The sequence below is a fragment of the Micropterus dolomieu genome, linkage group LG05 (assembly GCF_021292245.1).
Source record: "Micropterus dolomieu isolate WLL.071019.BEF.003 ecotype Adirondacks linkage group LG05, ASM2129224v1, whole genome shotgun sequence".
Classification (NCBI taxonomy): Eukaryota; Metazoa; Chordata; class Actinopteri; order Centrarchiformes; family Centrarchidae; genus Micropterus; species Micropterus dolomieu.
In genome coordinates, this window is record NC_060154.1 from 10,439,356 (window position 1) to 10,506,729 (window position 67,374).

The 67,374-nt window shown below is 38.4% G+C and overlaps 5 protein-coding genes across 8 annotated transcripts in view; 4 read left to right on the plus strand and 1 right to left on the minus strand.

Moving 5' to 3' along the window:
* The first annotated feature begins 4,232 nt into the window (after positions 1-4,232).
* homer3b (homer scaffold protein 3b) lies at positions 4,233-36,738 on the plus strand. The gene is given in 10 exon segments (XM_046049989.1): positions 4,233-4,272; positions 7,715-7,893; positions 9,829-9,960; positions 10,522-10,629; positions 16,584-16,592; positions 19,309-19,445; positions 23,239-23,395; positions 30,003-30,113; positions 31,129-31,209; positions 33,339-36,738. Coding segments are annotated over 10 exon segments (1,140 nt in total). The 3' UTR covers positions 33,525-36,738.
* Positions 36,739-37,527: 789 nt separating this feature from the next.
* LOC123971535 (ubiquitin-60S ribosomal protein L40) lies at positions 37,528-39,824 on the minus strand. Of its 2 annotated transcripts, none has more exons than XM_046050414.1 (5): positions 39,687-39,824; positions 39,133-39,244; positions 38,614-38,700; positions 38,142-38,244; positions 37,528-37,690 (listed from the first exon to the last, which is right to left on the minus strand). In XM_046050414.1, the coding sequence occupies exons 2-5, from the start codon at positions 39,233-39,235 to the stop codon at positions 37,597-37,599; spliced, it is 387 nt and encodes a 128-aa protein (XP_045906370.1). In that variant the 5' UTR covers positions 39,236-39,244; positions 39,687-39,824; the 3' UTR covers positions 37,528-37,596. The 2 variants fall into 2 exon arrangements, with proteins under 2 accessions (XP_045906370.1, XP_045906371.1); XM_046050415.1 differs by lacking the exon at positions 39,687-39,824 and adding an exon at positions 39,510-39,624.
* A 1,170-nt stretch (positions 39,825-40,994) lies between these two features.
* On the plus strand, positions 40,995-45,700 carry si:dkey-13m1.5. 2 transcript variants are annotated; one of them, XM_046050413.1, is made up of 8 exons: positions 40,995-41,632; positions 41,918-42,027; positions 42,983-43,074; positions 43,432-43,532; positions 44,674-44,795; positions 44,991-45,180; positions 45,253-45,321; positions 45,503-45,700. In XM_046050413.1, the coding sequence occupies exons 1-8, from the start codon at positions 41,113-41,115 to the stop codon at positions 45,553-45,555; spliced, it is 1,257 nt and encodes a 418-aa protein (XP_045906369.1). In that variant the 5' UTR covers positions 40,995-41,112; the 3' UTR covers positions 45,556-45,700. The 2 variants fall into 2 exon arrangements, with proteins under 2 accessions (XP_045906369.1, XP_045906368.1); XM_046050412.1 differs by having other exon boundaries at positions 40,997-41,632; positions 45,253-45,338.
* A 2,379-nt stretch (positions 45,701-48,079) lies between these two features.
* On the plus strand, positions 48,080-60,227 carry arrdc2 (arrestin domain containing 2). Of its 2 annotated transcripts, XM_046049824.1 has the most exons (8): positions 48,080-48,212; positions 49,054-49,308; positions 56,910-57,127; positions 57,230-57,332; positions 57,423-57,679; positions 57,780-57,942; positions 58,364-58,524; positions 58,818-60,227. In XM_046049824.1, the coding sequence occupies exons 2-8, from the start codon at positions 49,056-49,058 to the stop codon at positions 58,869-58,871; spliced, it is 1,209 nt and encodes a 402-aa protein (XP_045905780.1). In that variant the 5' UTR covers positions 48,080-48,212; positions 49,054-49,055; the 3' UTR covers positions 58,872-60,227. The 2 variants fall into 2 exon arrangements, with proteins under 2 accessions (XP_045905780.1, XP_045905779.1); XM_046049823.1 differs by lacking the exons at positions 48,080-48,212; positions 49,054-49,308 and adding an exon at positions 54,870-55,269.
* A 6,778-nt stretch (positions 60,228-67,005) lies between these two features.
* The window catches only part of LOC123971270 (probable ATP-dependent RNA helicase DDX49), a 4,632-nt gene continuing 4,263 nt past the window's right edge, over positions 67,006-67,374 (plus strand). The window contains exon 1 of the mRNA XM_046049990.1: positions 67,006-67,015. Within this exon, the coding sequence (XP_045905946.1) occupies positions 67,006-67,015 (10 nt within the window). The remainder of the gene's footprint in view (positions 67,016-67,374) is intronic.

The window sequence follows — 67,374 nt, forward strand, 5'->3', positions numbered from 1 at the left end:
TGCCCCAAATTTATGCAGGAGGAGAAAATTAATTGGCAACTATTTTGATAATTGATTAATCCTTCACCATCAAACATGACTAACATTCCCCAGTTCCAGATTCTGGATTTGCTGCTTTTCTCTGTTTCATTTCAAGGTAAATGCGCTTTTGTCGGTTTTGGAAAAAAAGCAATTTTATGATTTTAGCTTGGGCTTTAGTAGTGATGGCGATTTTTCTCAATTTATTGAGAAAATAATCTATCATGAAAATAATTAAAAAGTAATTATTTGCAGCCATAATGCTGACCTTTAGCTTTATATTATAAAATTTTCAACATATATTTCCCACTTTGTTGACTCATTTATGTGACCTCACACTCCTAATTTTGATATTTAACATGACTGCAGAACTTGAAGGCAGAATATGTTTAAACAAATGTTTGTACATCAGTAAAGAGAATAGTATTGAACAATGGCATCCTTTCAATGTGTAGTTGTAGATTCAAACTAGTTGTCTTGATGACTCGTGTCTTTCCTACATCACTGACAGTTTATATCTATATGAGATGTGATTCCTATTCCACAGGAGGTAATAAACCATTATCAAAGATGTTTGAGCAGTAATTTGAAACTGAGCATGAAATCCTGCACTGTATGCAGCCACGTAGGCCAGAGGAAGTGTAGTGTTTAGATCGTTTTGTTCTCTGACGCCTCCCTGTAGAAAACTCAGCCCTCGTGCTTCCAGCTCCAGATGGAGCTATCATAGAAGTTCTTCTGTTTATGGCCTTTGCTGCGGGAAGCAGCCAAATACCGTTGTAATGTGTTCCTGTCCCTGAGAGTACTATTTCATCTGTATGAATCTGAAGCTGAGACAGAGCTTGCATGCTCAGCAGAAGCCTCTCCACGAGATAGACTGAAGGGGGAGGGGTGTTGTTTGTTCGGACCAGTCCGACATTTCATCAGATCTCTCATCCTGCATGTAGACCCATAACCTCAAAATGCATCTAAATGCTTCACTGCAATTAATTTATCATGAAGGTGGAGTGTAGCTTAGGGCTGCATGACTCCTCTATCTGGTGTCATTGCTGTGCTTTGATGGGGAACGTAGAGGATTGTTATTGGATTAAAGAAAACCTAAAGCCATCAGCGCACATTTAGCTTAAAATTCTCTGATAATGGCAAAATATGAAATGACTGTTTCTTAAGGCAAACTTCAGAAGTTCTTCGGAGGGAAAGTGTAGTTTTAAATCCGTCAGTTGGTACCACATCTAAACCATCAGATGATCCAGCAGTGACAGTCCCCTGCGACAGACCTCTGCAGACTTGTGCGGTGCATGAATACAAAGTCGTGCAGAAGTGAAGATAAAATGTCCCAGAAAGGCATGAAAACTGGTTGTGCCCATAGAGGTTTGAACCACACTTCAGGACTCAGCCCAGTTCCCCTGCTGGCCTTTCTGCTGGTCCCTGCAGAACTTTCTCTCCTGAGTCTCACAGGTTTTGTCTGTCTGGCTTTTTCTGTCTCTTCCACTCTGACCCTGAATACAAATAAAAAGATAATGCACAAGCTTCTCCTTAAATGAAAAGGTAGTTTTCAGAACATGCTGTTTCCCAAACAAAACCAGCTCTCAAAAGCTTCCCAGGGTTTTCACATCTTTAGTTTAGGTGCTTTTTCCAATACAAATTTAGACAATAGTTTATTTAATATTTTCTCTTTTTAGCTGGTATTCCTACTAGAAAGGAGAGAAGTAGAAATTAAAGAGAAAATAATTTTTGATAATGGACTACATTTTTCAAGCGAGATGGCAGACTTTACTGAGTCCCAGCTTCTCAGTTGAAAGGATTTGCTGCTGTTCTTCTGTCTAATGTGATTAACTGGATTTCTTTAAGTTTTTGAGTGTTGGTTGGACAAAACATCACTATTTTCTGACAGTCTGTAGACCAAATGATTGATTGATAAATGGAAAAAATAATTGAGCATATTGATAAATTATAATAAACAATAATTAATTAAATATAAACATATGATAAGATAATAATTAAAGATTGTTACTCGCTAATCAATATATAAAATGATATACACTGAAAGAGCAAGGAGGAATTCAGTTTGAAAAAGTTGGGTGACACACATGTGCGATGGGTGTCTCAAACATCTGACCTTTTTGTTTTTCTAATAATCAAACGCCTCCCACATTTCCCTTGATACATAAAGTCTATACTGTGTATGTTCTCACAGAATGTAGCACTATATAAATAAGTTATGGCTTGTTATTGTCTTTATAATTCTTTAATAGTACTGTTAACCTGAATGATTTGTGAGTGAAGAAATTTCTATTGTACAAGTATCTTGGCCAAAATTATCTGAAATGAAATGAAAATATATGTGCACACATCATTTAAAAATAACTTAAATGACTAAAAAATGTTGTTTCTGCCTGTAGCTGCCACTCTTAGCAACACATTTTCAGCAGATTTTAGTTATTTCTGGTTAAATCTTCTTTCCCCATAATATATTAAACCTTTAGTATCAGCCTCCCCATAGGACCCACTAAGAGGCTGTAACCCATACAAAGACACTGTAGTTTCAATTCTCAGTCCTGAAATCAGTTTACACCTCAGGCAACATGTTGTCATGTTTTTGACCCCTTTAATTACTGAGCTGTAATGTGAACACAGTTCTGCCTCTACTCATGCATGGGGTGTGTACAGTATGACGGAGGGGGATGGATATATACTTGAACTGGAATAGATTAACAACAATTAATTCAGATGACCCCTTACTGGATTAGGCCTGTCTGGGTCAAACTGATCATTATAAGCAGATAATTATTACATGAATGTAAAGGAATGAAACAAACGGCTTCGCTATTTACTGAAATATACTGACGGTTTGAAAATACAATACAGCTATTTCAAATGCTTTTCAGATTACTGTACTATACTGTGTAAGTAAATTTCTGTACTGTGTCTAATTTAAATACACTGTACAGTAGAACAGTAGAGAGGACTGAGATCTGAAAATAAGCTGCAGGCTAGGCATGAACTCGTAGCAGAATTTGAAAACAAACGTATTGATAAAATATTCTGAATTTTTCCCCCATATGTTCTCACATATGACAAGACCCAAAATGAACAATGTATGTGGACTAATTGATTACTATTGATTACTACAAATTATTTTAACAACCATTTGTACAGGAATGATTTTGTCCCAAGCTTTTTATCCATATAAGTAATTGATCACTGTACTATACTTGAGTACAATTTAGAGGTACTTTATAATTACACTACATTTCAGAGTGAAATATTGCATTTTTATATAGCATTTTTACATGGTGGTTTTGCTACTTCACTTAGCTATGTTACTGAAGTTACTGCCCAGATTCAGATCGGATCTTGCTCTATCATTAGACATAAATCTGGAAACTTCCTGTGGGGTTGGACAAGAAACATGAGTTTAACATTTCCCTTGTCTCCACTTCTTTAATGACAGCTCTTCAGGTTGTCAGATTTGAATGGCTGCCTTCTTCTACCCAGTCATGCAGGGTTTAATCGTGCAACACCGGGTTTAATTAAGAGCTACACAGTTAATTGGATAGGGTGTGTGTAAAGTACAAGACGCTATGCCACATCTGATTCCACTCCTCTCTATTGCATCGCATTAGTTTAGGCAAGGCTTCTGAGACTGTCAAGCTGCTGTGCTGGGTTAGCTCTCCCTCAGCTCAGGAGAAATTTAATCCAGTTTTAATCTGCTCAAATCATCAAACCTCAGCGCGATGCATCTTGTCTGAGCTGATTAGCTTGATGTGCTTTTCACAGAGCAACGTGAAGACGGGCCAAATGAATGACGGGACATTAATTTCTGTGTGATCCGCTGTGACGGCTGGGAGCTGATGAGCGGTCAGTCATCAGTTCTCATTAAGATGAGAACATGAACTATTTTACTTTGATGTTAATTCCTATTTATTTGGGCTTACAGCCTTTAATGCCCGGGTTATCAGTCATGCAGCCAGACAACTATTTTTATTGAGTGTAATTAAGTACTTTCATGGTGCTGATTCGTGTCTGATGTTTTGAGCAGGATGTTACCTCCTGACAGTGAAATAAATATTGAGGTTTACCACAAACCTTAAATAAAATACTCCTACCTGAAAAGCTTTGTTACAATATCTTTCTTACTAAAATGGCTTTGCTCCTTCATAGAAATACACACATGCTAGCCACGTAATATTTTTACTTGATAAATTAGTGCCAAAATGGCCTTGCTCAAGGGCAATTGCACAGTGGCTGTTAAAGGTGATAGAGATAGTAACTCATACACATAAATGCTCAAGCTGGGAAATTACATGCAGTAAGTGACTGCTTGGAAGTAACATTCATGTTGCCCTACAGATGCCCTGTCTGTAACTGTTTGAAGTAACAGGTAGAAATAACACTTTGAGATTTCCCTGAAATGTAAAGTGCATTATAAATAAAATGTATTATTATTATTATTATTATTATTATTATTATTATTAGTTCTGCAGTGGCAACGTTTTCCACAGAGAACAAATTAACAAGTTGCCATGCAAAGCATTTAGTAAAGTTTGCAAAGCAGTTGGTGTTTCAGGTTTAAAAGCCCTAAAAACCAACTGCAAAATATTGCATGCAGTGTTCTAAGATTTACAGAAAGAGACACATAACTGACACAAAACTGTATTCTTTTACTACTATAATAGAAACAAATGCATTGCAACAGCAGGATGTTAATTACAGCACCATTATCATTTAAAAGCAGTTTGGCAGCTTGCTGTTGACGGTTGTGGTAGTTGCTGATTTTTCAGTCTGTTTATTGACAGACAATTTAGCTTATAGAGAGAAAAGCACAGGTGTAAAGGAAGTTAATAATGGCTTTTATCCATTTAAGTGTCCTAGTTAGCCGTGACAGAGAGCCAGTTAATCTATAGCTGGACACTGGAACTGGCACATTCAAATGGAATGTAGCCATTATCAGTGTTATTGATTGATTTCCTGCTAAACATGTTAAAATATCTGCTGTGAAAGAGCTCACAGGGCTTAAAGTAACTTTCTAAGCATTAAGAAACTTGTAACTAACACTTGGTAGCACTGAACCAATAGGATAAGGCTAAATGCAGTAGCCATAGATAGCCCAAGCTAGTTATTACTAGCTTGCAAGTCTCACAAGATCAACCTAATGATTATAAATGAACGAAAATATATTTTCTTTAACTTTGACCAGAATTCGTTGTCTTGTATACTTTGAGATTTAACAAATCAGTTTATTTTGTGACCTCATGCTTTCTGTGTCTGTTACCTTGACCAACTTTCATAGAAATCCCTTTTATGTGGCAGCAACCAATCAACTGTACTTCTATAACTCCTGTGAGGAATTGAGAGGGCATTTTATAATATTTTAATCAAATCAAATTCAACAAATCAAATTAAGAGACAAGCGTATCACAAATTAGTAGTAGTTTGCTCTTCATTTCTGCCATTTTTGTCCGGTGACTCCTTATTGTTCAGTTAACTTAGACCCATATTTGTGTATTGAGTTAGAGATATTTCTAGCTGCTTCCATACAGGACCTGAATCTGCTTCTTTGTCTGTGCTGCTTTTGTCTATTGTGAATTGTAGCTTCAATCTGTACTGTAACAATAATAACTATTGTTTGTATGCAAATGTAAAGCAATTTCTAACCAAATCCAGTGGGAACAAAGCTTCATATAGCCAGCACTGACCTATATAAATGGTTATTTCTCTGTCTTAGACAAAGAACAGACCCTTCTCCCAGCGCACATTATCCTCATTAATGTCAGTATGTAATTGACTTGAGAGGGGAACTGCTCATTGCATACATTAACATTATGCAAACTCTATTAACTGAGTAATGTTCCATGAATTCACTAAAGTGCCTGCGTAGTCCTTCATCGTTCTGTGAGCCTCTATCCATGTTTAGTCCCCACAATGAGTGTATAGTTCTTCAAAGAGAGCAGGATGGCTAATTGGACTGCTAGCGGTTAGCAGATCTTCAGCTTCATTTGCACCAATAGCCTCATTATACAGAGAGCATCATGACCTCGAGGTCCTTGAAAAACACAATCACATTTGGAAATTGGGAGTATATGTGTCCCTATTTATAGCTTTATCCACCATCAGTGGAAGAGTTGAGTCCCAAAGTGTCGATGCTTTGCACTCAGTGATTCAGTTCATTTTAATGATGGTACAGATGTTTTAGCCTTTTGGCTTTGATCAACATGTCTGATGCCATTTTTCTAGAATACATGTGTAAGTAATGCATTGCATTGCCTTTTCATAGAGCAGCTCATGAAAGCTTATTAACTAAAATTGCTTTTTCTGAAAAATTATGCCATCCAAAATATATTTATGGTACATGCTGTAAATACTGTAGAATGAACAAAGAAAATATTATGGAAGTTTATTGATGAGATTTGAGAGCGCACAAAACAAATCGCTATGTTTCTTTTTGTCGGAAGTTGTGCTGCAACTTGAACAATCAACCTGCATCCGGTTGATTCAGGATTATCCACAAATTGGCTGTGAAAAATTTTTAGTTCTAAAATCATGCTATGAAAATTGTAAATTATCATAGTAGCTGTGGATTATTTGGGAGAAAGTGGTACATTATTTCTGGAAGGACATGTTGCTGTTGAGTTGTTGAGTCATCATTTTTAATTTCTTTGAGCTCCAGAAACAGATTTCCATCCACTTGTGTTGTTTAATGTGAGATCATACAGTAAGTTTCAGTGAAGAATGTCTCAAAATCTCTGCAAATACAGACACAGATAGAGGTAAAAGAAAAGGTTATTTTGTGATTTTAAACTACCCCTTCAGTGTACAATAATGATTAATAGAGATTATAGAGTTTGCAGTAGACCTGGAATTAAAGTCTGAAACTGTTGTCTTGGTCATTTTTATATTCTCTGTGGAGAAACTGGATCAGTGAGGACTGTCACATGCAGACAGATGTGTTTATGTCCCTTAAAAATCAGGAATGTGACACATGACCTCAGGCTCATTTCACTGTTTGTGACAGAGCTGCGTGACAAAAGAAGCGTTCAGCCAGAAAAGAGATTTATTGACTTCCTTTAAAAAGTGACATGTGCTGTTACAAAATGATACATACCATTTAAACAAAGTAGGTACACTCTAAAAGCATTGTTCTTAAAGCTTACGCTCGTGTTCCCATGTTATGGGAACTTCTTTTTATTCTATAAGTATCTTTTGTATATTAACCTAGTCTGGTAAAATAAATCACCACTGTGTTAATTTTAAGGTTCTGTCTTACCTAAAACAACATGCTAGTCTCTTTTTAGGCCTATTTTTTAAGTTTTTAAGTTCTTAGAAATTATATTCTAGATATTTATGAGTGTATCTTGTTTATACAGTGTTTGTGTTATAGTGTGCAGTTTGATGTTATTCCATAGTTGTTTATAGTATTGTACAGTAAGTGCACGGAGGGTAGGGGTACACCGAACAGTTGAAAAATGTATTATAATTTGTTTATTAACTCCGACTATGAAAATGTAATTAATTCAAATATATTTCAGAGAAATACTAGCCAACTAACACTATACCAACTCCTTTTCTTCTACAGAGTAAGTCCTTCTTTTGAAAACATGGTGCCTTCACGGCAGAAGATCCTACCTGCCTGGATATATGCCGTAGTATTTTGTAAATGAATGTGTCACTAAATCATCTGTAACAAGAAGTTAATAAGTTCTGTTTTTTGTGTTTTAAAGGGAGCAGCCCATCTTCAGTGCCAGAGCTCATGTCTTCCAGATTGATCCAGCCACCAAACGCAACTGGCTGCCAGCCAGCAAACACGCCGTCACAGTCTCCTTCTTCTATGATGCCAGCCGCACCGTGTACCGCATCATCAGTGTGGGCGGGACTAAGGTTGGGACCCCACCACATATATGACTACCCAGATACACATGCATACATGCTACATCATACGTTTACATCACAAACATGGACATTTGTAGTAGTGGATGTGCAGGCCAGAGACTCGTGAGCTGTTATAGGAGACAGAAGAAGACCGAAGGCAAGGAAAGGTCAGAAAAAGCCAGTTGGTGTCAAAGGTAGTGGGGATGAAACTTTTCACTTGTCAGAAACTAACAGCCTGGAGTTGTTGCAGCAGACTTTCTAACTGGGGCGACTGTGGTTCAGGAGGTAGAATGGGTAATTGGAAGATCGGCGGTTCAATTCCCGGCACCTCCAGACTGTATGTCCTTGGGCAAGATACTGAACCCCGAATTTCCCCTGTTCCATTTGTGTGTGAATGTTAGTTTCCTTTCTGAGCCCATCCCTTAAGCTCAGTGTGTGAATGTGATGTAGTGTAAAAGCGTTTTGAGTGGTCAGAAGACTAGAAAGGCGCCATACAGACCATTTACCATTTCTTCATTGGAAGCCACAGAACATACACATATTGTTATATAGCATTTCCAGCAGGTCAAGGCACAAAAGTTATTCTGCTTAAATTTATTTTAAGAGGAAAAATGTTAAGTAGGAGACTAATAAATCGTTCTTTAAACCACATTTTCAAGTCTTTTCCAGCATTGATTGATCCTAAGTTGGTCTATTTAACAAACTTGATATATTTTTTGATTGTGTTTCTATCAAAGAAAACCAGCACAAGATGCAGTGAGACTGCAGGAAAAATCTAATCAAGCTTTAATTGAACTTCTGTAGCAATATGCACCTTGTTGCACTCAGCAGTACGTTAATAATATTTTCCTCATATGGTATTAGTATTATATAAGTGTAGGGACTCTTCATTTGTGTAGTATCATATCCTCCTGACTTGCATTTTATTTAGCCCACTCTGTGCAGCCCATCCCAAGATGCTTAAAATGAAGGGAAATAAATCTGTTTTCCATTTGGTTGTGGCTGTCATGGGTGGGGATGCATTGGTCAGAGTTGCACATTGTCAGCAGAATATTTATAACACACACATATCTTGTTAGCGACTAAATAAAACTCAGAGAAAATGCTGCGCTTTGTAGTTATCAGCCAATTCTGCCAATTTACCGCACTGAGACTTGAGGCTTTTGGAGAAGAGACCAAAGAAATCTGCATTTGGCAACAAATTCACCTAATCAGACTGTTCACTTGAGAGTGTTACTGAATAGATCGCACACCACAACAAGCTTTTTCCCTTAGCTCCTTCTCTAGCCTGGTTGTTAGATATTTTGTCTTTATTTGCAACCATAGTTCTCCAGTAGTCCTCCATAATGTTTTTTTTAACTGTAAGTTACAAACCTGCAAATGTTTTAGATTTTAAAGACTACATGATCTAAATGTGACATGTGGTTAATGTTCCCATGCTGTTTATTTTTTCTAATGAGCAATCCTAAAGAAAACCATAGAACTCCAAGCCAACAGCACCCTGTTCACTGTAATGAGCTGCTACATAGTGAATAGTTGCCCTCTTGATAATCAATTGAAAATCAGCATATTTGCTGGTCAAGTAGATACAAATGAAAATTAACAGTGGGCTGGAATGAAGTTGACATTTAAAGGTGACAGAAATTATTAATGTTCTTTTTGTTGGTTCTGGATATTGTTAATTCTTTGTCAAAGAAAATGACCTTTTGAAAACAGGCTTTTTTAGCACGTAGCTTAATAAATGCATACAAGTCCAAGTGCAGCAATTGAAATATGAATAATAAATGTGTTCCAGTGAAAGAATGAGCTTTTCTTTATAGTAAGAAGTTATTTATATATCTTCTGTATTTATTTGCAGGATCATGCCGTGTCCCATTTTCCTACTTGGATAGTTTATCTACTTTTGTGTTTCATGGTATTTAATAATTTTTTTTCCCCCACAAGGCCATCATCAACAGCACCATCACCCCCAACATGACCTTCACCAAAACCTCCCAGAAGTTTGGCCAGTGGGCCGACAGCCGGGCCAACACCGTCTATGGCCTGGGCTTTTCCACAGAGCAGCAGCTGCAGCAGGTAAACACCACTAGCACACACACCACGGCAACATTCAAACAAAATACTTCAAAGAGTCTTTCATTTAGTAGATATGACACAAAGAGGGTTATGGGGAAAAAGATAGACCATGGGAGCAAGAGGGGACTGTGGCCCCATTTTCAATACCTCTTTTATACAGATTCTGTCAGTGTCAAATTCAGCAGAATTACGTCTACAGTGTACATATGGAAATACAATTTCTTTTTACCTCACCATGATGCAGATTTTCATACATTTCCTCTTATAATATTTATTTATCTCAAATATTTAAATTTAAATTTGCAATTTAACTTGAGCTGTCATCAAGAATGAGTGCAAAGTAAGTTTAAATTACTGCATTAAAAGTACAAATAAAGCACAAAAAGAGGTCAGAAGTCACAGCACCTGAAGTGGAACAAATATTCTTTTACCCCAGAATACATGTTTACTGAGTACCAAAGGATGATCTGAAACAGTAATTTAGGGATGATGTGATATGATGTGTCTGAGTTTTCAGGTTATCTTGTCTGACTTCTGTCTCTTCTTTTCCTGCACCTGCAGTTTGCAGATCAGTTTAAGGAGGTAAAGGAGGCAGCCCGTCTGGCCAGAGAGAAATCTCAGGAGAGGTTTGAGCTGGCCAACCCTGCGCTCAACATTGCAGCTCCAGAGGTAAAGCGCTGCTCTACTTTCTTAAAGCACTCGTTTGGCTACCCATACCAGTTTTCTTAGTTATTTTGGCTGATCTCCCAGGTAGAAAATGGAAACTCCATATACTCAATATAATCAAAATAATAAACGACAGATCTGAAAAAAATATCAAAGCAGTCAATCAATTATTATGCTCTGTAAATGCCGAGGTCTAATCAGCCAAAATAATTAAGTGATAAGGGAATATTTACATTACACTTTTCCATTTGCTGATCTCAAAACCTACTTTCCATAGACCTCATAGCTAACAGTTATTGTAAGGAACTATTTTCTTCTGAAAGGAAAAACTATCCTGAAAACAGTCCTTCTTATACTAAGGAGTCAGGACATTGTTTCTGGAAAGACACATTGCTGTTGAATTTCTTAAATTAAGTTTTGAGATGCTTTGAGCACCACAAATAAGCTCCATTTACCTCCAGTATATTGGGGTGGTGGGAGTCTCAAGTGGCAGAGATTTCCAAACCTCAGCAAAAACAACCCCAACTATCTACATGGAGGATAGTGTCATTCCAACTTATATAAGGAGCAAAATAACCCCTACCTCTTGACTGCAACTATTTGTGCAGTCAAGGGAACTGCTACTGCTGGTAATAATTTTAAAAACCACTGGTTTTATACCATAAATAAATTTTCAAAAGCTTACAGTGCAAGTGTTCGCTAATGAGACTTTAGAAGAAAAGTCTAAGTAAAGTCTGCCTTTAAATAAGAACGGGCAACAAGTTCAGGTTGGAGAAACTGAACCTGTGACCTTGAAGTGATACGCTGGTCTCTGTAACCCCCAGGCCAATACGACAGAGCGGAGCAGTAATATCCCAATGAACTCAGTGCCTTTGTTTCTATTTTAAACATACACAGAAGCATGAGGGATTAGACGGATGTCCATCTGGCGGCTCCATTATTCTCGCATTGGTTAACCCCATTAAAAGATTTCATGCATGACAAATGGAGATGGGAAGCAGAAAGAGATGCGAGCTCTGAAGGTGTTTGGAGGGGCAGTAATGGCTGGGACTGAAAGGAAGAAGAAGGAGGGCTCAGGAGAATGGGGAGGAAAGAAGGGAGATGTGGGGACAGAGAGAGGGGAGCTGAATCATCAATAATTGAAGTGAATCTGGCTGCTGCTGAAAGGACAATGGCCAGCTTTTATCCTGCCGCGGTCTGTGATTTCTTGGTGGACTTGATAACACTGAGGTCCAGCTGGAGAAGTGAAAGCTCGCCTGCAGTGGAAACTTTTCGTCCTTCACCTTTTTTCCACAAGTAGATTATAGGACACGTATTTTTAATGGGACAGCTCTTCTGACATTTACAACACAAGTAGTACACACTCTGTTTGGGTGGCTGTGATCAAACATGGAGGGCAGTGTCCCAAAAGTCAACACATGGCAGTGTCACATGATGACTCAACTTTTGCTTCAGTTTGGCTCTACTAATCTTGTTTATTTAGTAGGCCTGCCACGTATCATCAGTGAGTGTGTTGGTTGTTGTGGTGACATGAATTCATAACAGGCTAAACTCTGTGTGTGTGAGTTGCACAGTGTAGAAGTCCAAACAAGGAGCCACTCAGCAGGTCTGAGAGACTGCAGAGTCACGCTGCCAACTGTGTCCCTAGCTCTGAGACACTCAGATAAGAGCTGATGGTTTGTCTTGTCTGTTTATTTGGCGAGGCAGAGAGAAATGATACGACAAAACAGAGCATCAATACCGAGAAGGTCAACGGCACAAGAAGTCCAGTGGAAAAATATTCCATCAAACAAGCTGACATTTAATGTTAAAGTTCTATTAAATATTGTTTCCATCGAGGCCATGGGAGCATTGATGCTGGACTGAGCTGCACAGAAGGAGGTCAAAGGGCAACTTTGATCAGTAATTTCCCCCTGATTTACCTTCGATCATTAAACTTAATTTAATTAGTGTCTGTCTGTTTGTCTGTCCGTCTGTGATTCAGTTTTAATGTGTTCAAACTTAAGTTACTTTCTTTTGATCACTCTAATATCTGTAGCTTTCTTTTTGCTAATAAATACTTGCTCCTGCATGCCTCTGCTTTGGCTGGCAAGATTTCCTGCACAGTAAACAAACATACTGGTATTCTTATGTTTAAAAAATATATATATATAAAAGGAAGACAATAAATTAATTAATTAATTCATTAATGTGTCTGTGAGGAATTGAAGTAGGAGCACCTGAAGTCATGACTGCAGTATATGTGTGTCTCCACACACAGGTCAGTGTCAGTGACAGAACAGCAGGCAGAGGTGTTACATTCTTACATCCCATCATGCATTCATACATGCTAAATCGATAAATCAAGTGCATGACACACACACACACACACGCACACGCACACCACACGCACACGCACACACAGAAACAAGAAACATCACCTAAATACAGCTGCAGTGACGTCAGACCCAGGCGAGGAACATCCTCTAGTGATTTGTACATGAGACAGCAGTCATTGATTTTGTGTCGTGCAGTAAACTGAGAGCAGTGTGGAGGTGTTGTTGTGGTTATTATCACATCTTCTAACTCACCGCTGCACAGTGTAAAACACCATACTGCTGACTGTCTGAACCTGTGTAATACAGAAATAGTACCCTAATTAAAGCTGTTATGGAGTGTGAGTACGTGAGGTTATTGTATGAATGAACTATTGACCACTATTGATGGCTGCCCCAGTGTGGCTGTAATGCCAGTTAAGAGCTACGTTAAGGCTTTTACATACCAAATTATGTGTACTGTTGCTTTCCACAAATACATGGTCATGTTATAAATGACAACAACACAATAAACCTCAAGATTGGAGATTGAAGAACTGAAGATCCCTCTTATATGCCCGTGATTTTATCCTCCTTGGATAACTATGACCTGGATGACTGAGAATCTTCAGACAGTTTTATGTGTACAAATATATAATATATATATATATATATATATATCTCAAAATAACTGCAATGCTTGAGAAGATGAAGAAGGTGGTGGTAATAATAATAATAATAAATAATAATAGCAAACGTACAGCACACACAGCCAAAATATGCAAACCTTATATCATGATCAACTGATAAACCTTAAGATAATGTTGTTTATAAAACACTAGATGGAAGCTGCAGTGTTTTGTCTTGTTTCATTTTCCTCTTCCCGCAGTGTATCAGTGGGTTTTGCATGACATTCAGCTGGTCAGTAACAGCCCTGGTCAGTAACCATCTACAGCATTGCAGAGCTGTATCTACACAGCCTCAGGCTCTACAAAGCACATATTCTGCCTCAGATATGTGGATGGCAGCAGGGGATCTGCATGCAGTAAAGCTTCAGCTTTCAGGCTTATTTGCAAAGCTCAGAGATAAGATGGCGGAGGAGATGGTGAAGTTCAGTGAGATACAATAAAAGAATAATAAACAGAGAATATTGTAGATATGTAGAAAGATGATAAACATTTTATGCAAAAATTATATTTAAAGAATAAATTTGTTTTTTAGGTGATGCTTCATTGAAAGGTTTTAGTTTACACCTCAGTGGGAACTGAATCCCTTACTATGGCCCTGTTTATGTCAGGTGTGTGTAGTAGATTAAAGCTTAAATATGTATTCTCAACAGTAAAGAGAATCAATAGTCATAAAATGCAAAGGGTGTTGCTGAAATATTAAAATTAATAGAAGATACACCTATTAGGGAATTTTAATTTGTTTTAAAGGTCCCAAATACTTGATAACACATGATCCTGTCTGTTACAGGAACATAAGAACAGATGAATAGGTGATCCAACATCCATATCTCAAAATATTAGAATAAAGAATGTATAATACAGAAATCTAGACCTTCTGAAAAGTTGAAAACTTCTGAAAAAGGTTAATTTATGCACTCAGTACTTGGTCGGGTCATCTTTTACACGAATTACTGAATCGCGGTGGCTGATAGCGGCCTTCAGCTCGTTTGTATTGTTGGATCTGGTGTCTCTCATTTTCCTCTTGACAATAGCCCATAGATTCTCTATGGGCTTCAGTTTCAGGCGAGTCACACCATGATCAGCAAACCAGTAAGTAGTCGTTTTGGCACTGTGTGCAGGTGCCAAGTCCTGCTGGAAAAGGAAATCAGCATCTTCATAAAGCTTGTCAGCAGATGGAAGCGTGAAGTGCTCTAAAATTCTTTATTCTAAAATTCTAATATTTTAAGATATTGATTTTTGATTTTCATGAGCTGTAAGCCCTAAGCATCAAGATTAAAGCAACAAATATTTCACTTTGTATGTAATGAATCTAGAATATATGAAAGTTCCACTTTTTGACTTAAATTAAAGGAAAAAATTTACTTTTTCACGATATTTTTTATATATTTTAATGATGGCACTTTGTCTTCAGTAGTCTCCTGCATGACCCCACATGTTGAGCCTCCCACCAACCGAAGGCAGTTTGGAAATGCGCTTATTTGCTTTCTTGCAAAGAGTTAGATGAGATGACCAGTACCACTGTCATATCTGGCCATTTTATTCATTTTACACAGGTTTATTTGCAGGACTATTTTTCTTGGCCAAGAGAAGTTTCCAAGCAACCAGAGGAGACTCCAGGAAGTCAAAACGGTCATTTTTATGCTATGGTTTTAGTACAGATTAAACAAATAATATATATTATGTATTATTTTGTGAGCTTTAGAGGTGTTGGTAGGCAGATTTTATAACCGTTGGGCAGAGCCAGGCTAGCTATTTTCCCCAGTTGTTATGCTAAGCAAATTGGCTGCATATTTACTTTAGTCTTCTCATCCAACATTCAGCAAGAAAACAAATAAGCATATTTCCCAAAATGTCAAACTATTTCAATGTCAAACACCAGGGTCTGTGTTTGAGAGTGGCTGGAAAAACTAGTGAGCAAGAAAGCTTATAGAAGAAATAACATCTCTGTCCATAAATTATCTGAACAGCAGTGTAAGCACAGCAGGACACAGGAGCTGTTTCCCTCCTCTGACAGGTAACGGCTGTCATTTGTTTGCGCCTGCTAATTGGAGCTTTTTTCCTCTATGATCTCCTCCAATACATGCTATCTATGCAGAGACAGACAGAAAGGCAAACAGAAATACCAGTCATCAATATTTTAAACCACAGACTTGGCATTAAAACCAGCTAAAGGGAAGTGTGTGTTGTTTAGTTGGGAGTACAGGTGAATTCAAGGGAAGCCTAAGCACGTACCCCTGATGCATGGACACATGAATAAGTAAAGCAGGTTTGTGGTCTCAATGAAACACTGGGTGTAGAAACCGGAGCTTTATAAAGCTAAAGGAGCCAATGGACTGATGCTCAGATAAATAAATAAACAGTGTAGATGTTCTTAAGACGAACAGTGGTGCAGAGACGCCATGATGAAAGCTCACAGGAAAGCCATTTAATATTTTAAGTATCTGGGATTTCATCTACACGCACATCTACACGTCTACATGTGCATGTTAATTTTTTTTCTCTCCTGTTTCTTGTATTTTACATTGTTGATGATTATAAAAAAAAAGAATAGAAAAACATATATTTATTCAATTCTGTCTCTATTGGTGTTGCTAAGCGCTCGCTGCTGTATTTCCCAGGGATCATCTGTCACTCAAACAGTGTGGGTGGGACTGCGACCATTTCTTTCTCTTTTGAAATGTTTATTTTTTCATTCAGTCTTCAGTTGCAGTCACTGATCCTGCTAATTACCTTTGTCGTCTTCTGTTAACTCCAAAAAAACCAGAAACACAAAATGAATCTACTCTTGTGCAGAAACAAAACATTTTGTAAAGCAGTGAATAGTAAAGCTTTCATGAACTGGGCATTGGATGGATCACTGTTTAGTCAAAAAAATAGTGCTTAAGGCATGGTTTTAATGATGTGATAACTATTTTATTCTGTTTCTCCTCATTTACCTTTACCTGATGCATCATGGGACATTTTCATCTCTCAGCTCTCCCAGGTGAGTGAAAACACACTCTCCACCCCACAAACAAAAAGCAATACAAAGACAACCATCTTCTTTTGTCTAAGGGACTCCATAGTTCATAGGCATGCGTCTTAGTGTTGCATGGACAATCGTGCTCAATAATTCATCTGGAGTTTGATCAAAGTTGACTTCAGAACAAATTTAGCTTCAGAACAAAGCTGGCATTTGCTACTAAGAGTAAAAGCTTTGCAACAACAACAACACATAATGGCATTTTATCTAAAATGTGCAGAATATGACAAAATTCAGCTATTTGTCAATTGAAGAAATCCAGACTCTACACTTCAGTGATATCATCAATGATCACAGTCCCCTGAGGATGGACAATACAGAGACATGTGAAAAAAGTGAAAATTCCTTGCAGTTCCTTTGAATTCTAGCTAATTAGTCATTTGCAGGCTTGTGTTCTTGTGTCCCTGCCTTGTTTCCACTCAGCCTGTTAGCGAACAACATAAGAAAAAACTGCTGTAAATTTGTAATCTCATTTATGACTTAAACATGATCCAGAGTATGAATTATTCAGGGATACGCACAGCCGATCTGTTGGCATTTCGGCCGGACTGGAGTTGTCTTGGCTTTGATTTTTCCTGCTCTCATGTTCCTTGCTCTGGACACAGTGCTCATCCACATGAGTCGGCTTTGTGTTATATTTCCGTATCTATCCATAATGGCAGACGAGTGCTGAGCTGTAAATAATAACCCATCGTTCATAGGGGAATACAGTCAGGCTTGCTCAAATTAATAATAGAAGATTTTCTACAATAAGTGCAGGGTTGTAATGCTTCAGTGAGGCACTTGGTCGTTGACAAGTTCAGGTTTCGGTTTCCACTCAGACAAAAGAACACAGAAGGCAACAATGGGTACAGAAATGTGCCCAAGCTAATTCATCTGCATGCTTTTAAAAAGAAGACTGAGCAGTCTTGTAGCCCACAGCCTCAAACTGCAGGAGAATGGTTCACTAAACTGTGTGAATGGAATCTTGAACCCATTTCTGGGCAGCATGGAAGGAAAATATCAAAGCAGATTGGTTAGACTTGCCTGTGCCAGGCTGGAGTCAAGCCATCCGCATGCTGTCAAGTCATATTCAAAGTCTGTTTCTGACTTGAGAGGAAGATAAATGGTTTTTCTTGTACTGGATCACCATCCAGTTTATTTAACCTTTATTTTTTAATGTAGGCAGGGGGGAAAAAAGGTATGAATGACTTTGAAGGTTCGACTTACAAATCTCCCAGCAATCTGTTCACAAAGAACTTAATAATGAAATGTAATAACCAGGCTACAAACGGGGAACGAGTTGAACCTTGTTGTTGCATTATGGCTGCAGATCCATTCAGTGTTCTAACTAAAGGTCGTTTGTGTGATAGGTTAGATTAAACATATTCTAAATATATGTTACTCTAAGACACCAACTGTCTTGTTTTTAGCACTATTTTCTACTCTGCTAACTGTAGGAGTTAGTATGAACAAGCAGGTACTAGTCAAACTACTTATTGTATTGGTAAATATTTTGAGGTTTTATCAAGCTCTCCTTGCAAACAGACTGGCATCTACACAAAAGAATTAGAGGGATCAGCAATTTTTAACTTCCCAAAAGAACAGAAAATGTCTCAGTACAATACTGTATAATTATTGAATGCAATATCAAGTTAGTCTATTGTTAGAACTTGTTCAGGAGTGTGTGTGTGTGTGTGTGTGTGTGTGTATGTATATATGTGTATATATATATATATATAGTTGTTTTTTTTTTTTTTATTTAAATAAAATGAAAATCTGATAATTGATATGTTTTAATGAAAAGATTAAGACTAAAAATCTATCCAAGTCGTGTACCAAAATTAACATTAAATTCCACCAGTAATTTGGTACAGAGGGGGAACTGCGCCGCTAGTGCACTTATTGCCAGATGTGCAGTATACGTAATATTTTAACAGACATACATGATACAGCATGACACCAGCGTGTACATATTTTTTACACACAAATACCAGATGAACTCTTGGAATGAGGAACTGTACATGAGTCATTTCTTGTTGCATCAGAGTCCAATAAGATCTCTGAGTCTGTATGAAGTGAAGACAGCAGGGCTCCACAGGTGGCTGCTTGCTCTGCACGTAGCCTGTTTACAGGAGCCCAGATGGGACATTTCAAGCACTGACAGGTTGAGCTCTGTCCTTTCCTGCTGCCTTGTCTTGTTTGTTTTTTTGATGACAGGTCTTGATGTAGAGACTATAATGGACCTGTCATCAGCTCAGCCCTGAACCTCTGAGCTAAAATTAGAATAATTGTGCTTGTTCTTGTATCAACAGTATAACATCCACAATCAATAATATATGTAAATGGCATATTGGAACATTTAATGTAACTTTAAACATCACTTGAATAAATTAATTGTAGTGCAGGAAAAATGTACTAGCTGTACACTGTTAATTGCTCCTGTCCTCTAAACAGGCACTCTCTATTAAAGGACTCTTGCCTCCTGATAGAAAACTACAGTGTAGGTGATTAGGATTTACATTTTAATCCCAAACATATTTTTTTTCACACATATATGGAAGGTGCTGTGTATCCAACCTTTTTTCCCCCATTGGTTGCCATATTAACAGAGCTACTACTGATTTTATTTTAATGTTATAACAGAGCTTATGCCTTGTTTGTGTCTCATCTGTTTGTCCCTGTGTTGTCGATCCAGGAATTGTCAGAGGAGCGCCATTCTCCACCGCTGCTCACAGTCAACGGTCCAGGCGAGGAAAAGCTGTTTCGCAGCAAGAGCGCCGAAGTGGAGCTGACGGTAGAAAAGGAGAGGGTCAAAAAGATGTTGTCTGAAGGGTAATGATGAAGTTTTTTCAGCTTTAGCAGGAAGTTTAAACCTCATGCCTCATATTGTCTGGAGAAATGAAAGCTTAGTAGCTTTAATCACTTTAAGAGTGACAATGAAACTGATAATCAAACATAATAACCTTCTTTTATTTTACATTAATAACTAATAACTTGTGGTTGGAACATGTGGTCAGACTCTGAAAGTATCTCATTAACAGCAGACTTTTTAAATGTCATTTTATTCGCCATGTTGCACATGGTGTTTGCACTGCTGGCCTGCAGTCATACTCCAATCCATATACTTATAAGACCGATGTTTTGTTTAACTTCTGAGGCCAACTGCATCTGTACATCACTGTATATAATGTACAGTGACAGTAATGTTCAGTGTGATCTGCTAGCTTCAGGAGACAGAAAGACATTTCCTTCACAAGAACCATTGTTTTTACACCTCACTTTTGTTTTTTTTTATAATGTGGTAGAAAAAACACATTGTATTGAATTTGACAGCTATAATAATATAAAAAATATTTACATTTATAAGACAGTAAAACTTATATTTTATTTAGGATATTTATTTGACAACATAGGGCAGAGAGACAACAACAAGGGAAACAGATAGTGAGGAACAGCGTGGAGTGAAAATGTAAGCTCAAAGCTTCTGGTGTTTATGAAACACATTAAAGTAAAACAAGGGAGAGAGCAGCAGATGTGTGTGTGTGTGTGTGTGTGTTTGTGTGTGTGGGAGTACTGGAATGTAAATTGTACCTATTAGAGTTTAGAAAGTTTTCTACAGAGGTTGTAATCCTGTCTTACCCCCTGCTTGGCTACATGAGCGGATGTAAATGCCCAGAGCACTTTGTGGAGCTCTGTACAGTGAATTAAACTTACTAAAACTGCTAAATGCCTGTCCTCTGTTTGAGGAGGAGAGGAAACGATTACAAGCCATTAAACTGCAAAGCATTTAATGAGTACTTGCCTCTGGTAAGGCTTCACAATGACCTACATTTGTTATTTGAACAATAGAAATGTTAATAATATAAATATAATAATCAGAATTGTTTGCTTTAAGGAAATACCAAACATTTTCAAAAATGCGCATTTCAGATAGTATGTAAATACCATACCATGGAAAGATTCTGTGTCAGTAGGGTATGTTTGCAGCAGAGCAGTAGCTTCACATCCCTACTGCCTGAGACTCTGTAGATTAAATTCTGGTTCCTAAATAGTTACGTTTTCACACAGGGCATGAGTCCAAATTTAAAGTGGCTAAAATCAATACTTTATTCATAACAGTGTATAAATGACAATATGACAATGTGAAAACGGTCTTTAGGAAGGAACTTTATTGTTTAGGTTCACTCTCGCTACTGTCAGTTTTTCCTAAACCTAACCAAACAGTTTAGGTGCATAAACCTAACAAAGTAGTAAGGTTTTCTGGCAGAAAGCCCTGAGGGCAGACTTTTCCCTTGTGCCTATGGCACAGGGTAAATGCCAAAAATAGAGGCCATAGAGTACTACTGTGGCTGGAAAATAAGTTATGTCTTCTGTGTCTCAAAGTCTCAAAATATATTTTACAGAAATCGTCTTTACAAACTGGGGTCATGACATTTGTGGACATTTACCTGGGAGGTAGGGTCTAACCAAGGGAAGCTATCAAGATCCATTATGGGAAGTGTAGAATTCAGGGTCCTGAAAAGCCCAAAGCACTTATAATGGCAAAAAGCAGGCGGGACAGGAAATGGCATAGGGTTGCAAACATGAATTGTGGGAGCTAGCTCAGCCAATCAAGAGTTAATGAGGTGTGGGTATGAGTATTGTCAGAGAAAGTCCCAGATAAACATGTTGTTTTTCTCTTAATGACCTTGTTTCTTAGTTTTTGTGATTTTGCTGTTGCTCACTTGCTTTATGCTTTAGTGTCTTTTGTATCCACCACAGTAAAACCATGTTGTTGGGTAATTAAATATAAGTAAACTCATTGTAAAGGAGTTACAATGAGTCTAGAGGGCGGATGAAAACTCCTTATGATGAGTATAAGATGATGCGAGGCATGAAGGACAAGAGAAGAAGAATGTGGCTTAAGACAAGAAAATGTCGTAAGCAAGAAAAAATAACTTGAGTGCTTCCTGTTATGTTACAGTTATTGTGTGTGAGTGTTTGTAAAGGGCTATAAGAAATGAGGGGACACTGCCTCTCTTCAAACATTGTGTCTCTTGGTATTTGAGTACCAACTCATATCTGCACTAGAAAACACTAGATTTTTCACTTTCCACGACAGTATAGAGAAATGGTAAATATTCAGTGCTGGGGTTCTTCAGGACCAGGAGTGGGTACCACTTATCCAGTGTATTTGGAGCTTGACCCGTTCTGGAGACTTAAATGCAGGAAATAAAAACTTTGTCTGTAGCAGCAGTGAATGGGTCCTTTCCTCCAAGCTCACCCATGTAAGATTGTTTCCCTGTTTTTCCTCCATTTTGTGTGTAAGAAAAGCTCACTGCCAGTTAAGAAATACAACAACATTAAAAGAACAGAAGAGCAGCAGTGAGTCTTTGTAAAAACATTTTTACCACAAACCAAGAAGTTTAGTCTACCTGGAAACCACACTACATGTAGACAGGCCCTGGTTCTGCAGCGGTGTGTGTTGTGTGTGTGTGTGTGTGTGTGTGTCGTGGTTCTGCAGCGTGTGTGTGTGTGTGTGTGTGTGTGTGTGTGTCTGAATTTAACAGCTCATAATCATCGTCAGTGTGGAGCCCATTATTGATCACTCAACCTTCCATCTGAGACCAGGAAGCAGAAGAACACACAATTCTCAGCTGCATCACAACCTATTATCCCAACGATTTTATTTTATGATTGTAATAAGGCTTTTTCTCCTGTTGCTATGGTGAGTAATTTTATGGTTGCCAAGCTGTTATTTGGTCGTCATGGCAAGGACACTAGACTAAACTTCTTTATTTAAAGGCTCTCTGGTTTATGAAATATCCCCAATGAATTCCTAAACTATTCTCCACTGTGAAAGGTGCATACTGTTCTGTTCTGTTGCAGGTTATAAGACAAACTGATAAAAAAAATATACAGTCGGGACTGAAAATTGTCAGTCCTGGACAGGAGCATCTGATGCCATGTTGGACCGTTGGAATAAGTTAATAGTAACACTTGTGCAGGATTGCATTATAAGGTGCCTCTCAAAGAGAGCGGCGCGTGGTTCAGTGGTTAGCACTGTCGCCTCACAACAAGAAGCTCGGGGGGTTTGAACCTTGGTCGTCCCCTTTCTGTCTGGTGTTTGAATGTTCTCCTCGTGTCTGCGTGGGTTCTCTCCAGGTGGTCCGGCTTCTTCCCACCATCCAAAGACCTGAAGGCTATAAGCCAAACCGATTTAAAAAATATAGGTGTGAGTGGTTGTTTGTGTCTCTGTGTCCAGAGTGTGACCTGAAACTTTTTTTTTGTGCGGCGTGTCATGTAGTTCTGCCTCAGACTTCTCTGAAAACATTAAAGTACATGTGCTTTTGGCTCCTTAAAATCAAATATATGCCAATCAAATTTCTCCAACAGCTGGTGCAGCATAATAAAAGTTTCGCTTCATTACCTCATTATCTTCTGCTTTTTCTTCACCAGTAATGCTTCTCCCGGAGAGTCACCCAGCATTATCAATATTCATTAGCTAATTAATTAGTTTTAGCGTCTTTCAGCTTCTGTCATCAGCGTAGTGTTCGGCTGCAGACAACCTGCTTACTGCCAAACGAAAATAAATGATTTACTACTTTAAATTAAGTCTCTGTGTCTCTTTGTGACTTCTCCCCAGGTCCATGTGTGAGATAAACCTGGAGGCTGAACTCTTCACCCTGCAGGACAGTAACGCCAAGCTGGTGGCAGCTCTGCAAGAAGCCAACGGCAGCGTGGAGCAGTGGAAGAAACAGCTCGCTGAATACCAGGAGGAGACCGATCGCCTCAGAGACCAGGTGATGGTGGTCAAATTTACACCTTAATACAGTATCCCTGTGGCCAATAATAATGTAGTGCAGTTCATAATGTTTGGTGAGGTGCTGGGACTGTTGAGAAGCTGATGACAGCAAATATTCTACTTGTGACTGCTGTTGACACATTTTTGAGAGTTCACAAAATTTTGTAAGTGTTTGCAAGTGATGCGCCAGCAGTTCAGGTCTCCATAATCCATGTAAAGGAAAATGCACAACAAGCTTTCCAAGAGTAAGAGGATTATTATTCTCATATTTCGAGACACTTTAAAGTGTCTTATCAAACCATGGCCAATTACCCCAGGAAAAAAGGGGTTATGTTTCAATTGTTTGTAATATTTTAACCCATTGTTAGGTTAGTTTTAGCAGTGAGAGCCAAATACAATATACACAATATAACTAAGTACAATATAAGTTTCAGATTATGTGTATGTTGTTTCATGACAGTGTGTCCACTCCCATGTAGTTAAGCAGTTCTAATAGGGTGATATTGAATTTCTATATTACTACACCAAAACCAGAAGTTAGTAATTTAAAGGGGACCTATTATGATTTTTTACATTTTATTTTTATATTATATTATATAATATTTTCTGTCATATCTATAATGTTAGAATGTCAGATGTTCATGTTAAATGTGGCCAAAGCTTCAAATAATGAGGTAAACATATTTAAAATATTTATTTAAAAACTTTGAATCATGCAAAGCTGCCATACAGGAGTCACCGAACTACAATATAGGGCTGGAAATGCAGTATGATAGGTCACCTTTAAACTAAAAGAAGACAACTTTGATAAAATAGGATAGCCCACCTCAATAAACCTGGATAGAATTCCTGTTTTTTTTGTTTTTTTTCATGAGTTGAGAGTTTTCATATCAGTGCTGCATTGTATGATGCTCTGCTTCATATCAATACCTTCACACCCAAAGGAGGAAATATGTCCTCTAGCAAATCTCTCCATAACAAGTCACTGTACAAACTATGTTGTCACATATTTATCTTTTATTTAGGGCATCTACTTCAGCTACACAGTAGTTATTATCGGTGTAGTTTAGATATTGTAAATGTTATATATAATTTATTATGCAGATCTTTTTTTTTATTCATACACTTATAACTATCACACTGAAATCCCCAACTGCAGATGCATTTTTCATCCAGCCCTCCCTCTTTGGGATATTTCTGTTGACAGGCTCCCATGATAATCGCAGGGCCAGAACGCAGACATTTCATCTTTAATTTAGAGAGAGAAAATTATGCCCTTGGTCAAGCTTAACAAGGCTTCTTCAATGTGACAGAAGTGGTGCCGCAACCGGGCAGCAATGGAACAGAAAACTGGTCCTTTATTTTTAGCCCATGTTGTGGTTTCGTCTATCTCTGAGAGTCCAGGTCTATCTCTGCGAGTCCAGGTGAAGGTTACCCCCCCCCCCCCCCCAATACACACACACACACACACACACACACTGCAGCAAAGTCAACCAGGTGGCTGGAAGTGGATCAAGCCTCCAGGGTTTGGCAACCGGGCGTTGAGGGGGGTGTTGGGCTTTTTCCTTTTTTTTTTTTTTTTCTTTTTGGGACAGGACACCCTAAACTGCCCCCTGTCCTTGCCCCAGTTAGAGGAAGACGATAAATCATCATAGGAGCAGAAGGAGAGAGGTTGGCTGGCTTTTTCTCCCTCGTCACACTCTCGGCTTCAGCCATGTTTGTGTTCATCCACAGCAGAAAGACTCTGGATTTATCTTCTGGGTTTCTGGGTTGACTCTGACCCATGCTCAGTTTTAAGAATTTGCAACACATGAAGTGGGATACTTAGGTCATATATAGCTTTTTTTAAAAGAAATTTAATTGAGTTTTTGCATCTAAAAGATGAAATGTGAAGAAATTTGATGTGCATCCAAAACCAATGTTTCAGTCTGACTGTATTGTTTGCCTTTTTGTTTGTTTGTCTGTTCTTCTGGGATTTTTTGGCAACTGTGATTTTTGGATGTAAATCAAATTTAGATACTGAGCAAAATTTCTTCCACAGATAAACATTTTGTTGACTCTCCAACTCTCACAAACTGTCTGAAGATAGTGAGCTCAGAGTGAGCGCACACCATCAATGCACTTGTAATTTTGGTGGATAGTTCAGTTAAATTAAGATGCCACCTAAAATGAGTGAGTCAGGACAGAATGATTCTGACCACTGGAAGAACAGAGATACTCCATCATGAGATGAAATTGACTAATTGCTGCAGCTCTGTAAATGATATTGCAAGTCAAATTTAGATTGTCTCATGGTATGTATTGTCAAATCACACAACCCAGCATACTCTTCGGTGCACACACCTGCTCACAGGGTTGGTAGGATTTAATGTGAGGAATGTGAGATGGAAGTGAAAAAAGTGCATCCATGGTGAACACACAGTGGACATCCCAGACAGAAAGGCATTCCTGATTTAACTTTGTTGAATTTAGTGAGTAATAAATAATATTTCTTTATAAAGAAATCAGGGTTTTTGCAAGTTTCTCTCTTCATGTACACTCACTGGCCACTTTATTAGGAGCACTTTGCTAGTACTGGGTTGGACCCCCTTTTGCCTTCAGAACAGCCTTAATTCTCAGTGGCATACTTTCAACAAGTTGTTGGAAACATTCCTCAGAGACTTTGGTTCATATTGACATGATAGCGTCACACAGTTGCTGCAGATTTGTCGGATGCACATCCATGATGTAAATATCCCATTCAACATCATCCCAAAGGTGCTCTATTGGATTGAGATCTGGTGACTGTGGAGGCCATTGGAGTACAGTGAACTTATTGTCATGTTCAAGAAACCAGTTTGAGATGTTTTAAGGTTTGTGACATGGTGCCTTATCTTCCTGGAGGTAGCCATTACAAGATGGGCACACTGGTCTGATGGACATGGTCAGCAACAATACCCAGGTAGGCTGTCACTATTAAACGATGCTCAGTTGTCACTAAGCGACCAGAAGTGTGCCAAGAAAATATCCCCTATACCATTACACCACCACCACCAGCCTGAACCGTTGATACAAGGTAGGATGGATCCATGCTTTCATGTTGTTTGACCCTACCATCTGAATGTTGCAACTGAAATCGAGACCCATCAGACCAGGCAACGTTTTTCCAATCTTCTATTCTCCAATTTTGGTGAGCTTGTGCAAATTGTAGCCTCAGTTTTCTGTTCTTAGCTGACAGGAGTGGCACCTGGTGTGGTCTTCTGTTGCTGTAGCCCATCTGTTTCAAGGTTGGACGTGTTGTGCATTCAGAGATGGTATTTTGCATACCTTGGTTGTAACAAGTGGCTATTTGAGTTACTGTTGCCTTTCTGTCATCTCTCACTGGATATTTTCTCTTTTTGGACCATCTTTTTTTTTTATTTGAATTCCTCTGTTTCCTTTTCTTTTTTATGTCAGACTTTTTATCTATCATAAACTGTCAGTACAAGGACACAGCATCATTTCTACATATTAAAGGCTGCATCAAACTATTCAAATTGATTCTTTGGTCTATAATAATGCAGAAAATAGTGGGAAAATGTCCATTGCAATTTCCCAAATCCCAATGCTTTGTCTATAAATTGTTTTGTCTGACCAACAGTTAGAACCCAAAGATAGTCAGTTTACTCTCTCAGAAGACTAAGAAAAACAGCAAATATTCACAAATATTTAAAATAATTTTATCAAAGATTTGAGTTAAAAAAATTTAAAATTAATTATCAAAATTATTTCCATTGAATTTTTTGTCATTTGGCTAATCTATTAATGAGCTAATCATTTCAGCTTTATACAGTACTGTGATTTCAATCGTTATAATCATCACAGTTAAATATTTGGCCAGCAGTTGAGAAATTTAAGATTGTTAATATAAGAGTTAATATAAGAAAGATGAACAGTCAATGAGCAAATGAGCAAACAAATGTTTTGGCTGTGATATTGTCTAAAGTCAGGTTTCATCTACAGCAGCTGACAGCAGTGAGTCCACACTGACATGTGACTAACATGATGCACAAGCAGATGTGATCCATTTAATCCACTGTGATGTAAACCTTTTTGTCTAATCATCTTAATGGGTGGAAAGTCAGGGGATTAGAACTCACTTTAACACACAGACTTCTGAACAGTATGTCCATCTGTAGGGCATATAAAAACATTATTCAGATTTTATTAGATTTTTATTCAGTCAGTAGAGCTAATGTCAGATCTAGAAAACAAACAACATAATATAAAATGAACCTCAGTTTTTCAGTGATTCTGTGTAAAGTGTGTTCCTTTAAACTGTGTAAACTCCTATGTACAGTCTATGGTAAACTCCAAACTCTCTGGACACAATTAGATTAATTAGATATTGTCTTAATCAGATTACTTCCAGAGCATGCAAAAATAATATATTGTTTTCCTTTTTTATAAGCAAGGCCCAGTGGGACCGTGGCAGTGTTAGTGCCTACTGACTACAAAGCCATGAAAGATAACTCAGTGAACCACAAACTTTAAATCACATCTTCAGACTTCAAAGGCTTGCCCTTGTTTAGTCAATTGGTGATTCTCCATCTTTGGCTTTTCCATTAATATGTTAAACACAGGGAAGTGGGTCAGGTTGGGGAAACTTTCAGTGATTTTTCACAAGGTCAAAAATGAGAGTTCAGTGCTGTGACCACTGGCAGAAAAGCTATATTACACAGAAGCATTGCAGAATGACCCTTTGTTGGTTTTCCTCATTTCCATCACTAGTAATCATTAAACATATATATTTGTGTGTGTGTGTATTTGTACATTGCTGCTGTGATGTAAAAACAATTTAATGCTAATTTTGCTGATTTACATTTTCACTGGAGATGAAGGGTCATGTTTTGTTGTCTGGATTTAGAAAATTAGGTTTATACAACCTTTTCAAAGCCCATTCACTGGATAAGTGCTAAATGAGATCCCAATGCATCATCTGTTTGACCATTTGTTTTTACCAGAACAAAGCAGATTCTTGTTTCTCATGTTTGCCCAGAAAAACCTAATACCATATTTCCTGGACTGATTAGATTCAGGCAAAGGACTAAAATAATTGGATTAGGATAATGACACTAAATCGAACAGAGACCTTCCAACTCCAGTGATATTTCCAGGCTCAGAATCAATTTAAAATCAATTTAACATGAGAGGAACACTGCTCAAGTCAACAAGAGGGAGAGTTGTTTATCATTGTTAAAATTCATGGGTTCTATATGTCTAGTCTGCTGCTGAATTTCATCAGTCAGGCTCCAAATGAGAACTATGTTGTTCAAAGAGTAGACTTAGCTTTTTCTATTTAATTTTCTATAGTATCTGTATTCTTTTTTAGTATTTTGGGCATGTGTTATGTTTAATACAACCTGTGTACTCTTGAACTACTGCTTGTTCAAATGCACCTGCTCCAGAGACAATATCACTTATGTATAATATAATAAAGTTTATTTACATAGCACTTTTATTAAGTTATAAAGTGTTTAACAGAACAGAAACAGCTGATTAAAAAAAATTAAAACAACAAAGGGATTATAAAACACAAGAGGATAAAATAAAGTTTAAATCATTTTTAATGAAATGAGTGGGATAATAAAACCCAATAACAAATTAAATATTGATAAATGCTTTCCTATAAAAGAAAGTTTTAAGAAGGGATTTAAAAGACACTAATAATGTAGCCTGTCTGATCTCAACAGGCAGTTCCACAGTTTGTGGGCTATCACAGCAAAGGTCCGGTCACTTGTGGTCACAAGCTGACATCTAGGAATAACCAACATTAGGGAAGATGCCCTCATCCATTCAACATTCAAAAGATCTCTCAGAACTAACCTGTTTCAACTTGCCATCCTTTCCTAGCCCCTCAGACCGCTAGGGTCTAATGTTATTTAAATACATTTTTACCATGTATTATCTCGTAACGGGCTCTCTTTTTAAACACGCTAGCAGTGTGGCACTATGGAAATGTTGGTCTGTCGGTTGGTCCACCATGTTATTACAGACTGAAATACATCAGGAGCTTTTGGATGGATTGCCATGGAATTGTGTACAAACATTACTGGCAACCAGAGAATGAATACCCCTGATGCTGATGGTCCCCTGACTTTTGCTCTAGCACCACCTTGAGGTTGACGTTTGTGGTTCTGAGTGCAACATGTTTAATAACTATGATGGATTGACATGAAATTTGATATGGATATCAACAAACCCCGGTAGGATTAACTGCAGTAGCTTTGATGATGTCTTCATCTAGCACCATCATCAGGTCAAAAAATAATTTCTCCAGTACTGGTTTATGACAAAATACTGGCCAAACTAATGACCTTAACATCAGCCTCAGCTGTACTACAAATTTTAGCATGATAAACTTGTAAAATTATCATAACTTCTAAACGTCAACATGTTAGCATTCTGACTTTAGCATTCAGCTCAAAGTGTACAGTGCCTAATTATAGCTTCACTGATTGTCTGTATACCCTTAGTTCTGTTATCTTGTAAAATGTCATTGAGTACATTGAAAAGTGCTATATAAATTAGTTTTTATATTTAAGTATATTTAAGTGTGTGTGTGTGTGTGTGTGTGTGTTTTCCAGGTGGCAGAGCTTGAGGCCCAGCTGGGGCATCCTGCTGCCAGTCAGACTGTTAGAGAGGACCTCAGTCGGTCACTGGAGGAGCTAGAAGCTCAGCTGAGCGCCAAAGACCAGGCAAGACACCAGTTCACTCCCTGCACTGTAAACTGTCCAAATCCATTCACCATCCTAAAGGGTGGAAAGTCAGCCGAGAATACACCAGTGCACATAATATATTTGCCAGTAATCAATTGGATATGTTTGTTTTTGTAGTTTGTGAAAATAGTGTCAATTTGAAAGAAAGCCTGTAAACATTCACATTCAAACAGTTATTTAGTAAATGTATTAAGCTAGGAGAGTTGAAAAAGTGAAATTGCTAGATATTTGTTCTCTAAATCATCTTACTGGTTCAATTTTGCTGTAGTCTTGACAAAAAGATAAATACTGAACAAAATGTTCAAACCCCAAGTGAATATAAAAGAAGAGAATGTGTCTTTTGGCTTTCATATATGCCCTTGTAGTTGTGTTTCTACTAAGTCCTTAATTTATCTTTGAGGTACTGACATTTTTCTTGTTGATTCATTGGTTTGGGCAGACAAAGAGAGCTTTGATAAAATACCACAACCTCACAAAACACACAAAGATGAGTGAAACCATGACTTAATATCTTCATAACTGTTTCCAAACCTGCTTTAATAAGATGTTTTTATGAAGTATCACCTTGTGAATATGTTGTGCCTTTATGAGCCAAGTCAGTGTCCATCAAATGCATGCTGGGCAATGCACAGCCAAAAACCATTTTCTCTGAATAAATAAAACAGATATTGCAGCTTGCTGCAGCCCTCCAGCTTCATCAACTGTCCTGTCATCTAAACAAGCTCTACTTTTTGTAACAGGAATTGTGCAAGGTCACAGTGTTATGTTTCCCCTGGGGGTTGAATCCCCCTCCTCCCCAGAAACATCAAGGTGTCCCAAATCTTATAACCAACCTGGTTTATGAAAAATGATTCAGCTTCCTTTAGAACAACATGAAATATTTTGGTGCAAATCAAGAGATTAAAGCGCTATGTTCTGATAAACGGGGATGGTGAATGTGTGAGAAGGTAGTGTGAATATGGTGTTGTGACTTGTTTGTTTACTTTGTTTTCAGGAAATTCTCAACTTACAGAGCAAGAAAACTGATGTGGGTGAAATAGAGAAGGAGAGAGAGGAGGCCATGCAGAGACTTCAGGTAAGCTGACAACTATGTTTTGCTTACACAAGTATACTTGTGGTACTGGGAAATGGCACATACCTCATACAGGCTTAATGGCCAAAGAATGTATTTAAGGAAATAAAAAAAAGAAATAAAATTAATACACAAGAAAAGGGGAAAACATACAAGCACCATGTAGCTTATACCCATAGATTGCTACACACAAAAACAAAAATTTTGAACGACATCAGTGAATAGGCCTCGAAATGAGAATTGCTTCAATGAAATAATCTTTAGCTTTTGCTTTCTGTATGACTGAGATCAGTAGTTCAGTAATACAGAAATTCACAAAACAATACAAACTAAGATTGCATTGCTGTTTAATTGTAATCACTGTATTTACACACTGTCAATTAACTTGGGAGTCATCAGCAGTTAAAATCCTACATATTTATTATTTTTCTTTATCATGTTAGAGGAGAAAAACTTCATAATTGTTGTGTGTTAAGGTGTTAAGAAGTTCTAACACTGTAAAGCCAGACTTTTAGTATACCATTTCCAAGGCCACAATTGTGATCAAACAAGATGAATGGGCTGATTGGTGGTTCTGATGGGTTAGCGCAATCCTTCGCAACACTCGGAGGAGGGCTTTTTCTTGTTAACATAATTATACTAAATTTGGACTGCACAAAATTGGTTCTCCTCACCTAGCTTTTCATTGTTACTTAACCAGTAGAGCTTGAACTGTATCACAGAAATGTATGAACACTACTTCATTGACAGGGAAGGAGAGAATCGCATTTATCTTCAGTATGAACAGAGACACTAATTTTTTTTCCACTATTACAAAAAAAAAGGTCACCAGTATAGTCTTTTAAGGGTATTTTCTTTTGAAGTCTAATACTAGTAGAAGCAGCTTTAAATTTATAGCAGACATGTTTATGGTGTCTTTTGATGTTACTGATGTATCTGATTTTGTTATGTCAAGACTAGAAGCTCCTCTATAGTAATTAACACAAAAGTCTCAGTTTTGCAGTGTTGACAGTGTTTCCTGTTGTTCTGAAAATCAAACAGAGCCACACAATCAACTAATGGAAAATCAAAGCACTGGTGCTGCACCTATAAAAGAGACAGCAAAGTTCAGACCTGCAGCAGGAATCCATATAGGAGAACTAAGGACTTAAAGGAGAAAAATAAATTGTATTGAATATCCAATGCTAATGCAGGAGATTATACCTGATGCATATTGCATAGCCTTTATTAGGTCTTCTATCATTTTTAGTACTGGTGTCAGTTGTGAATTATGTTTATTCATATTTGACCTTTGCTGTCCTTTTGTTCATTCCATAATGTATTCATTGGTGCATTTTGGCATACAGAATGACCTCGTAAAGCACACACTTGCACATTCAAATTTGCAGTATAAACAGTTTAAAACAAATAAGCCTGATGTGACATTCTCACAAAATTGCAGTCAGCATCCACACTAGGAATAAATAAATTTTCCAGGCATTTATGTAAAGCTGAACTGGTTCTTGTTCAAACCTGCAACAATCATCTTCCAATGTGCTTTTAAGCAAGATGCTTTACTTGCTTACTTGTGCTCCAAAGCTCTTTTTTACAGCATACTTCTGTACTATATTCACATTGTAATTTAAATTTACAGAAAGTCAGAAATTCACCAATACTATAAAGGCATGCAGACATACACATTATACTTTTCATCACAAACAGATATACACATTTGTGTACAATGTTGTGATCCATCTAAATGCCTAAAACTTAGAGAGAGGCACCATACAGGCAGAAGAATGTGCATTATTGTCAGCCCCCCTATCCCACTCTAGCATTTATTATTAAGGCATATTTATGGACAGAAGTGGCAAAAATACCAGCAGGAAATCTTTACTCCAGGCTTACATTAGACATTATGCAAACACACTTGTTCAGAGTGATTTACAACACTTCTCTGCAAGATGTATGCCAAAAAAATTATTATTATTATTATATATTAACATTATATAAACCTTTATGAGCAGTGGTTGCTCATGCAAATGTCACAAAAATACAAACAGTGTGTACAGTTTGGACACCAAGCCATGCAGCGAATATCCAGAAATATATCTCGATGGGGAAACTGTTTAAAACAGTTAATGTGCCTGCAGGATGTGGAAAGGCGAAACACTGAGTTGGAGGATCGGGTTCAGAGTGCTGAAAAGACGCTGGCCTCCAGCCGGGAGGAGCAGGAGCAGGCGGAGGTTGAGGTCCGACGTATCATCAATGTTCTGGACGTCAAAATCTGTGACCTGAATGACCTGAGACAGAGCCTGGCAAAGCTAATCGACAAATAGCCACAGCAGCAATTTGGCTGCATCTCCACAGTTAGCGCTGGTTCCACCCATGTAGCCTTGATTTTGTGTTTTACTGGTATCAGCTAGGCAAAAATCAAAGCAATATGGTGTAAAATGTAAAAGCTACATGGATAAGTTGGTTTTTTAAGATTAGTGCAGGTAAACATGTATCAGAAACCTCTTAAAGGTGCTATGTGCAAAATAAAGCATGTCACATTAATATTGCAACCTGGGTATGATGATCATAAATAGCTGACAATATGGTTTATGTGGCTACTACTTATTTGTCCAGATCAAAGTTCCTAGCAGCTGCATGTCCGTCAGTCCCTCTAACCTGAAAGGAATAAATTATATTTACACCAGGCTATTTTCACCATCTACCATCACTGAACATTTTCAAAATCAGTTTGCACTGGAATAGTGCCCTTCTCCCCTTGTTTACCATAGCAATCCAGTGTATTTAGTCAAAGGCTGACCCTGTGGTTTACAATGTAAAATGCTGAGTTATGGCTGCTATAAGCTGACAGTCTTCAGTGATGGTCTCAATTGTTTAGGGTAATTATACAGTCTCAAAAGGACTGGGAGGATAATAAATATTGATAACAAATAACAAACAAAGCACCTTTGAATGAGGACTTGCACCAGCACTGATTTTAAGCTTGATATTTTGCAAAAGTAGACATTCCAACAAGTATTGGGTAACAGGATTTTCTACGTTAGTTATTTTTGTGTGATATATCTTTAATATATCGTGGGCAATCCACTTGTATTAATATATTGTCCCACTGATTTGAGAGGCAAGAGTAGCAGTAAAACTAGGAAAGAATAAAAAGATAATAGTGAAGGTAATTATTAAAGGCTAGTGGTGTTCTGTTTTCCTGCTTAGCTGGAGGTCTAAACCACTGAACAGTGCCTGGGAACAGACGGTAAAACTCCAGTCTTGGAACAACAGGACTCGCATCAGGATTTGATATATACTAACCATAAATATTTATCATAATTCTGGACGTTTGGTTTATAGAAACAACAAAGTGACTGTTCATAAATGTTTTTTCCCTGCAGTTTGGCAGAAGACTTTGACACATAATAATCCTGAATGAATTAGGATTTTAGTTATACATTCTCATAATGTTATTAGATCTCAGAAGATACTGTCTGTAAGACAAATCAAATGTCTGCTTTTACACAATAACAACCTTGAGGTCCTGATGTTTTCAGTGTTCCTTAAACACTGTGGAGATGCACCCAGTAGAGGATGGGTCAGGGTAAAGACACATGGATGCAATGACCCTGAAGGAAGTCAGCTCCAGTTCACCATCAGCAGCCTGGACTGGCCTCATACCAGCCAGAACATCAACAAACTCAAGAGATGCAACAACCTGCTCACAGTCTGTCCTCTGAGGACGTACGGCCATTTATGTTTTATGAGTACTGCTCTTTCTCAACACTTATTGTATTGTTCATGTTCATCGATGGGTTACTCTCAGCCAGGATGGGAAATCAATGATGGTTGCTGACCAAATTGAAGCTGCGGCTGGTAGGTTTGTCCTCTCCACCAGGCTACTTTGACAGGTAGATCGGCATGTGAAGGAAATGTCCTGATGTGTCCCTGTGTCCAGAGACTGATTTCCCACCCTGATGTTGAGCAGAATCTGAGATTGCACTTGATAGTGTTTGTGCCAAGTTTAAATTTGTTTACATTTGTCAGTGTTCACAAAATGATCCAGTTTTACTTTATGTACTTTCTGTGTTGCTAAACACTACCTTAATAGTAAACCCTAGAGAGAGGCTCAGTGGAGTCGCAGAGCATAGATAAAGATAGACTAAGAGTACTGCATGAGCTCTGCAGAAGCCCTGCCAAGGAATGTGAAGCTGTGTATGTGTGCACAATATTTAGCAGTGTGCAACCTCAGATTGCTTGAATTAAAAAGCACAACTGCAGTAGTTTTAGTTAAGTGGGTACTTAATTGACTTGTCAGCTTTGTATGTGAGAACTTCTGATGCACAATAGCTATCAATCTTTGCTTCTCACCCCCTAATGAGTTATTGATTTCTTCATAAGATAGTAATATAGGTAGAAATAAGGTGCAGTCTCTTGCAGCTGATAGTGCAGTTAACTGCCAGGATCATAACATGTCAAAATGTGATTTAAACAGGTCATAAACTGTTCATGTAATAAACTACCAAATAATACATTAACCTGCAGTTACTACTTTGAAAGAGTTTAACCATTTTCATTTTCACCAATGGTGTATTTAAAACCACAACTTACATTATAGTTTGAGTCAAATTTTCAGTCTTATTACCTCTACAGTTCAACAATCACAACAAATACCCGTAGTTGTTACTGCACTATGTTGCTATTAATTACATTAAGAGGTTTTGTTGTTCCCTCAATCAGATTGACCTATCATTTTGACAAGTTACTACATTATCTGGGAGTTCATCAGCTGCTACATGCAAGCATCACTGAATTAGCAATAAAGTTTCTAGCATAGATGCCTGTTTATAGTAAATACAAGTACTTTGTAATGAGAGCTCTGTAAAACCTGTTTTCATCCATTTTAACTTTTTTTTTTTTTCATGGCTTCACCAGATGATGACAGATGCTACCAACCTTTTATTAAGCATGAAGAAAATGCAGGCCATCAGCTCCTCACAGTTGATGTCAAAAACACTTTGCTTCACAACAGCCTTATTCCAGTGTATCCTTAATACACATTAATACAGTGTAAATATACAAGTAGTTCCTGTATACACAGATAGGGGGGGCAGGGAGACTGTCCTCCCACAGTAAGGGCAAACTTCTCCTTAAATACACTGGAATAAGGCCTTTTTAAAACATATGTTGCCAGGTATAAGAGAGAAAGCAGTACCAAAGATGCACCGCTGTCATGCTGAAGCCACATCAACTGGAATAAACACAAACTCTGTATGATGCTGAAATTCATCTCGTCAATTTTAACTGCTCTTTGCCCGAAACGTGACTTTTAAGTACGACTCAAAATACCTCAGATTCATTGATGTATTGAACAGAGGAATACTGTCACCCGGTAGCCACGATTTTGTTTTAGAATAACTGAACTGAGTAGAGCAGGTGTTTGTATGGGATTTGACAAAATGAGATGAGTTCTTATATTTGTATAGAACTGTTTAACATTAAAACTAAGTCATGCAAAGTCACTGCTGTGGTCTTTGTGATGAGGGTAAGAAACTTGTGTACGCATTCTTACATTTTGCATCTTACACTTCCACATATTTTTTCCTTGACAACTGTTATTTTAGTTTTCCACCATGTAAGATGATAATGAAAATACAGTCAGCTCAGACTCAATCAGTTCATCACACTCTAAACAGGCAGTGGTTGCCATGGATTTGGCTGTGCCGCTTGCAGTGAAGCAAGGGTGGAACCTGTTAAAATGGAGGGCAGGTGGCAGGTATGACAGGTATGAATTTCTATCAGCTGATAAGCAGCAACAGGTGTTGAAAATGCTGTGATAAACTTATCTTTTCACAGCTTTGTGTGTTTGCAGAGACAGTAAAGTATCTCATTTGAATTCAGTGACTACCAGCCATGTTTAATGATGCAGACGGGACACGTATTTTGTTTGTGCCACGCAGCAGCATCAATTCAGGTTAAAACAAACTGCATGTGGTGCTTTGTGTGCCAAGCTGAAATAAAGTGGAAACCATTCCCAACAGGCACTGTGCCAGTCAGGTTAGGAGTACACCCACTGTTTGTTTAAACCAGTGCCAGTTCCAAGCAGCAGGTTTACTGAATTACCTAGACAATAGGCTTCTTAGAACAGGTATCTGAGTTAAACCACTAGCCAGACTCTCATTAATACTGTATATCTTCATTTGGGAAAATTTGGCAAACAGTAAAATGAGTATTGCGCCAGCTTCATCTGCTTTTTGTCAGTCTTGTTACTTTTAACTGTTAAACACCTTGCACACCCTCACAAGTATGTATTGTACACATGAACTCAAATTAAGACAGAAATTCACCATTTCTTCTTCTTAAATTTATTTTAACACAAAATGGCATTGAGTGCTGTTGCAGTCGAAATGTCTACTTCAGCTTCTTCTTGGGGCGAAGGTTGTTGGTGTGCCCACACTTCTTCTTGCGGCAGTTGACAGCACGGGGGTGCAGACGGGCATAGCACCTGCAAAACAGTCAAGGGTCAACTATGCGGAACATTCTACTGGACCAACAATAATGTTCTGAAGTGGACAAAACTTGGTAATATAATTTTAACACCAGGAGATTTATTTCTAATGCTAACAAATGTAGTAGTTTATCTGCCAAATAAACATTTTTTTAACCTAAAACTAATTAGTATGAAACACTTGAGCCTCTACCTACCCACAAATGCCATCTGATTATTTCAGCCTATGTTTGAATTAACCACAACACCTGCAATCAAACTACAGCAGCAACAAAAAAACAACAACAAAAAAAAAAACTGACCAAACCACACTGCTTGTAGTGCTATTTAAAGTGTTTTAATCTGAACTTTAACCACTTCACTGTAAACAACTGCTGTACTGCACACAATTAGATCAAATAAAACAAACAAAAAAAAACAGACTGCTTTAATAATTTTCAAGACTTACTTGCGGCAGATCATCTTGTCACAGTTGTATTTCTGGGCAAGCTGTCTGAGTGAAGGCTCGATGATGCCACCACGCAGACGCAGAACCAGATGCAGGGTAGATTCTGGTGGCAGTAAGGGTTAGGGATATCAATCTCAAGTTCAGTCACAACAAACGGTGCACCAGAAAACCTTCTCTATGCAAGTACTTACAAAAACCAGGCACACTGTAAAACCTTAGTTATTAATGAAACAACAGAACTTCAAACTTATACGCATTAAAATTTACATCTAATGCAATTTTACAATATACTGAGTATGTATTAGTAGTACAATTTATGATAAAACAATCCTTAAGTTTCCTGGGAGAGGTCTGTTTAACATTCTCAATACAATCTTTTAGCCACTAGCAGTTTCATAATAAGCTGGTCTATAGTTTACTGTGACCATTGACACATTCAGCACATCTGGCCTTGTTTTAAATAGACAGTTACCTTTCTGGATGTTGTAGTCAGACAATGTGCGTCCATCTTCCAGCTGTTTGCCAGCGAAGATCAGACGCTGCTGATCAGGAGGAATTCCTGCAAACAAAACACAACCAAACGGCATTACATTTGACCAACAATTACAACTTACACGTACATGAGGCAGAGATGCTTTGTAGTTTAAAAGACTACCATGATTCACACATGTCAAACATCAAATGTTTTACTTTAATGTCTACCTGCACTAACATCTTGTTTCCGTTTTTGAAATTGACAAAACCTGCCACATTCTTTGAACTGAAGTAACTTTAACTAGTTAAATAGACAGATTTGAGGACTAGAAATCCAGTCCCACATAGGATCAAATCTAATGGGTTGCTCTTAAGAAAAATATCTTCAACAGATCAACTCACTTTTCTACCAAAATGAATAAAATCTAAAGGTAGAAAGTGGATTACGAAGATGTATTTGTAAAGTCATGAAATTGCTAGCGTTACCTGACAAACTTAGTTAATTGTGCCGGCTCACCTTCCTTATCCTGGATCTTTGCCTTTACATTTTCGATAGTGTCGCTGGGCTCAACCTCTAGGGTGATGGTCTTCCCAGTCAACGTCTTCACGAAGATCTGCATGTTTGCAGGCTGAGAGAGAAAAATGCGTTAGCTAACGTTACAAGTTTAAGTTTGCTAACTCGCGGGCGACACAACGTTACTTGAAAGCATATTTTACCACAAAAACAACGACACAGAGGTGCGCCACATACATTCAGTATAAATCAAGTCTTAATATCGCCACCGTTTTCATATTATAATACTAATCGTGAAAGGTTATGTTGGTTTCTACTCAGCAGCTAATGATGTTAGCTACTGTTAGCAGCAGAGGGGCCTAGCCACATGTGTAAGGTACCGTTGACGTTGAGAACAGTCACAATTTTCTCTATTTTCTGCTTTCGAACTGAGCCAGTAATATTTAATACACAATTACTGTCGATATACGAAGGATACTATATTGTTTTAATCGCATTCAACAACTCAACGGCCACTAAAAATAGACAAATATGAAATGGACAAAATGTGTACCCACCCGGCCGCAAGCTGAGCCTCAACGAAAAGAGAGCGGAAGAGGCTGGCGCTAAAAGACGTCACTTCCGTCTGCTTGTTTCCTTGGGAATAAAATCCTGCGGGTGTGTTTTCTTTTTTATATAGGCTATTCTGTACGACGAACTTAATGTTTAGAAACATTTAATCGCTCTTTTAGACCCGATTAATGTCGAAGTTCTAATAAGGAGATTCAATTCAATTAAAATTAAAGGCTTAATTGTGCTTATGCCGCCTACTGCAAATTTAGAAAAGAACCACACAGTTCAGTGTTGTGATTCAGCAAAAGCACCTCATATAACATTACAGTTTCTGTTTTGTTTTTAATAATACTGGATTTTATTATACAAATATAAAGCGAGCATGGCGTGATTAGTGTGAGTGTGATTCACTTAAAAAGCAGGCAGCGCACTAATGTCGTAATGACTGAGAGAGGGTAGGCTACTGAGTCACATTTTAAGTTTTGAGCAACTACAACTGTGATCTTTGGAAGGCCATTCAATTTGTTAGACATAAAGCACGTTCAGGGCACGGAGGCTGCTCCAAAATGAAGTTTGACTGACACCTGCTGTTGTAATGTTATTTTCAGCCACATTCAGGGATAGGGATGAACAAAACAGCATGTGTGAATGTGTGCAAGTATGGCAAGCAAATACAGTCTATAATTTTGTTACATTTTAAATTAAATGACATTATTACATATGCCTAATTACATTTGCAAGCTACTTTATTTTCTATGCATGCATTTCTTTATATTACATGCATGTCATAGCTAACCATAGACAGCATTTCTTTTGATGCGGTGTTATATGTACTTTTTTGTTGTTTGACAGGCACAACTTCAAAGACTTTCCATATAATTGCATTGTGTGCTCAAATGCACACTGAATCATGCTACTCTGCAAGTTGATAATGTAAGTTTAAGTTAATGCTGAAATATGCATATAAGTCTTGAGAAGAGGAACATGTCCACTCAAAATATTTAATAGGTTCTTATAGGTGAGGAAAATTGTGTCAAGCGACACTTTTGTACCTGGAGCAAAGCCAGATGATGGGAAGTCTGTAGTTATATTGTTAGATAGTCAATGACAGTCTGAAAACCAGGACAATTTGGATTGTTTTTTTTCTGTTAAGGCTCATTACTTCAGTGTGAACAGTTGTTTTGTGTGTCCTTTTTTGATGTATAATAAAATGTTACAGTTGAACAGTTTTGTGTGTCCCGTACATTGCATTTGGCCAGGTAACAGGACACCACATGGGATGTATTTGTTTCTCTGCAGGAGCAGCAACAGGATCAGTATCATCATGTTCCACAGAGGTTTCCATGGTGAGGCATTGTAGCATTTTTCACCTGCTTCAGAAGAAGACCAAAGAGTTACAGTAATGTAAGGAGGACACTGGTGGTATCCAATATGACTTCAGTGGTAAAAACACTGATCCAAACCCGTCCTGTGGGCAAAGAGTTCTTCCTAACCACCAATATCCCTTTTCTGGAGAGGCACAATCCAGATGCATTCTCAACCAGTTTCCAGGAGGACTTCCAGCCTTTGTCGCTCTCAAAGACAGAACCTGCTCATCAGCCCCACCAAGCCCAGGTGGACCACAAGGACTTGAGGCACATCAAGGAGTTCCTGACAGAGGTGATGGTGTCTTACCAGCGTCACCCATTGCCACAGATGACCCGCACCCCACGCTGGACCAAGCTTCACACCAACCTCAAGATGCAAACAGACCCTGGGGAGGTTACTTTCCTCACCACTCAGTCCCAGGCGTTTCAGCCCCAGCCATTCCAGCATCGTCCCACTCCTATCCGACAAACACTGGGCATCAAGAAAATCCAGCAAGTGGGCAAGATCCCAGAAAGTGTCAACAAAGTGTCCTTCACCCCACACCATGGCTCTCCTGTTGTAAAAGCCATGGCTAAACATCTCGGTTAGTGACAGCATTCTTAATTTTGCTCTGATTCTTTTTCTGCAATTTCTGATTAAAACAAGAAATCCATATTATAGATTCAGTGTTAAGCCAATTGTGATTGGTGGTAACATTCATGAAATTTGGTTATGAATTAACTTTCAAGTGGGTAAACATTCCAAAAAAACTGTGAGCCATACAACATCCTCGCTTTGTAATGAATAACAGTGAAGGAATCTGGGTTAGAGTTCATCTCTGAATCCTGCATAACATATTGTGTTGTAAAATGTCAAATTTTCTTTGTAGAAGAGGGTTTTCCTACAATCAAAGGGGACATACACCTTCGTGGGTTTGTCTCCCACTACAACAACACCTTCCAGGGAGCCTGGAGCAGAGCTGCTCAATCTGTGGAAAAGGTAAAATGGCAGCTGCAGCTGCTGGTCGTGAACTATTACGATCAAAGAAAACCTGCAAGCTCTCAAGTGAAACTGTTGCCATAAAACCTATACACTGATTTATGCTGACAGTGCTTCAAAAGTCACAATTAAAAAAAGACAATTCTCACAACATCACACCACTCCACTTAGCACTGGAAGCTATCTCAACCGGATGTCTGTGCTTTAGCTCAGATATAACACAGAATCTTCACCGTATGCTGTAAATTTAAAATGCGCAGCAGATATTACCATGTTAGTAATTAAAACATCAACTGCTCTGAGCCTAAAAACTGCACAAGAAATTTTATATGTACTTAACAGTGGTGAAAAGTAATTACATTTACTCAAGTGTTGTACTTCAGTCCATTTTTTAGATAATTGTATTTTATTTGAATAGTTCCATTTTCCCCTACTTTATACCTCCACTCCACCACATCTCAGGTGGAAATGTTGTACTCCACAGCTGTAGTCACTACTTACTGTGAATATTCAAATTTTACATTCAAAACATACAATACACAACTAAAATATCAACCGTTTTCATAGATTAATCTATGGGGCAGTAAATAAAGTAAGCTAAAGTAGCTCAACCTAGACTAATTACCAGTCTACCTCCCATGGTGCTTTATTACTAGTTTAGTCATGGCACAGGAGTAGATTTAGGAACAACACTAAACTGGTTTGTTAATCTTTTTGAAAAACTAAAGCAGTTCCAGGGAAGACATTTTCTCCGACATCACAGAAAGACTCAGGTTAAACCAGAATGCAGGTTGGAGTACTTTATTCTCAGCTGTGTGGATGCTAAACAAAAGCACACTATGACCTGGAGTACCAGCACCATCAGCTTTAAGTAGACACAAGAGTGACACAGGTATTGACATTTCTATGAAGCTTTCAATGACATGGGTTTTATAAAGGCTGTGTTGTTTTTCAGCACACCTCCTCAGTGGCTATGGGTGATCCTGTGAAGATTGTAGAAAGAGAGACAACCCACACTGCGTCATTCAGCCGGCCTACTGTCTACAGGTCTGCAGCTTTTCTGTTTTGCTGGAAAAACTCTCGTCACATGACTCAGTTCACATCCTACACAAAGAGACGACAAACAGAGGAAACCAAGGGTGAAGGGCCTGGTGTTACCCTTCAGATCTCTTTTCAGATATTTTAGACCTCTCTTGGTTTCACTGCATGTTTTGACTTGCGGTATTATGAGGTTTAAGGTGTCTTGGATGAAAAGAACTAGCATTTGATTCACTGAAATGCTTAAATGGTCTAAAATTTTAAACATCATTTAAAATTTGTCACTTTTTGAAAGCTCGGATTATCTGGTGTTGAGTTTATCCACACATAAATACAATGAAAGCAATATCTTTGTTTTTGATACAGGCCATCTGTGATTAAAGAGCATTTGAAGCTCAACCTTGGAAATTTCTCTAATGACTCATGGTCATGCACATCCAGACAAGGCTTTTGTTTCCACAAGCCGGGTGAGTGTTTTCTGTGTTATTGTCCAGGTAGGTTTTTCCATCAAGTTTTCATTCTGGGCAGCTAGCTATTCAGATCTAATACTTGAATTCTCCATAGTGGAGATGTCTTCAGTGTATTTAGTAACAGCCTATGAACTAACCAGCTGCTTAGGCCCTTCAAATACCAATACGTCCACTAATACACTGCTCAAAAAATTAAGGGAACACCTAATTCACACATCAGTTCTGTTTTATATCTTTACTGTATGTTGTATAATTCATTAAGAACAAAATGACATAACTATGGTCAATGGAAAATAATATCACCAACTGATTGATGGCTGGATTCAAAATCACACCAAAAATCAATGCGTGACTTTCATCACAGCAACTCAAAACATGACTCCGTAGTGTGTATGGCCCCACATGCCTGTACGCACTCCCGACAACATCTGGGCATGCTCCTGATGAGACAGCATATGGTGTCCGGGGGATCTCCTCCCAGTGCCACAGACTGTCGAGCTCACTGATGCTGGACAGTCTGTTGCTGCAGCGATACACAACGTCCGACGCAACGTCCCAGGGGTTCTCAGTTGCATTCAGGTCTAGGATCCGTGAAGGCCAGTCAATGGCATGAATGCCTTCATCATCTAGAATTGACCCACACACTCTGGCCACATGAGGCCAGGCATTGTCCTACACCATAGGAACCCAGGGCCCACTGGAAGTCATTTAGGGATCTTCATGTAGGAGCCCATCTCCTAGTATCTCCTTCATGCTCTTGAGACTATGCTGGGAGACACAGCAAACCTTCTTGTGACGGCACTTATGGATGTGCCATCCTGGAGGAGCTGGACTACCTGTGTAACCTGAATGAGCTGCAGTTATCTCCTCATGCTACCAGTAGTGAGAAGGACACTAGCAAAATGCAAAACATGCAAAATGCATTCCCTTTTGGGGGGATTATCTTGCTGTTGCTTGTTGCTGTTATGACCTTTATATGCACCAAAACATATGCCTCTAGTGTTGTCTTCCAGAGTTTCACATGGCTGACCTAGGTGACTTAAACTGTGTACAGTTTAGGGACATTGGGACATGGGTGCTTACATGTTCCTTTATCTCTGTTATCCTGCATGGATTAGTCTATTTGTTTTTTTCCCAGGAGACCCAGTTGTTCTAATAAAGAGGAACCAAAATTCTAGCTCCTTACCCAAGGGGGACACTGATACGAGGCGCAACAAAGAAAGGATGTCAGTCACCACCAACAGAATCTCCTTTTCTGATGTAAGATAATAGAGCTTCAGCTTAGTTAATTGTTATTGTATTTACAAAAAATATTACTGGTACATATGTTGCACTTTAGGATAATTTATGACCTTTGCACACATGTTCATATCAAGTTGATTTTCATGGAGTTAGTTATGTTAAAAGATCCAGCAGCGTCATATTTGTTAATGTTTACTGTCTTCTTCCCTGTAGCTGAACCACACAGAACTTCCAGTGTATGTGCCCGGGCCTGACCTGATGACCAAAAGCCATGTCCAGTTCAGCCCACCCCACCTGTCAGGCCCATCCTACACAACCACGACCAAAGAACACTACATCAAACAGGATAGAGAGCCAGCTAAACCCGTCATCCAGCTGCCAAGCAACATACTGAGTGGACCAGGTGATGGTCATGTTTATGTGTTTAAATGGAGGCGCATGTAGATGTATTTAATGTGTGTCATTTGTTTGGCAGAACATGGGCTGAGCCTCAGCACCACCAAGTCTGATTACCTCCCTCTGAAGGCCTGCAGACACACACCTTGTCAGTCACAGCAGAGGGTGATGTTCCCACTCACCTGTATAATTTAATGTTAACTGTAGTAGTAGTAGCAGTAGTTGTAAATAATATGGTAATAGCATTGGTAATAGTAGTAAAAATAGTAGTAATAGTAGTATTATATAGTAATACAATATTGTTTTCCTCTCTTTTTCTTATCAAATAGACCAACATCAAATTTCCACTGGCCTACCAGCACTTCACCACCACCCACAGTGAAACCTACACCGCCAAACCATTGGTTTTGCAGCGTCCCAGCTGTAGCCAGTTCCTCAGTCATTTTGTAATGAAGTGACTGAGAAACACAACTTGGTCACTTGCTCTTGAGTTGTTGCCCAGCTTTTGATAAAAGATTAAATCAAGAGTGAAGAATAGTTTTTCTGACATTTTTACAGATATTTATATTTACAGAAATTTAAAATGTGCAGAGTACAGTATTTCACATATTTAAAGTACTCTACCCCCTCCACTCTTTCTGAAGATGCTGCTTGGAATAATTGTATAGATAATAGTAAACTCAGAATTGTACTTTTCAAAATGGGAAAATACATACAATTGCATACAGACAATCTAACACTAACAAATACTATACATCTTAACACTGAATGTCAGACATAATTTAAAATTACTAAAACAAGTTGTGCTCAAAAGGAGGCTGTTTTGAAATTTAATTAATTAAAATATATTGTCTCACCATGAAATTGTCCAAATGATGTAAAGATTCTGATTTGTGAAAGGAGTATTCACTATATAACTGGAATTAAACAGGTTTCTAAAAGAATTAAGTCCACCCTTAAAAATGTTTTTAATAATTGACTTTAATGAGAAAAACACGTAGAACGTTTGTGTTTGGGTAAAAAACAATATGTAGTGAATTCTGTGAACTCCTTGTTGAGTTAAATGTTTTCCCAGAACTAGCAACCCCTAGCAAAGAGGTGCAATGTTGTTCTAATTAATTCACGGGCAGAACTTTAACCCTGATCCTCAGTCTTGTTGCTTAAAATTTCAAGCATGCATCCAACTAAAACCACTCTGTCACATCATCATGCAGTGCCGTGTGTTTCAATGAATTGGATTAATGCTCGTAATTTTACTGGGATGACAATAAATAAACATTTACCCAGATCAGTACAGGGAACAACAGAAATGTTGATGCAGTGTGCATGTGCAGCTTTAGCAGTTAGGTGGCTAAAACATGAACCTTAGCCTTCCTTGTCATATTTAGACCAGGGAGGGAAGCAGCCTTGGATTTAACTGTCCTACTTCCACCATGTTTACAATGACAATGCTAACTGCTAAGCAGAAAGATTCTCATCCTCTCCTTCAAGCATGATTGACCACAAAACAATCAAAAAAATGTTGTAGCAATAACACATCCTTGACCCTGAGATGCAGGTTCTGCAGATAAAGAAGTTGGCAGGCAAGCACATAAATAGTTATAACCTCAATCTGGAGTTCATCAACCTGATGAAAATGCAGCAGTCCAGTTATAGGCTGGAATGTTAGTTGGTCAACAAGCCGAGGTTCAGGTTCAAGGGCTACAGCTCCACTAACATGGTTTAATACTAAATTCAACTGCAGAATAGACTCAACAGCTCTTGCTTGACTTTGCCTGTATGTAGTATCAAGAAAGGCTAATTTTCAGCCATTTTCATTTAAGACAATGGAATGTATAAAACATTTATAAAAATGGGGTATGACCTTTTTGTGCACCTGGTCATTTAAAAACAATAAACATTAATAGATGAGCAAGTAGGTCCTGCTCAAGGACACGTGTCTAAATCACACCTATGATGTTGCTAATTTGAATGATAGGGTTATAGATATTTGAGCATGACACGTGCAAATGTTGCAGTAGAATTATTAACTAAGAGCACAGTAGGATATTATAGTGACACAGTCTGATAAGAAATGCCACAAAGGATGTTTATTTCTTACTGAATCCTCCAGTGATTTGATTTATTCATCATATGAAATTTTATTTGGCAAACTCCTGAAAATGTTTTTTTCAGGAGACAACTACTTGAGTTGCTGCAAAAATGTAACTTGTTGATCAAGTGATCTTTTTTTCAAATACTGAGTCACTCATACTGAGACTCAGCAAACCCAAACACAGAAACCTGGTTTTACTGAGATGATTCTGAATTCTCTTCTAAAATGTATTTCGATTTTAATTTTAATTTACGTAGCCTATTATTTTCCTTTTGTTTTTTTAATGGTTTTGTAGGCTACTACCGTGAAATAGGGTTGCTGTTTTTACATAATTCAAGTAGCCTGTGAATGTCATCATACTTGTATGTTCTGTAGGCCTACTTGTTCTTTTTTATTTGTATTTATAATAAAGAAGGACTAAATAGGCTATTGGTCGTAATCAATGTGATTGGTCATTTAACTGAAAAAAAACCCTGAAAAAACACACTGCCTTCAAAATAAAAGGCTCTGTTCTACAACAAAATTTGAGCCAATGGTCAAAATCAAATAGTGTATGAAGATCAAATATTGTATGAAGGATGTGCTTTCGATAACATTCTTCTTCAATTGTGTACTTTTTGAGCTTGTGCTCACACAACATTTAACCATAAAAAAGGAAGGGTAAAATACGGAACACAAGGTTTAGATTTGAGAGTGTAGCCGGAAATTCTCCGTGTTATTCTGCCTCACTTGACGCGCTGTCAGTCCACGCAGTCCTCCTCCTCCGTGTTAAAGTAGGCGGACGTGACTCGCATGTGCTCTTTATCATTGGTGTAGTACAGGCTGCTACTTTCTGGGCTGCTAGATGGGTAAAATATAAACCTTTTACCGTTTATAAACGCTGTGCTCCTATTGAGCAGTTTCTTCACCTTTGAGAGGACCCCTACGTAGCTCCTGTCCTGCCGGTGAGTTTGACTTTTTTAAGCGGCAGCTCAACCTTCACAACTATATTTGTAAAACGTCCCACAAAGTCCCACTTCTTAATGCTGATTGGCTGGGACTCCGCTCTTAGCCGTTCATAAAATTAACGATAAACACGCATAACAAAAAATGTAACGTTAAATATTGTTAGACAGATTAAGATATTGTTTCACAGAGCACTGTTGTGAATAGAACTATTTGTTTCTCCCGGTGGGAGAATCCTGACAGTCAGGTATTATAAAATATGACTCACATATTGTTGACCGCACAGTTTCAGTTATTTGCTGTTGCCAAATAACGTTATGAAATATTTATATCAATACAGAATTTGATTAGGTTATGGTTAAGTTATACACTATGATTCTTAAGTAACCATTTCGTATAGTTGAGTTCGATCCAACCAAAAGAAAAATGTCACAAATGATAATGATGTTATTAAACATTTCTAAAACGTGTTTAAAAACAGAAAGCTACTAGCAGGGATGGTCCTGGCATGTCTGGGACCCTAATCAGAGCCACCCAGATCCACCCTGAAATGAAGATCTCTAAAAGAAAATAGCTAAAATTAACATTATGGTCTGTTTAATGGGAAGTGCCCAATTATTTTAAAAAGAGAATACTGGACTTCACTTATGTACTGCCTGGTGTCCACAGGAGCCCTAGAAACCTAAATCATTTATGCCTTCAGCTGGTTCTGGCTAATTTGCAGTGTGGTTTTCACAACACCTGAAAACCAGTTCCACACATTCTTCCTGTACTTACTGTTTAGCTCTAAACCATTATCAAATAAGTGTTTATTTACTGTTTAACTGTCTTTACTCATAGCAATGACGCTGAGCTCCATAAAGTCTTTCAAGCTGGAGCTGGATGGTCCAGCTGATGCAGCGTTCACTGGAGGGGAGGTGGTGTCCGGCCAGGTGGTGCTGGAGCTACGGAAGGACACCAAAGTGCACTCCATGAAGGTGCAGGGACGAGGGGTGGCCACAGCACACTGGCTGGAGAATCGTGGCATGAACTCTGTGTATAATGACTACACCTCCAAGATCACGTACTTCAGGAAGAGACAGCATCTGATCCGAGGTCAGTGGTGACAGCTGCAGATGGTGATAGTTAATATTCAGAATGTTTATTTATGAAACTGGCTGTAGAATAATTACAGGGCAGGGAAGAGAGACAAACAGGACCGGTCAAAGAGTTCAGTTGTGATGCTTGAACTTGAGTTATAGTCCAAAGTTGACTAGAAATAAACTGTTGACTATGACTATTAAAAAATGCAGAACAGTCCCTTCACTTCTATAAAATGGCTGGCATTTCTATAATTTGTGCTGACTTTTCTTTTGTTCCCTGTTGTATCAGCATAATATTCTTGTATGAAATCATCCTTGCTTGTAGCTTTGCTGTGATATACATTGTAACTGTATTTCAGCATGGGTTGCAGCTTGTATATGAAAAAGTTCTCTCTTGTCTGAATAATGTGGTGTAAAACTGCTGATCTTCTCTGTCATGTGCCAGCTGGTAGCCACTGTGTCTTGTCGCTGCACTTGAAATGAAGCCACCTGGGACAAATATGTTGCATGGAAACCCGGGAGAGAGGTTGACACTGGCTACATTTGATCCTATCATTAAACACAAATCCATTAGTGCTGAATCCAAATAAACACAACTATGTTTATTGAGTGCTGTTTTGTACAGGACATAACACTTTAAAGTGAGAAGTTCCCCCCAGTGTCGTAGGTACCAGAAATCAGTGAGGCAGAGAATACAGGCCATAGTAGCTGAGTAAATAAACTGTAGACAGGTTAATGTTTCATTAAATGCCATGTAAACATTACTCTCCAGTGTGGTCGGACAGGTAAATATGACTGGATTTTAAATTGCAGAGTCTCAGATAAGAGCTGAATTTGTGTTGTTGTTGATTTGGCAGATTATAGAGAGCCGAACAAGTTTGAATCCAGAATATCGTTTTCAGGACATTTGCTGCTGCAGCAGCTGCATCGTTTGTGTATACACTCTGGTTAAAGGTACACTAGGCAGGTGTTAATATCTAGTCTACATTTCAGCCTAAATCATACACTGTGATTATAGGTGGGAAATTAACTTTTTAAAATGTGAACATCTACCAGACGCTGACAGATAAATGTTTAAATTCACCATTCACATCTCAATAGTAAATCTTTACTTTGTGTCTGAAATCTATCATATTTTACCACCATTTGGCAATACAAACACATCACCCATTAACTGAGATAACTAGAACTAATGCATATTTTATTGTATTGATTTTGTATAAAATAGTCATATGTCAGTTACAATCAGTTACCACAGCTGAAACTGATATTCTCAAACTTCTAATTTACTTAGACCAGCCGCTTGTTTGGTGTTTTTACTTTATGAATTACAAGCAGTTAACAGTTTATCAATATTAAAATCAATTTTAATACTGATCAACTTGTTGAAAATCGAACCAAATTCAAATCGTATCAGTGGGAAATCAAAACTGAAATAAAAACAGGGAACTCTGGACCACCATCTAGGTAGGTGTGATTTCATTCAACCACAGGCCTATTTCTTCTGCATCTCGTTTCCCTTTGAAATAAAGCTTAAGGGCGGGTGATATTACGTTAAATACCATAAGATGATATCAATATGTCATCTGTCAGAAATTTTGCTATAGCATTTATTTCCTGGTATATCTCCCTTTAATATCTATGATTTTTTGCCTTACTGTAATGAAGTTTTATTTGTATTTTTTGTTATGTGGATTAGCCAAAATCAGACAATTCTGTCTGATTATTTTATCCAACAGTTTCCCAACTCCAGAAAACGTTTATCTACACTCTGAAATATAAATATATTTATAAAATGGGCAACAAAAACAAAAAAACAAAACAAAAACAAGCTACCGCACACTGATCTGACTTACTACTTTATTTGTGAGCAACGCGTTTCGCCCATTGCTTCTTCAGGCTCACACAATGAAATTACAAAAGCACATACGGGTGTGTTAAGTAGATCCTGTGCAGGTCATGTGACAAGCACAATCCCTGCATTACATGACTCCCACAAAAATAGCATCTTATACAAAGTGTCATTATAACAATATATATATATATATATATATATATATATATATATATATATATATATATATATATATATATATTGTTATATTATATATATATATACATACACAATTTAAAACATACATAAATTACAAATATTACAACATTATCAGACCTCATAAATATCATAAGGAAAAATAGCCTGACATTCCTACCTTTAGCATATATCCCTCAAGGTATACAATATTTAAACTTTCTCTGAAGGACAGAAACCCCACCTCAGAGATAGACATAATAATCATCATTACAAAAATGGGCTAAAATCTAGTGTCTCATTCAGTCCATGAGGTTCAATAGTGTTCAATTGATGAATCCAAAAAGCTTCCCTTCTTCCTTATGATATTTATGAGGTCTGATAATGTTGTAATTTATGTATGTTTAAAAAAAATTTAAATGGTGTATGTGTATATATATATATATATATATATATATATATATTGTTATCATGACACTGTATAAGATGCTGTTTTTGTGGGAGTCATGTAATGCAGGGATTGTGCTTGTCACATGACCTGCACAGGATCTACTTAACACACCTGTATGTGCTTTTGTAATTTCACTGTGTGAGCCTGAAGAAGCAATGGGCGAAACGCGTTGTTCACAAATAAAGTAGTAAGTCAGATCAGTGTGCGGTAGTTTGATTTTGATTTTTCATATTTATAAAATGCTTCACGTTGGGCTGAACAATGCCCCTTAACTGTGATATAATAAGCGTATACCACGGCCTGTTGTGAGCTATTGCTTAAATAATATATTATATGGCCAAATATTTGACATACAGGCGATTTGGCAGAGTTGCAAATATAAAGGCAGTGCAGAAAGGAAGTCTGGAGGAAAGGGTTGGGGGTGTTTAAAAATTGCAGCTTGTGTAGCCACAGCAACCAGGAAACAATCCACGTGGCTGCTGTTGACCCCGCCCCTCACCACCACACAACCTGCGAACATCTCCATTCATTTTACACATGGTGTCATTTTCCGCTCTTTTAGAGAGAGTGCGTCTGGTTTCAGTGGAAAGTTCAGTTGTGTTTCAGGGGTGTTTCCAGTTTTAGTTTTAATTTCTCTTGCAAACACCTCTGTAGAATTACACTTTCTTAAGCCCCTCTTTGCTCTAAAGCAGGGGTTTTCAAAGTCTGAGACTGTGGGCCTTCGCTCAGGCAAAGCGTGGGAAAAAGTGCCCCTCCCTTACTTTATTTAGTTACTTTTGCTCTAGTCCTGGATGCCTAAGGTATCATGATTAAGTTATATGATCACATAGACAGAATTGAGCCATGACAGCCCAATATTGCTGTTTGACATACCTACAGACTACACCAAAGATATAATAAAAGTGTGTCCTAAGGCATTTATGTCTGGGAAAGTGGGGCTAAAACTGTAAAATTTACATTCACATTTAGACTATTCTGGACCCCCTTTTGATAATTAATGCAAAAACTAATGTAATATATTTTTTCACTGAGCCTCCCATGAAACTGTTTGGAGCCCCCCTGGGGAGGCCCATCTCCCACTTTGAAAACCTCTGCTCTAAAGTATGCAGGGCCTTCAATGTAAATATTTGTTATACAGTTTTCTGCAGCAGCTCTTTGGGTAAACAAAGAGCAACTCACATAGATAAATATGTTAACTCCTTTCTGCAGCAGTGGTAAAAGTGTTTTCAGCCATGATTAGGGTTATCACATTCAAGTCATCTGCACAGCAGTTTATCAGGCCCATCGTTCTGTGCGGAGAACCGCAGGTTCATCTTATCAGGACCGAGGCAGGGAACTCCGGTAGAGCCAGGCCACTGCTCCTGGTCACCAGCAGGTGGCATGCTGGTCTTTATTTCACCACAGGTCACAGCACATAGCTTCCTGAATTGATTTTAAGCAAGAACTGACAAAATTGATGCAAACTGGACCTCCCAAATATAAGTTTGATGGTAGTTGGTACATTTTCTGGATAAATTAACTGATTATACTGAAGGAAAGATGCAGAGAAACATCTTTGTACTTAACAAAATAACCGCGAGGGGCAACTCACCTCTCCAGAGACCCAATTATACTTTATTATTCTGCGAGCATCATCTACCTAGAGTCTTACATTTTTTGACACACATCTCCAGCCCAGTGCAGGCTGCGTAAAAGCATCCCGGGAGTCCTGCAGCTGTGCACATTTCCTCCACACCGCCAGTTGATGGCACTGGAGAGCTAACTAGTCATCCCAGGGAACAAAGGAGTAAACAACTTTGTTTTTCTCAGACCAGACTTAATTTAAGTCTGATGGCTTTTAAATTGAATGAAACGAGTTACTCAGCTTAAAAAGGGAGCAGTGTTTAAGTTATTTGATGGCAACGGACTTTGGAAGAAAAATAAATTCTGTTCAGAATTGGTTTTGTTTGAATTTGATGTGTTAAGAAAACGCTGCATGGATGCTAAGATTCATGCAAGTGATTTAGTTGTTACACAACGTGTCTTTAGTCGGGCTTGCAGTTTTCCTGTGTTGAATCCGTCTGTTACCGAGGGTAGAATGAATTAATGTTTTCATAAGGGGATTTGGTGGCATACGTTTGTGCAGCTTTGTGTTCTCCATGTGTGCGGTGTCTCTGGCTGTGAAACAGTATGTTCAAAGCGACATGGAAAAAGTAGAGTAAACAGCTTTGGTCCACAGTGAAACTATTTCCCTCTGAGCTGTGCTGGGCAGATCTCTGCCAGACAGAGGCATGCTCAGTAAGCCTGTTTTCTTCTCCTAAGAACCTGTAACCATCAATCATCACCAGGCCCTGTTTTCCTCACTGCTGCCTCCACACCCAGTATGCATATTTATTATGCTGCCTTCAGGCTAGGTCCGCAAATATGGGTTCTTGTGAGAAGAGCTCCAAACAAGTAACCCAATGAGTGAGGAAGCGGGAATTTTACATGAAGTTGTCACTGAAGTTGTCAAGGTGTGACTCTCAGGTGTGTGGCTGTCATGAAACTTTGACAGTTTTAAAACAGGTTTCTTTTCATAGTGTTTGGCATGTTTGGTAATGTTGGCATCATGGTGGTTTCTTTCTCAGGCTTTGTCCAGACTTGTTCTGATGGTTGATGAATAAATGAAATAAAACGTAGGCCTGTTGAGAATTTTCTCCTTTGTGTAATTATGTTTATAACAAAACAATAAACCACCAAAAATCAAATTTTGTAACAGGTCTCACGCCTAGGTGTGAGGTCTGGTTTTCAGATGCAGCAGCAGATTTTTCACACATCACTTGCCCCAGCTGTGTTTATTATTGGAAACAGCTGCTGCAGTGTTAGTTGTTAACTTGAACTCCACTGCTCAACGTTTGAAACTTCCCGGAAGTTGTGTTTAACATTTTGATAATTAAGTAGCCAAATGCAACCACATGTCTTATTTACAACTGCAGCAGTGATAAGTCGGTGTTAAAGGGGAGCACCTGAAGGCAGCACCAGGCTTCAACCCTCTCCTGAGCCCTTACGTAATACACTGAGAGATCCGCCCACTTTCTCAGACTGCAAATAGCGCTGCAGCCGAAAATGTTTTCACAGTTTGAGCTTTAAACAAGTGAACAAAAGACATCCGAAGATCCACCTCAGCATACTTTAAATACCTACTCCGGAACAAGAATTAAGGAATCATTTACTATTGAGAGGACTCGCACAACCTGCTAAAATGATTTTCGACAGTTTGAAAAAGTTTGCCATCGCCTTCGACTCTCCGGAGGTGGACTGTCCTCCGGTGTTCAGCAGCGGGGATGTGGTGTCCGGCCGGGTGGTGCTGGATCTGTCCCGGGAGAGTCGTGTAGACTCTCTAAAGCTCCACGCCGAAGGGTTCGCTAAAGTGCACTGGACCGAGTCCCGGTCCGCCGGCTCCAGCACCGCATACACCCAAAACTATAGCGACGAGGTGGAGTACCTGAACCGGAGAGAGGTGCTGCTCCAGGCAGGTCAGTCCGCTCTGCAGGCACGGTAATGGGGGAGACCGCAGTGTGTACTTCCTGACTGTAAACTTGTGAAACTGTCTGCTAGTTGGGGGTCCCAACAGCAAAACAAGCGTCCTCTCATTGAGCAAATGGCAAGCGAGTAAAAACAGTAACGTTAGTCCAGTTGGTTCATTTGTCTGGAGACACTGGGCTAGTTGTGTGTCTGCAAATTGAGAATAGTGTAGTTTTCATATTTAATGTGCGAGTTAACGTTACACAGCTCATGAACGTGGTCTTTTTTTCTGGCAAGGTCAAGTTGTTTTCCTCACATTTTGCTGGTTATGGTTATGGCTTGATTCATAAACTTGTTGTAACTTTTAGCTGCTAACTGTAGTTGACTAGATCTCATTTTCTGTGATTGAAACAATACCTAAGTTTAAAGGATTTTGTTAGAAGCCTTTCCAGAGATGTGTACTATGTTGTTGGGTACTTCCTTAAAGAAGTAAAACCGAACATCCAGATTAAGACAAAGCACAAAACAAGCATTCATTCATTGATAATTGGGTTTGGGTTGGTTAGTTATTTCTTCAAATTGCCATATGATAAGTTTTGTTGCTGGGCATAACTTATTTAAGTTAAAAAAACCCAAGCTGTATAAGAAGAGAGCACAACATGCAGCAACAGCTGTGTGTGCACTCCTTTTTCATTGTGAAAACATCTGTTGAAAGAAATCTGACATCAGACTTTTCCTCATTCGAAGAAAGTCCTGAGTTGTTTCTTTTCTCCACAGGGATGTGGGAGAACCTCAGGTTCCTGTCTTCGTTCATTGGCACAGCATTGTTTTGGTTTAAAGTGTAGACAGGAAATTCACAGCCAGGGCTTCGACAATTTTACGTTTTCATGCAGTGTTCACTCTCACTGCTTGAGTTGGTATTTTATAACAGCCTGTTTGCAAACAAGATCAAAAACATCATATAATGTTAAAGAATTAGGTGCTGTTTGAAAGTATATATTTTTTTTGCTGGTGTGCACAAAAACATAAAGCAGAAAGCTCATAACAACCCACTTGACCCATTAAGAGGATTTGACAGTGACAGCGTATTGTTATTGCTTCAAGCTAACAAAGCGACACAAAACACATCAAGTCTGTTAAACACAAACACGTGCTCATGGACCTGTGCAGCAAGAGAGAAAAAAAACCCCGGAGCAGTTGAGACAGGCTGTGTAGTACAGCTTGAGGAAAACATGTTCTCAGTCAGCACAAATGGAGGAACCGCCCCTCTGAGCAAGCACAGAAGCCATGTGATTACAGAGAAAGACAGAGAGATTTCTATTTCAACAAGAGGCACACTTAAAAGATCTGTTCTTGCTCTCTCGCTAAGTCAGTTTTATTTTTGTAGACTTCTAAAAAAAAACACTGGTGTTGTTTGCACTAGTTGTGCAGGTTTAGCATAGTTTAACTATTATGTCATTGTGCCAGATGATATATGGCTGTTATAGTACTTCATGCTCTTCTTTCTGATAATCACCTGGCACCAACTTGGCACATCTGAATTGAAGTTACACTCACTGTCCTGTATTCTTGAAATCAAATGAACAAAACAGAACCATAGTGAATGAACTCTAACATACATTTGTTTGTCTGTTTTATCTCCTCTCCTCAGATAATGGTGAAGCAACAGTCCTTCCTGCCGGCAGACATGAATTTCCTTTCAGCTTCCAACTGCCTGAGGAGACTCTGGTCACCTCCTTCGAGGGGAAACACGGCAGCATCCGTTACTGGGTCAAAGTTAAGCTACATAGGCCTTGGGCCACCGTCAAGAAGATAAAGAAGGAGTTTACAGTCATTGAACCCATCGACATCAACACACCGGCCTTATTGGTGAGCATCTCAGCCCTCACATGTCATGATTGTGTCATTACACAAGGCATGATTTTCTGGGCGTTTTGAGGCACGTGTCTCATTTGGTCTCGTCATTACCAGGCGCCACAGGCCGGAACGAAGGACAAGATGGCACGGGCGTGGTACCGTAACTTTGGGCAGGTGTCTGTAACTGCAAAAATCGACCGCAAAGGGTACACACCAGGTGAGACTCTAGCTCCTAAAGCAAGTAAACAAAATACCAGTCTTTGTAGGCCATTGTCTGCAATTTCTAACGTACCTTCTCTATCCGCAGGTGAGGTGATTCCTGTCTTTGCGGAGTTTGACAACTCTACCTCCAGATCAGTTGTGCCCAAAGCCTACATCACTCAGACACAGACATTCATTGCCCGCGGCACTATGAAGCAGAAGCGTGCGGTGGTTGGCACACTGTGCGGTGATATTGTGGGCGCCAGATGCAGAGAGACATGGCATGGTCGCGCCATCAAGATCCCACCCGTGGGACCCTCCATCCTACAGTGCCGCATTATCAAAGTGGAGTACATGCTCAAGGTGAGCTCAGTCAACAGCTTTATTTTGTTAGGAATTCCGTATTTCCATGCTGCGCTTTGCCCAGATCTCGCTAAAAGTTCTCCTCTTTTCCTCCCACCAGGTTTGTGTTGATGTTCCTGGGACATCAAAGCTGTGTCTGGAGCTGCCGCTGGTTATAGGCACCATCCCCCTCCATCCCTTCGGCAGCCGCACCTCCAGCGTCAGCAGCCAGTACAGTGTCAACCTGGAGTGGCTGCGCATGGCCATCCCCGAGCAGCCTGAGCGTAAGTGTCCTTTTAATACTGCAGTGATTTTTGTGTGCAGTGAATTATTTTCTTTACTCACTCACTTAGTAGAAATCTTTTCAACTGCTAGTGCTCAGACTGGGCAGATCAACACATGATAGAGAGAGACTATCACTTTTTCTTTTGTTTTGCTTTGACAATAAATATTCACAGCTAAATGAATAAATTGCTACTTTTTGCTTTTCGAAGAGCCTCTTTAATATCTATGGACCTGTTCCCTCTTATTTTTATGATCACTGTCTTCCAAAATACCACTGGGTCAGATGCCTTTTGTTAGAGCAAAAGGCAGTAAATGTAATGTGGGTTTCTAACTGCACTGATGATTCAGCAGCTTAGTGTTTGGACCTGTACTGTTCTGTTGAGTCAGACCAGCGGATTAATCCCGCCTCTTTCCCTGCAGCTCCTCCAGATTACAGCTCTGTGGTGACTGAGGAGGAGGCAGAGCAGCGCAATAACGCGGTGGTCCCGCAACCTGTCGACGACCTGAGTGGGATCCTGGAACGCCCCCTCATGGCATTTGTCCAAGAGTTTCGCTTCCGACCTCCGCCTGTGTACAGTGAGGTGAGTCACCAAATGCTGGAAACAAAACCAACCTATACCTGTTTATTTAGTTTGATTGGCATATATAAATGAATGTAGTTGAATTTTAAAACATCCCTAGCAGACTTATTTCCTGCCTAAGAGACTCTTGAGATCACAGCTGAATTGTATAACAGTAACTACATAAAAACAAATCAGTGGGTGTACGCATCATAGCGCTGAATGTTTTGCTTGGAGAAAGACTGAATTATCTTCTTACTTAACCTTCATCTTGTGTGTCTATTTTTTTTTTTTTTTCCATTTCCTGCCTACAGATTGACCCAAACCCTCAGCCCTTCAACATGAGACCTCGCTGCATGACATGTTGAACCATGAACCCTGCCTGAGTGTTTAGCAACTTAAATTAATGAAACAAATCAAGAGATTTGTCTTCTCCTGGATTACTTCTCTCTGATGAATGGCACCTGGTCCCACCAAGTGTCATGTAGAGGGACTGAAGCGCCATGGAGAGGTCAGGAGATGGAGCTCGCAGGAACTGGATGTCACTGGAGGAGCCGCCACTTGGTTTCCAAGTCCATAAAGCAAAGTGGATGCTTTCTTGTTCTGTTACAAGCAAAGTTTCCACATCAGTTCCTGTCCTCCCCAAGTGACCTTTGGCTCCTGGTGAAGTGAGCTACAAATACCTCCCAGTCAACGATTCCCTTATGTGAAGAGAATTTTCAGATTTAAGGAGTTTAGGACATATTGTGGGGGAAAGGTCACTTGATATTTATCTGGTGCAGAGTTGGGGTTGCACCTGGTGTTCAGATATTTTAAAAAAAAACGCTCTTGATAATTTGACGAATGTTTAGTAGCACATTGTCATCTTTGAGTGGCATACAGAGAGAACTGCAATTATTGTCTTCAACTCCCCTTGTCCTAGCAACACAGTAGATTTTAACAACCTACATGGCTATGCATTGTGTGCCTGTGATAATTTCTACTGTTACTTAAGCACATACTGTATCTGAAGGAGATACTAGAGCAGGCAAGTCAATAAGCAGATGTATTTTATGCATGCAGGTCACAATATGTTAAAGGGAAAAATATGTATGCCTTAATTATCTGCCATTGAGGATTGCATGAGAGTTTCAGGGAGCCGTTCTCTCAGAGTTGAATAGATCTGAATGTTTTCTGAAAGAACAAAAACGTTGAATTGTACATGGATGAATTCCTAGAGAAGTGCTATGTTAATGCAAGCCTTAAGGCACTGAAGTGTCAGATAGCTGTGGGTGTTGATATTAACTCAGTGATTAAATAGGATGAGCAGTTTGTGTATAAAGCTGCACAAGGCTCATAGATTAGCTCTCCCAGCTGCTAAACAAAAGGAGGAGGAGGAGACCTCTGAGCCATGTGGCCTGAAGCTTTTGATGGGAGCCAGATGCCTTGGTGCTGTGGGGCACTTTGTGAAGCTCAACCACTACTCAGCGTTCAAGTCGAGCCTTAAGCTGGGGAAGCCACTGAAATGTATGGACAAAGAACATTCCAAAAACTGACTTGAGGATTGTTTTCTCTTCAACTTCCAAAAAACTGTTAGGAGTATGAAAGAAGTCTTCAGGGTCATCTGTGCGACTTTGTCGGAACGCACTGAAAAAACGAATGTATTTTTATACAAATGCAATTGTTGAATCACAATCTTGTCTAAGTTTTGTAATTGTTTTTTCTAATATAAAAGCTTAAACTGATGTTTGTCTTCAGTGTTTCCTTCAAACCATGACTGGTATGTAAACTGTACACTTTGTTGGAAATAGCAGAGAGTCTCTGTTCAGCATGCTGCATGCCAGTGAAATGGTACATTGTGTTCAGCAGTGTCAAAGCTAGATCATTCCCAAGGGCAGAGTTTGTTGGAGAAACAAAATACTCTCAGTGGATCCAAACAATAATTACGGAGTTTTGCCTGTGATAGCTCTAATATTTTGCACTTAATGCAATCCAGTTTTCACTAAATAATTATCTGTCACAGTTCAGCTGATATATTGATCTGATCTGGTGTCCTCTTGTACAGATTTTTTTACACGAAAATTCAGCGAGGATCCAAGTTATTTTTTGCCACATGTAAACATAGGAACAAACAAGCAGCTCAGTGAATTATACACAAAGCTATAAACATTGCTAAAGGCCAAGCTGAAGAAATTCTTGGGGGTTTATTCACTGAAACATCTTAAAGTAGAATAGAGAGATGTTCAGTGCAGTGCTGAGGAAGGACCAACCTTTATAGTTGTAAAATACTTTCAAAGAACAATGTAGAAGCCATCCAAGGAAGGTTCAAATCAACTGGACAGTCCAGTTGCACCTTGATTTCAACCTTCCTTGAATAATTTTGACCTGGACGACTGAGAACCTTTGCAGATATAAATGTAGAAGTCAGTAAGTCTTCCTTATTATCTTTGTGCAGATTTATTTTCTTAATCAGCGCTGAAATGATTGTTTGAGTAATTGATCAGTTGATCAACAACAGTTTTGATAATCAATTAAACATTTAAGTAATTTATCAAGCCAAAATACCTGAGATTAGGTGGTTCCAGCTGCTTCAATGTGAGGATTCGATGTATCTGTTTTATATCATTGTAAACTTAAAAAACAACCAATTTTACATTCCAAACAATTAAGTGAATGCCCCATAGAGAAATCAATAATGATTAAATTAGTAGTAGCTTATCTGTCTTTACACCAAGTAGAAACCGAGCTAGATCATGTTCCTCAAAGCATATGTTTAGTGTTAATTAGATACAATATTATTACTTGACATGATTAAGAACAAAACTGCCAAAAGTTTAGATTTCAGTATGGCAATACCATACCATATATTAAAGTTGACTTTGTGCCGGAAAAAAATGTAGCATGGTTTTTGGTGGTAAACAAATGCCAACCACAAACTCTAGCAGAAAAACCCAGCTACAAAAATAAATAAAAAGTTTAAACATGATGTTCCTTAAATTCTCTGAACTTATATGAACTCTACTCACCTAATCATCATTGTAAACACAGACAGAGAATCATAATAAACATTTAAGGCTTCATATACGTCTTTAAAGGATTAAATTTAGTTGCTTTATCCATCAGGAGTATTTAGATTAGACATAGACTAGATTCAGACTGCATGAAGTAAAAGTGGCTTATGTAAGCATGAAATCCACAGGGGTTAGACTCAATAAGGTTAGACTTAGAATTAATATAATTAATCCTGCACTCTTAAACAACAAATACCCTTTTGTAAATGTATCTGATCAGAGTGAAACTGACACTGAGGTCCTCTCGGTGTTCACTGCAGTGACCTGACAGTGACGCTCCCTCTGTTTTTTATGAAGGGACTTTCCACCCAGGAGAACAGAAGTAATGACAGAAGTGAACAAGCTCTGTCATGACTTTGCCTGCCATCCTACGATATCCACCGTGTTCCTGACACCCTTGTTGTTTTTATGATGCTTTTATTTGAGGTCAGAATGAGTCATTTAAACTTTTAAATGTTTTGTAATTTCAGTTTCTACTGTTGTCAAACCTGCCCATCTGGTTTGGCGTGTGAAATAATTTCTTAAGTATTCTGTTTGTCTATATTTATAGTGTGGTTTACTTGTGTGCTTTCTTGTGTTTTTCCGTAGTTTTCTTCTATCAGTGAGTTTCCAACAGATCTCCATGCAGACTATATAGAAAAGTCATGTTTTGTTACACCTGCTACTTCTCTGGAAAGACACACTTGTTTCTGCATTAAGGTTCTTCATCTTCTCGAATAATTTTGTGTTACATTTGATGTGAACCATAGAAGCATATAACAAAGTCCTTGTACACAGGCTACTAACACTAAAAACAAAATACTAAGCCCACATATACATTTTACAAGGACGTACATTAACTTAAATGTTACTTTGTCTCTTACTTTGCTCTTATTGATGTATCCTGTTATTTGTAGTTGCAATTACAACATTTCCATATGTTAACTTAAAAACTTAAAAACTTGATAATATGATGCATTGTTCTTGAGATAAAACGACCAGTCTACAGTATAGACGATTAGAGCTGAACTGATATGTTGATAATCGATTAGTCGACTGAAAATGTATTCAATGAACAATTTTATTAATTGTATAAATAATTTTTAATACAAATATGCCAAAATTGGTTCCAACTTTTCAAATGCTAGGATTTGCTGTTTTTTCTGTCATTATTTTAACAATTTTATTAAATAAGCAGTGTGAATGTCACTTTGGGCTCTAGGTAATCGCATTGGGCATTGTTAATATTTTTTACAACCCAAATAATTTATCAATGAATTAAGAAAATAATCAGCAGATTAATGCACAAAATAATCATTAGTTGCAGCTGCAATAGCATAGTTAAAAATGAGCTCTACCTCAACCAACTACAACAGTAAAATGTTGATATAATATCATATAAAATATATAAATATAACAGTCACATGGGCCATTTGGGCCATTGAGTAATTTTACTTTTGATAGTTTTCCTGAATATACTCACATACTTTTACTTAAGTAACATTTTCAATGGAGGACATTTACTTGTAATACAAGTGTGGTATTAGTACTTTTACTTAACTTAAGGATCTGAAGACTTCATCCACCATTGCTTTCCATGCTTTTCAGAAGGTTGAAGTCTTAATTTGGAAGGAAACTCTCCCTGTAGATTCACACCTTGTAACCTGCATACATCCCTTTACATCCCCATCTTTGTTCTGGTTATTTTTTGACTTTTTGACCCAGACTTGAGATGGACAGGCACAATAAGACTCTCTTGTATTTAAGTAAGTAAGTACAATGAACACAAAAAAACTTAGGAAGTAGTTTTCACATTCATAGTTTAGAACATAAGAAAGTTAAAAATATCAAGTAAAGGACAAATAGAAATGTATAAACTATATAGAATCCTGATCTGGGTAGACATTTTTTAAATCTCAACATGTGATTGCTATAACTGGTTGCTTGAACAACAACAACATCTGGGGAACGTTGAAGGATAATCAGTGATGTGTTCCAAGAAATCTGTACATCCTATTAGTTTGCACCCCTCACAAACTCAAACTCAAACTCACAAAAACTTCACAAAAACTGCCTTTGACCACTGGTGATCATTTCCTCCGAAGTCTTTGTTCAATGCTAAATTAGGTTAACACAAACACATGAGCCAAATAGAGACAAAGTGTTTCCTTTACGCAAGTTCTGGACAAATTGTGGACAGTGCAGTGTGCATCCCCAATCACTAATTATATTTCTGAGGAGCAATGAATTGTGAAGTGGTACATGGTACAAAGTGTAAACAAGCTGCTGAATGTGAGTGTGTGTGTGTATGCGTGTATACAGTGTGTCATTGAAACATTTCGGAACAACTTGCTTGAGGAAATGTGAATGCTTTAGTTAAGGTTGCACTTCCAATTGATTCATGAGAGAAAAAAGTTCTGTCACAGGTTCAGCGCAGCTTCTGGAAACATGTCCGTCAACAGTATGTGTCCTGCAACAGCGTCTATGGGCAAGGCACTAAACCCTCTACTGTACAAAATGTTAAACATTTTGTTTCCAAAATATCATGTCACCTGTTTATTGTATTGAACATGTGTAAAGCAAAGCTTGGAAAATACACTATGTGGTCAAAAGTAGGTGGTGTTTATACAGTCTTTGAGTTTATGGAACAGAACTGATGATCTGTTGAGCTTTTCCAGTAGTTCTGTAATGGATGTACATACATAAATATAAAATAAATAACTCTTGTTATCGGGAAATGTTGGAATGCTCCTTGAACTAGCAGTCACTTCAATAGATGCTGTGATGGTGGATTTATAAAATCTCTCAGATTTAACAGGCAGTTTTAATTTTACTTTGCAGTTGGTTGTTTGGGGGAAGGGGTTAAACTAGTCAACAGGGCCGGGGTCAAGGTGATATATGTCTACAAGGAGTCTGTTAAAAGGAATTCTCTCTTGAAACCAGTCAGTCAGTCACTATTGTCAATAATATATAGGGATCTGGATCTGCACTCAGCAGACAGTTACGGTTGCACCTATTGCATATCTGGATGAGAGATTCCTCATGTGGTTCCCTTCCTGAGGTTTGTGGAGTTTTTCTGTGTCTGAGCTGAACTAATGATAGAGGGTATTGTATGTTGTACAGAGTGTAAAGTACTCAGACAGAAGTGTGTGGTTTGGGGCTTTATAAATAAACTTCACTTGAATTTGCAGAGTGTGTACATGGGTTTGTGTGAGTCATCCTGAGTTGCCAGAGTTGTTGCCCAGACATTGTCGACTGTCTACTGAACGCCACCGTGATACACACACAAAGACAAACACTTGGGACCAAACGATCAGTTTTGACCCCACCCTCCCAATCAGCAGAGCAAGTGCCACCAACCAACCCATTTGTGCATATTAACTCACCTCACCTTCACGGGCTAATGGGAAGTCAGGATCCAGACTGTATTTACTTTAATTGTAGAGCACATTAGAGACTTAATGACTACATATTGAGTTTCAGACACTGCAAACACGCAACACAAGACTAACAGCTCTGACGAGTCAGAGGTTTTCAAAGTGACAGCAGCTCAAAAATTTGTTCCTGTTGAAGATAAAAGTTAAATTTAAATGTTTTGATTAACAATAATATGTATTTTTTTAATTAACATAGATTTGCTGTTGTGGCACTATGGATGCAATCAGATGATTCATACACTCGAGCAGCTGATTTTCACATCAATGAAGAAGTTTCTGTGTTGTGGGGTTAATGCCAAAGACGTCAAGCTATGTTCCCATTTGTAAGTAGACAAGTTGTTTCCCAGCATCCACTGCAAAAATCACTTTCCCTTTAATATCATGTAAGGTCTCAAAAAATAAACCATACAAGTGTCTTTAGTGTAAACTGCCATAGGCCTCCTTAACCATCAGCAAATGAAATCCTTACAGTTTTAATACACACACCTCTTTGTCTGTGTCAGCCATTATCATCATCAGCCATCACAATTCATGATCTAGTCATGGTTTTTGATGACTTTCCATAATCTGGCTAATGTTGGCTGCAACATCAGAGATAACTTTATACAGACTAATCTGTCTTTACCAATAAGTGCATAATAAGCACAATAAGTTCTTCAAAATCATGATCAAGAACCCAAAAAATGATGTCGTCAGTATTCTGTGTTATTGTGCAATGACTGTGGGCTTGATGGGGACAACAAAAATCAATGTTACTTTATGAAGTCGCTTGATGCTGAAAAAAAGCCACATGTTAATTTGGTAACACCTAGTGTGCTATGAAATACAGAGATTTGACTCTCATTAGAACAGAGATACACATAATATATGGAGCCAGGTGAAGAGAGGAGTTTGTTGCTGCTTTTCCACACATCCTCTTACACATTGTCTTGCTTTCCAAGGCATCTTACCTTTTTTCTCTACTTTCTTGTGTCAGTTTTAATACATTTTAATACTTTTCAAACTTGACCCCAGATGCTCTTATATCTCTTATTAGATTTTTTTTTAGCATGTCTGTAGTAAACGTGGAGTTACATTGGTGCAGTTGTATTACATTGTTTTGAGACTCTGTGGTTGGAAAACAGTGTGCAGACCAAGGACTCTTGATACCAAACTTCCTCTCTCAGCCCTTCTTGTAACAGAGCTGTCTATCTGTGTAATCCTTCTGTAGTGTGTTAAAGTAGCAGCAGTCACACAAGACTAACAGCTCTGACGAGTCAGAGGTTTTCAAAGTGACAGCAGCTCAAAAATTTGTTCCTGTTGAAGATAAAAGTTAAATTTAAATGTTTTGATTAACAATAATATGTATTTTTTTAATTAACATAGATTTGCTGTTGTGGCACTATGGATGCAATCAGATGATTCATACACTCGAGCAGCTGATTTTCACATCAATGAAGAAGTTTCTGTGTTGTGGGGTTAATGCCAAAGACGTCAAGCTATGTTCCCATTTGTAAGTAGACAAGTTGTTTCCCAGCATCCACTGCAAAAATCACTTTCCCTTTAATATCATGTAAGGTCTCAAAAAATAAACCATACAAGTGTCTTTAGTGTAAACTGCCATAGGCCTCCTTAACCATCAGCAAATGAAATCCTTACAGTTTTAATACACACACCTCTTTGTCTGTGTCAGCCATTATCATCATCAGCCATCACAATTCATGATCTAGTCATGGTTTTTGATGACTTTCCATAATCTGGCTAATGTTGGCTGCAACATCAGAGATAACTTTATACAGACTAATCTGTCTTTACCAATAAGTGCATAATAAGCACAATAAGTTCTTCAAAATCATGATCAAGAACCCAAAAAATGATGTCGTCAGTATTCTGTGTTATTGTGCAATGACTGTGGGCTTGATGGGGACAACAAAAATCAATGTTACTTTATGAAGTCGCTTGATGCTGAAAAAAAGCCACATGTTAATTTGGTAACACCTAGTGTGCTATGAAATACAGAGATTTGACTCTCATTAGAACAGAGATACACATAATATATGGAGCCAGGTGAAGAGAGGAGTTTGTTGCTGCTTTTCCACACATCCTCTTACACATTGTCTTGCTTTCCAAGGCATCTTACCTTTTTTCTCTACTTTCTTGTGTCAGTTTTAATACATTTTAATACTTTTCAAACTTGACCCCAGATGCTCTTATATCTCTTATTAGATTTTTTTTTAGCATGTCTGTAGTAAACGTGGAGTTACATTGGTGCAGTTGTATTACATTGTTTTGAGACTCTGTGGTTGGAAAACAGTGTGCAGACCAAGGACTCTTGATACCAAACTTCCTCTCTCAGCCCTTCTTGTAACAGAGCTGTCTATCTGTGTAATCCTTCTGTAGTGTGTTAAAGTAGCAGCAGTCACACA

What these genes read in the sequence shown, in the direction of transcription:
- si:dkey-13m1.5 (XM_046050412.1), top strand. Translation starts at nt 41,113, where the DNA reads ATGACTTCAGTGGTAAAAACACTGATCCAAACCCGTCCTGTGGGCAAA. An exon ending in ACAGAATCTCCTTTTCTGAT is followed by an intron (nt 44,796 to 44,990) that starts GTAAGATAATAG and finishes TCTTCCCTGTAG; the next exon opens with CTGAACCACACAGAACTTCC. An exon ending in CTTGTCAGTCACAGCAGAGG is followed by an intron (nt 45,339 to 45,502) that starts GTGATGTTCCCA and finishes CTTATCAAATAG; the next exon opens with ACCAACATCAAATTTCCACT.
- LOC123971535 (XM_046050414.1), bottom strand. Translation starts at nt 39,235, where the DNA reads ATGCAGATCTTCGTGAAGACGTTGACTGGGAAGACCATCACCCTAGAG. An exon ending in AAAGATCCAGGATAAGGAAG is followed by an intron (nt 38,701 to 39,132) that starts GTGAGCCGGCAC and finishes TTTTGTTTGCAG; the next exon opens with GAATTCCTCCTGATCAGCAG. An exon ending in GACAAGATGATCTGCCGCAA is followed by an intron (nt 37,691 to 38,141) that starts GTAAGTCTTGAA and finishes ACTGTTTTGCAG; the next exon opens with GTGCTATGCCCGTCTGCACC.
- arrdc2 (XM_046049823.1), top strand. Translation starts at nt 54,996, where the DNA reads ATGATTTTCGACAGTTTGAAAAAGTTTGCCATCGCCTTCGACTCTCCG. An exon ending in TCAACACACCGGCCTTATTG is followed by an intron (nt 57,128 to 57,229) that starts GTGAGCATCTCA and finishes CGTCATTACCAG; the next exon opens with GCGCCACAGGCCGGAACGAA. An exon ending in CTCCGCCTGTGTACAGTGAG is followed by an intron (nt 58,525 to 58,817) that starts GTGAGTCACCAA and finishes TCCTGCCTACAG; the next exon opens with ATTGACCCAAACCCTCAGCC.